The following is a 72,089-nucleotide window of genomic DNA, read 5'->3' as shown; positions in this document are numbered from 1 at the left end:
TACATCAGAGTGATAACTGACTTGCCTTATTTTGTTGACTTCGATGCAGAGAATTTGATTTGAACTTCGTGCGGTGTCCAGAAGTCGAGGAGATATTGGTAAAAGTTGAACAGAAGAAATACAGCAATCCTTTGGAAATGGAACCCCTACAGACCGTGATGCCGAATAAGTCACGGTGCCATACCCCGAGTCCCAGAAGGCCTAGCTTTTCACTGGGCTTGACACAACTTGAGAAGCCACCGATCACACCCCCCATCACAGCAGTACATCAAAGTCTTAAGGATGTTAAGTTAGGAGATGAGAAGGAAGACACGGTCCGAGATTGGATTCTCAACTCTTCCCTCAACGAAAATGAGTTGTTGGCAACCTACGAAGGTAGGCCATATCTTCGGCTGTTGAGGAAGGATCTATTAACATTGAAAGCACGTGGTTGGGTTAACAGCAACATAAGTGCTTAATCTCGATGTTTTAGCTTCACTTATTGCATTCTTCGTACACGTTATATCATGGTTGATAATTTTGCACCGCAGATCATTCAATGGATGTGTTACGCATTCAATGATGCACAGTCCGAGAGATTCAAACGTGACTTCTACTGTGTCTGTCCGGGCATATTGGTATGAATAATATAATATTTTCATAACTTATTGTCGGCACTTTATAACTGACTGATCCTCTTACAACAGGAAAGAGTCATGCAACCGCACAACCTCAAATCATTCCATAACGGGCCGGTTGTGGTGTATAAGGGCTTGGGTCCAAACTTTGGAGAGGATTCCAGATTCTTTGTCATGGGAGCCCATAATGAATCAATCCAGCTGGTGCGATCTTTGTTGGAGCAGAAAGACGGACGTGTTCGCCGCAACCGTCAAAGAAATAAGAAAAAGGTGGTAAAATCACCCTTCACAGCACCAAGCACAAGGTCATTGATGGAAAGAGTGGGAGAATTACCTGTGAGGAAGACCCGGAAAAAGAGAATGCGATAGTTGTACTTAGTTTTCAAACAATACTCTCAAATCTTTTTAGCTTCTTTTTGTGTCCATGGGTTGGATTTTTATTACAACAGAGTTGCTATATTATCATGGCAAAATCCATTTATATAGTTTATTTCTATTGCAATACATTTGGTTTTGTTGCATGTAGTTAACGATTCCTAAAAGCTAAGAGTAAGGAACAACAAAGGTATTAAGCGGATCCATCCACACACAAGGTGAATCACAACTTAAAACTAAAATAACCATCCACCCAACTTATAAATCAAACATCTGCCTTGTACTAGTTGTACCTAATAACAGACAACTCTTAAGTTTTATAAATAAACACCCGAAACCTATAGAAATAACCATCCTCTATCCTACTAAGCCGACCATCTGCGATATACTAATAACACACCATTCGTAATACACACAAAAAAAAACAATGCGCAATCCACACTGAAAAAATCATACTGGCACAAATAGAAACAACCATCCATGAACCTGAGCCAGTGAACATCTATATTATAACTATTGTAAGTAATAACATGCAATTTGAATCCACACTAAAGTAACCATCCACTCACCTAATGACGCGAATATCCACATTATAAATCCTGTAACTAATCACTTGCCATTCGCAATCCACATTAAAAGTAACCATCCAGTAATATATTGAGGTGAACATCCACATTATAACTCGTGACTAATAACATGCCATTCGTCATACACACTAAATAACCATCCAGAAACAAATAGAAATAACCATCTGCAAACCTACTAAACCGAACATCCGCTTTATTTATCTTAGTTACTAAGACACTCGTATATAAAAAAATAACCATGCACAAGCCTAAGGAATCGAACATCCATACTATATGACATTTAAATAATCAAAAACAAATAGCTAATCCGATAAGAATTAACCATCCAAACACCAGAAAAATAACAATCAATAAGCGTAGTAAAGCGAACATCCTAGACATGCCACTCGAAGTTAAAAGCACACAACATCCCAAATTTATTAAATGGTTAAAATACAGATTATACGACATGTATTTATGCAGACAGTATTCTACAACCAGTCAAACGACATCCAGAAAAATATAAACAGGCCAGATACGTTAGTAACAGCAAGATAATGCCATGGTAATACCAATTTCATAATTTTCTTATCATAGAAAACCTAAACAAAGAAAATGACCATGAAACATACATATTGAGTTGTATGAACTAACAAAAGGGACCTCTAATATAACATAATGGATGCAGTATCATAAACAATCTAGGTATTGTCAAAGAAGTTTAACAGTGACATGAATCCACCAAGTCCTTGCTTAGCAATTTGCTGAGCAGAAGCCTCCGAAGCTTGATTTGCAACAGATTCTACACGATTATCCTGAAACAAACAAGCTCAATCAAAACCAACCCACTATCGACGTAATAAAAACCGTTGTAAAAGTGAAGATTAACTTTAATTCCTATACATACCTTGCGTACACTCTTCCGCTTTCTCTGCATAGATTTTCTGATTGATTTATCCAACTCATATCCTAGCATTTTGCCTTTTAGACGACCCTTAGTGGTTACCTTTGATGGGGCCTGAATGTCCTCTGTGCCGAAAACGGTTGAAGGGCCTGTGATGATGCTATTGTGTGCAGTAGCGACAGTGTTATTCGCATCTTGCCACGGTAATCTACTAGCTTGGCCCTTGCATCCTCCAGAACATTATGCAGCATGTCTGCCTCATCATCACAGTCCGTGAATTCCTGTGCAACATTATAGAAATGTGCACACAACTCTCTGAATATGTTATGGCTTTCATTTGAACGTCTAACGTCATGGCTACTCTTAATGTAGGTGTGCTTGCGCTTTATGTTCTTGCTCCAACGAGGTAAAACATAGCAGGAAGGCACCTCATTAACTTTGTAAGATGAAAGTACTACAAGACAGTGGCAACATAATATACCTGCACTCTCGAACAAGTTGCAATCACATCGAACCTCGTGTGTCGAATGACCAAAATGGACGTCAAACGTAACATATCGAGTCGTCTCATAGACTAGTATTTTCTCTTCCACTTTTACCCTAGCGGAGTTGCCATGTTCATCCACGGCACAAATAGTGCAATCAGCCTTCTTACCAAACTCGGTTTGGACATCCCTAAACATCTTGTTGGTATACTCTTTTTGAAATCGTCTCTCGATGGCTGATCTAGTTGAACATGGGATTAGACCTCTCGAGTCTGCAGCATCGTTCTCCAGTTCCTTCTGCTCTTTTGTTCCTAGGACATTGTCAAACTCATGGACGAACTGGACCAAACTAGTCTTACAATTTAAGTATCCACCAAAGAATGAATGCATACCCACTCCTCTGCGTACTCCTCATGGAAGCCCAGAATTGACCCTTGAAAAAGATAGGCACCCACATGTGTCGGTCCTCAAACAGATCTAAAAAAGAAACAAACCCACCAAAAAATAAAACCATGCATAAGAACGTTTTTCCAGAACAGAATACAAGAACACAACAACATCTAAGCACTTCCGGCACATGATTTTCCCAAAAAGACACAAACTTGATAGCCATCTGTTGTGATGTAAGTTGAACTCATCAATGAACTCAGCCCAATGATCCTCGAAATCCTCAACCAACTTAGAGTTCCATATAATGTGTTTCAACTCAGCATTCAACTCTTTGAACCTAGAATAACCTCCAAGCTTGTTGTGTATCTTTTGTGTTATATGCCATATGCACCACCGGTGTCGTGTACTGGGTAGGACCTTCTTAATTGCACCAAACATAGACTTGCATTGGTCTGTGATGATGCCCTTCGGTGCCGTTCCCATGCACTCCAGCCATTGTGTGAACACCCACTCAAAACTCGGGATCTCCTCACTGCCTAGCAGAGCGCAGCCTAGCAAAGTAGACTTACCATGGTGGTTCACACCAATGAAAGCAGCGAACGGCAATCCATGCCTAAAGGACGAACAACTATATTTAGAAACATGAAACTAATAAAAAATAATAAAATAATTAAACAATGAGAATTTAAATATATTTTACCGGTTCGTGCTGTATGTGGTATCAAATGAGACCACCTCTCCATAGTATTCATAAGATGCCCAACACCTTGCATCCACCCAAACTGCACTCGTAAACTTGTTATCCTCATTTATATTCACTGCGTAAAAGTAGTTCGGATTCAACTCCTTCATTCGCATGAAGTAGTTCAGCATCTCCTTGACATCTGCGTTGACATTTGTGGATCGGAGTCTTGATGAAATGTAATTCCTGACGTCCTTCTCTGAGAAGCCCAAGTTCGAAGGCCCACCAACTTCATTGGCTAATGCTGGAAAGGTCTTGTTGGGTCGAATGCCCGCCTCATCATTAACCTCAATGATACACTTCGCATGCATTGTTAACTCCCTGTTTTCATGGTAGTGCACCGCCTTCCTAGTTGAACACGGGTGCGAGTGATTTAGTTCAACCTTCAACAAGACCCAATCATGCTTTTCCCTATCGAACTTTGCATATATTCTTGCTCTGCATCCCACACCTGCCATTGTGTTCTTCCGTATGGGTGCCTTCACACGAGACGCCCGGAAACCCTCCCGATTACAATGGATAGATTGGTTGATCGGTTGCTTTGTCATCCTGTCAAAATTTATGGCCCTTATCTTACTTGTGAAACCAACTTTTTTTGCATAGGTCGCATAAAAATCTTGGGCCAACTTCAAATGCTCAAACCACATCCCGACTCTTGGTATTTCATTGTCAGCAAGGCAACTATGGTCTGGTAACTGCAAATCAGTTCAAAATAGACATCATTTTAGCCACACAATGATAAATGGTCTATTCAAACATGCGGTTAACGAAAAACAACAATAAAATAGAATCCGAACCTCGTCAACAAGTTCCGTGTCATGACATTCCAACTCAGTAATTTTCGTACATTCTATGGCCTACAATCAAACATACACAACGTAAGTAGATACTATAATAAAATATCAACTAAATAGATTTTATTAATACTATATCCAAAAATATGATATTAAAATTTATTAATATGCATGAATTAAGCTAAAGTGGCACCTAATGAGTTAGTATTGTGTTAACTATTATTTATATACAGAATGCATAAATCCACCACATATCAAGTATCACTACACAAACTAAAATAGAGTCTTCTATTACCATGTAAACAGTCTCGTTTTTAGCTCCTATAATTTTCTTCCATATTTATCCAAACTTGTTAGTGCATGCATGGTTTGATAGCATACAGATGGGGATTGTAACAATTTTAGTCGCAACCATGTGCAAAATTTTCTTATTTAACACTATACATATATTCAAAACATGTCAGGATGACCTATTAAAGAGGTATTGTAACAATTCATCATATCCAGTAAATAAATTTCTAACTTCATCTTCTTTAGAACTTTTCACATGGTTCATTGAAACTAGTTATAAAAACTTAACAAGAACCCAATCTGTAACTAGTAAGTAGTAACAACTAACTAGTACATTGTATTATAACATTCCACCATTCTAAAAATGTAATTGTTTTCTCTTTTTAGGTAGAAAAAATTCAAACTAATTCTTTCACCGGATCATCCACTTATATATTACACTTTAACTAATAACCACATGAATGAACAAGAACACCATCCAAATTGTTTCGTTTGTAACAAAATATCATAATGGATTAAGAATGTTGAGCTTTTAATAACTATCTAATTTATATGAAAATAAACATACGTCTAAAAGAAACAAGATACATTATTTACCTTGTCCAACTGTTCACTTTCTCCGTCGAACGAATCACCGGTAAAAGAAACTGGCACGAGATAACTCGGTTCAACGGAATTGTGCTCCATTAAAATGGTTGTGATAGGTGGAGACCTTGGGCTGCAGGGATTGCAACGGTGGAGGCCTTGGGCTGCAGGGGCTACACAGGGTGTGATCACGGTGACCTACGCCGGGTTGCACGGTGCACGGGTTGACGGGTATGGTGAAAAAAAATTTTCTCCACTTGGGGGGCTGCCGGACGTTGGAACAGGGAGGGCAGCGTGGGTTGTGGGTGGGCTGGGAAGTGAGCCTTCTTTGTTGAGAAGGACAACCACAAGAGAGAGGAGATATGGTGAGGATATGAAACGTGTGCTAGTTTCCAGGTTGGTTTCAAAAATCTGATATTTTAAATTTTGAAAAATGGTTATTAGTATAATTAAATTAATTACATCATTAATTAAATTTATGAGTAATTTACATTTGTAACCCCATTGTTCATATTGTTCACTAGGATTATTGTTCTCCTATACTTTTCCTAATCCAAAAACCTGAAGAGCTTGTCCTTCTCTTGTTTTATTCTCTTTTCTAAATGTGTTTATAATTTTTATTTGCAGGTGTTGGAAAAATTGAAAATTCTCAATCTTATTCATTCTCATTGCTTGAAGCAAACCCCTAACTTTTCAAAGTTACCTAATCTAGAAAAGTTAATATTGAAAGATTGTCAACAGTTGTCCTCAGTTTCCAACACCATTGAACACCTCAAAGAGCTGCTAATACTTGATTTACATGGTTGTATAAGTCTTCTAGAAGTTTCAAGAAGCATCTACAAGTTGAAAACCTTGAAAGAACTCAATATTTCTTGATGTGTAAAGATTGATAAGTTGGAAGAAGACTTGGAACAAACAGATTCTTTAACAACCTTAAAGGCTGAAAACACTGGAATAAAACAAGTTCCCTATACACTGGCAAGACTTAAAGAACATTGGATATTTTTCTTTGTGTGGCCATAGAGGATTTTCAAAAGATGTGATTCCCTCTATTGTTTTCTCATGGAACTCGCCAACAAATTAACTAACATAAGATTCCTATTGAAAATTGTGTAAAATTTTATGTATCTACAGTGTAATTAAACCCATTATAAATAGTTAATTATTAATGATTAAAGCATACAATGATTATACAGAGATGTGCAGTAGATGAAGGGTCGTGTGAAGATTGTTCATCACTCCATTGGTTGACTTTTAGTGATGAAGGTTCTTCTGTAACTTTCGAGGTTCCTCAAATGGATGGGCGTAACTTGAAGACTGTGATCCTTTGTATTGTCCATCCATCCTTCCTCCCCAGACACAACAAAAGTAGAAGGACATGTTCTTCAAAGAGTTTTCGTCATGATTCGCACAAATAACACTTTTGTTGATTTTGCTCTAGATAAATTAACCTCAACGAAAGATGAGGACTGGCATAATATAATGTCAAATCTAGAAGCTGGTAACAAAGTGGAAATTGTCATTTTAGGATCTGTATTCAATGTGAATAAGATTGCAGTTTATCTCATATATGCTGAACCAAGTCACCACAACCTGGAACAAAGCCATACAGCAGCAGGTATAAAAATAGGAACCTTCTTTTGATATAGATATATAAAAATACTATTTGTAAACTAATATATATATATATATATATATATATATATATATATATATATATATATATATATATCACTTAAGAATAATTAGTTTTATATTTATTATGTTATACAAAAAGAGTTTAATTTTGATACACTGACAGTGTAAATCATTTTACACCGTTGTTCAATCATGTCTGTTAGCCGACTCCACCTAGTGAAACAAGGCTTTATTGTTGTTGTTGCTGTTGTTGTTGTCAGTTTCTTTAGATGATCATTCATGTATTCATTATTGAAACTTGGAAGTAATTATTTTTGCTGACTTGGTGATACACAATTGGATACACATATAAAATTATTTTACATTGTCAATGCATTAAAATTAAATTCATCTGTTAAAAAAAGGCAGTAGCCAATCAGTATATATAACAATGCCAGCAGAAAAGAGAATGTGATAGTCTATGGGAAGCAAGATAATGACACTATGGAGATGAAGGGAGATGAGAATATCATTGTTCCAAGTAGTGCTAAAAGCGTAAGTAATTATAGCCATAACGATATTTGTTTAAGTTGCTCTTTTGTTAGTTGTTATTTATTAGAAAATTTAACACTGAATTTCAACCATCCATGCATGGACTAGCAATTCCACTGGTTTAACAAGATGTAATGTATATTTTTGCTTCTTTTTTTGTGAGCTTAGAAATTTCATGGGGCCATTACTATTCCTTCCTTTTTTTATCTTGCCGCCATTCTGGTGATTTGGAAACAATGCCCATCTCACAAACGAAGAAGATCAAATTAATCAGTTTAAGGTATTATAAACCTATACCTCCTGCTTCCTCAACATGTGTTTAGTAAGAGGTGAAAATCCCTTTAGCTTATCATCAACAAGAACATTCTCTTTTCCGGGATTTGATTTTGTCTATTTCATGGATTTAAATTTTAGGGATACTCAACACTTAAATCAATGTGACAAGATTAGAGATAGCTTTCAAAGCTGTAAGTGAGAATGAATCTTGGAGAAAAAGTAAAAAATCATGAATTGAGAATTAGTGTATTAAACTGGAGCTGAATTTGGAACACTTAACTATCCTAAAATAGAAACTGTCTAACTGAATTTAACCACCTCCTGACCACTTTCATTTTCTTCTTCTACTCTATTATACTTGACACAATGAAGTTTGTTTTTTTATCTTTTCACAACTCACCGCAGGACTAAAGTATGGCTATATCTTAATTGTATTCTTCGAGAGATTCACGTGTGCATTAGAAAGAAGCTTTCAATTAAAAATCCAAAATTTGATGAGATAGCCTTTTATTCCGATACTCTCGATTCTAGTTTCTCCCTTTTATTGTGCTGAAGAAAATGTTTTAATTTGAATTTCAAAGTATTATTATTCACCTTATTTGTTTCTAACGAAATGAATGTATTAATATGTTAGTGTTATTGTTCCCATGTACAAAGTTAAGTTAATAATAAAGGTTGACATATAGTAAAAGTAAAATGGACAGAGGACTATAATGTTTGACAAAGAAAAATGTTGGGAATTGATCTGTGTATTAATTTTTCTTGGGGACTAAAATATTCACTTTTAAAATCTTTGGAGACTGATTTGAGTAATTACTCTATTGAAAAATAAACTGGGGACTAATTTGTCTGTCGAAGTAAAATCTTGAAAATTAATCTGTATATTAATTTGCTTTGGATACTAAAATGTCCGCTTTTAAAATCATTGGAGTCTGATTTGGGTAATTACTCATGATTTTATTTGTGTTTGTGTTATAATTTAAGTAAAGACTTTTAAATTTTTTTTATATAAATTAAAAAAAAAAAACCTTATTTCCAAAAAAAAATCAACTTTAATTTCTGAAATCCGTTTCTTTTTTTGGCATTCAGGGAAAGTTTGCCGCTCTCCTCGGCGAACCTTGTCATTTTCACAAGGTTTGCCGCCTCCTCGACGAACTTCAAGATGCTTCTCCTAAATAAAATCCCAACAAGACCGATTGGGAACCAAAATCACTACTGGTAACTCATCTTTCTCCCTTTACTTTGATCTTTTGCTTACTCTATACAATGTCTGAAATTTCAATTGTTATCTATTCATTATGATGGTGAAATAGTATATGATGAAGAAGGATCTATTGTGTTCAATTTTGCTGAACCAGTATTTATATATACGTCACCTGAAGTCAAAAGTCTAACAGCGTTGAAAAATTTGGTATTGCATGACATTGGTCAACAACACACAAAAAGAGTGAAAAAATCTATTACAGATATTCATCCGAAGTAGATAAAACTTTATTTTACAAAAAGTATATTATAGATTATTACAATTGTTATCACTATTTTGTATTTTTTTATTTGATGATGGTTTTGATAAGAATTTATGTTTTTGTAAATTAGGTATCGGTTACGTGATGATGAGGACATATGTCTTATTAGGGTTTGGCACAACCGTTGGACAAATGTCCATCTGTTGAAATCATTTAGTTTTCTAGTTAACTTGGGTGGAGGAGCGTTTGCGAATATTATTGATGATACCCCCTTTAAGTGGGACGGTTAGGAGAAATATTAGAACGATGGTTGATCTAAATATGACACCTAAAGATAGTCAAGAGGGGTCAAATGTCGAAGATTCTAATGATGGTATGATGCAAGCTGATGTTGAAAGTCATAAAGGTTCTACTATTAGAGACCCAACGATGGAGCCCTATCAAGTTAACCCTAATGACGGTGAAGATGTTGAGGATGAACCAATTGAAATTCTGGATGAGGAGGAGGAAGAGATGAACTACTACGGTGACACACAAATCGCACTGATACAACCTGCTATTTTCCGATCATATGATCAGTCGGATCACTTTTTCTTATTGAATCTAGATGCAATGACTTTAGATTGTTTATTTAGTCAAGGAGGCCCCGTGGATGATCCCATCAATGAGTTTGAGATTGGACAACAGTATGAAAATAAGGAGAAAGTTACTATGGCAGTTAAGATGTATAACATTAGAAAGGGTGTGGAGTATAAGATACTAAAGAGTGACCATTTGAAGTATGATGCACAATGTTCGCAATTTGGTACTGGTTGTCAATGGAACATACACATAGCTTATCCCCGAAAATAGGAAAAATGGGAGGTGAGGAGATACAATAATCCTCATACTTGCATGCAAACATCAATGGGTCAAGACCATGGAAGGTTGAACTCGAAGGTGATTGCTTAGCACAAATTCACAATGGTCAAAGCAGATCTAACCATCAGCATAAGGGTTCTGCAAGGAGGTGTCGAGAATCGCTTTGGTTACAAGGCGTCGTACAGAAAGGTTTGCCTTGCAAAACAGAGAGTCATTGCTAGGATATATGGAAATTGGGAGGAGTCATACAACGATCTTTTTCGATGGTTATTCGCAATACAGATGTACTTACCTGGTAAGATTCATTACATTGCCTTTACTTATAAGTGCTTAATTAAGTAACCACTTATATGTTATAACAAGTGATGGTTTTTTAGGTACTTGGGTGCAACTTGTAATACAATCTTGGCCTTCTTTAGTTGATAGTGTCATATTTCATTGTATGTTCTAGACATTTCTTTCGTGTGTTGAGGCTTTCGAACATTGCAAATCACTTATTTCCATCGATGACACACACTTGTATGGTAAATACGGAGGCACTTTGTTCATGACTATTGCGCAAGATGGCAATTCAAACATATTGCCTATTGTATTTGCCGTAGTCGAGGATGAGACAAAGGAGGCATGGTCATTTTTCTATCTTATCTGAGATAGCATGTCAAAAAACCAACCAGGTCTCTTGGTGATTTCAGATAGGCACAAATCGTTTGATGCAGCGTTGAACGCTTATGGAAGTGGATGGAAACTATCACATGCCTTCCAAGCATTTTGTGCAGGACATATTGCTGCTATCTTCATGACACACTTCAAGAACAAGAACTTGAAGAAGGTGCTTGTTAACGCAGCATATTCAAAGTTGCATAGGGAGTTCGCTCATTATATGCCACTCTAGCATATATGTCATATGCTCAAATCCTACTTATCTAAGGTATGATCTAATATGCTTGGATGACCGCTGTAGTCAATTTCTTCTTGTACGTAATATCCGAGGCGCCTACCAAAAAAAGTAAGCAATCAAACAAAGCGGAGTCCACAAGTAATAAGACAAATTTTGAACATATGAAAGAGATAAGTTATAAAGTATACCACTCGGCCTAGTGCCCTAGTCTGTCAGCAATATGGTCAATCTGATGTCATCTATAAAAGGTATCCTCATACTCTAACATGTTTTGCGTCATGAAACTACAATATGATAGAATAGATTAAAAAAATAATTTTAAATTAACTCGCTTTTTATCAAATATGTTAAACTTAATCTAAATACCTAAACTATAAAATATAATTTAATTCTAAACCATAATCAGTTAAACTGAAACAGAATCTAAATAAAAAAATTAAAATTAACTAACTTATTATTTGTGAACATTGGCAATAAATCTAAAAATTCTAAATACTTAGACCATAAACTATAATTTTACTCTAAACCATAATTAGTTCAAATGAAACAATAATCAAAAAAAAATTTTTCATTAGCTAACATGCATCTTTAATCTCCTACCATAATCATGTCATCGTTTCACATTATCTAAGCTAGCAATAGATGGTACTCTAAACTAACTATATAATCTAATTATCAAATTAAATAATTATCAAACTAATTAAAATTAAAAACTAATAACAAAACATAATCTAACTAAATAAACATGTTAAAATCATAAAATAATATAAGAATAAATGAAATTGAAATTGAAAAGGAACAAAAGAGCAGAATTATCTGAAATTGTCAAAAACGCTGAAAGTGAAAAGTTTCACAAGAGAAGAGAGAGTGAAAAAGAGTGAAAAGTAAAAAATGGGAGGGGACCACGGATTTTTATATTTGGGCGAACCTCCTTGAAGTTCGCCGAGGGAAGCAGCGAACCTTGTGAAAACGACAACGTTCGCTGAGGGGAGCGGCAAACTTTCCCCAGATGTTACAAAAAGAAACGGATTTCAAAAATTAAAGTTGAATTTTTTTTTTTTGGAAATAAGGTTTTTTTAATTTATATAAAAAATTCAAAAGTCTTTACTTAAATTATAACACAAACACAAATAAAATCATGAGTAATTACGCAAATCAGACTCCAACGATTTTAAAAGCGGACATTTTAGTCCCCAAGAAAAATTAATATACAAATCAATCCTCGAGGTTTTACTTTAGCAGACAAATCAGTCTCCAGTTTATTTTTCAGTTGAGTAATTACTCAAATCAGCCCCAAAGATTTTAAAAGCGGACATTTTAGTCCCTAAGAAAAATTAATATACAGATCAATCCCCAACGTTTTTCTTTGTCAGACATAATAGTCCCCCGTCCATTTTACTTTTACTATATGTCAACCTTTATTATTAACTTAACTTTGGGCATATGAACGATGACACTAACCTATTAATACACTCATTTCATTAGAAACAAGTAAGATGAATAATGATACTTTGAAATCCAAATTAAAAAATTTTTTAATACAAACATATTTTTTAAAATAGGACATATTTTAATTATATTAAATACAAAAATATCAAATAGTTTCAATCTTGAATTTCTTGTAGAATAATCTCTAATAATTTTATTGAACATTGTTGTTGTTGTTGTTGTTGTTGAGTTACTATATATATATATATATATATATATATATAAGAATCTAATGAATAAATTTATCATTATTTTTGCCCAAAAAATATAAAATTATGGTACAATAGTATCGTGTAATTAATAATAATAATAATTTTATTTTACTTTTTTTCTTAGACAGAGAACTGTTATGTCTGATGGAGAAAAATATTAGGAATTGATCTGTATATTAATTTTTTTGGGGACTAAAATATCTATTTTTAAAATTCTTGGGGACTGATTTGGGTAATTACTCTGCCGGAAAATAAATTGGGAACTAATTTGTCTACCAAAATAAAATTTTAGGGATGCTTTTGTATACTTAGAGACTAAAATATCCGCTTTTAAAATTCTTGGAGATTGATTTGGATAATTAATCTAAAATCATTATAACTCCATGAGTATTCTATTTGCATATTCTCTGTACATTAAATTGGCTTTTATATAAATAAAAATATTAAATTATCAAATAATAACCTTAGTTTAGGATTTTTATTTAAATTAAATAATTATATAATTTACGAAAATACATTAAATATAGAATAATTAATTAAATACACAATGTGCCACATTTCGGGTACTGTGAGGGAAACTTAAATATGGATGTATCTTGGATACTAAGACTCTGAACTATGATGCAACAAAAATATGAGGTATCCTGGGTGCACTCAGGATATATTTCGCATGGAGAAACGGGTACTGAGCACCCGGTATGCGTTCAAAAACTTATTAGGATCTCAGTACCCGATAAGGTTAAATGTGGAAACTGGATCACAACACCCAAGATATAGTCAAAGACTTATATATTGGTTGCAGCAGAGATTCTCATGTATTTGAAGAGTTTTGAAAAATTTTGTAACACCTTTAGTTTGAGTTTCTGAAGTACAGATGGCCCCCCCGACAATATGATCGCAATGGAGACATCAACCGACTGCGATTTGGCACATAGCTAAAGCTTTGGATTTTAAGGTTAGGTTTTTTTTTTTAACTCTTTTATTTTCAGTAAATAATTAGTTCATGTAGTTAGGCTTTATTAATTTAGTTAATATGTTAAGTATTTTGAGTTTGTTAGTTAGAAGTTCTATTAACTTAGATAGGTAGAGTAGGTTTTAATATTTTTAGAAATAATTTTAATTTAACTTAGATAATATAATGGTTAAATGTAAAATAATATATTAGTTAAATTAAATAAATATATTATTCAAATAAAATAGTTGTTAGATCACATTTTTTTTTGCTAAAACCTATAGTTGGATTGATATCATCTAGAAGACTACCAGTTAAGTTAGAATAGTGCAACATGAATGATTTATTTTTTAAATGTGGTTTCATGTTTCTTTTTTATTTAATACTTTGAATATTAGTAATGAATATTAATGTTGTATAAAACATAATATTTTACTAACGATATTTATCTACTAGTAGGGACGGATCCAGAAATGATATTATGGGGGGCCAATAACACATATAATATTAAAAATTATGTAAAAAAATTATATAATATAAGATGTATTATAAAAATATACGGATAGAGAATATATTTTAAAGTAAAAAAAATATGTGTATACTTTTTACTAACGAAGTGGTCGATTCTTCGTATCATAAAATTCACCGATAATAGAATTTGTGTCAAAATTTTCAACAATTTTATTTTCAATATAATTAAAAGACAATTAGCAAGAAATTCATCTTTTATTTTGTTTTTAAGTTATTTTTCACAATATTCATAGTTGAAAAAGATCTCTTAATTGTAGCAGTTGAAACAAAGAGAATTAATACCAAACGAATAAAAAAAACGGCCACAAGAAGAAAAAGAATTCATTTTATGAAATTTAAAAATTTTTATTTAGTTAAAAAATATTAGTAATAATATCTTTTTCAGATTTTTTTAATATTGTTACTTATTTTTTAGATATTAAAAATTATTAATATTTAAATTAGACTGAACTTTTATTTATATTAGACAAAATATTAAATATTTTTAAAAAAATAAATTATACATAATAACTTATTACTATTAAAAAAAGTTGGAGGGGCCGAGGCCGCCACTCGCCCCCCCTTATGTCCGTCCCTGTCTACTAGGTTTATAACATTTAATAATTATTAAACTTATATAATGGTTTAGACGAGATTAATTTGCGAGAGTAAATATTACGACTATTGCATTCGGTTGCTGTTGCCACGCCGTGTGACCTTAGGTGTTTTCCTGCTGGACATTCTATTACCTTATATCAGAGAGGCTGGATTTGGACATACAGTAGAGTTGAGAGATTTTATGTTTGACAATTTCTTGATCTCTACATTTGTCATGTGGTAGAAGCCTGAGACCCACATGCTGATCACCTTTAAACTAGAATAACTTGTTGATCAATCTACCGCTTAGATATGCAACCCGCCCAACCTCCTTGGAACTTATTCCCCCATGTTGCTCAGTATGACAGTCTTTAGTGCATGTAGGGTATCAACATGGTTAGTACTCAACATCACAGTTGAATTAGACTCAAAAATCACTTCTTTGTCACTGTTTCTTACTATTCCACTGGGATAAATTACAATAAAAAAGAACTAATTATTATCCATGAGAACAAAGTTGAAGGATAAAGAGAGAGAGAGAAGAGAGAAAAGAATGGATTGTGAGGGTATGGTTGAGGGTGTGAGAATATATATAGAGATTTTCTCCAAGATATCTAGGGTGCAGAGACACCTAAACCATAATACCGTCTCTTAGGTACTGTGGCCTTAATTTGTACCTGACTATATCTCGGGTGCTGTGACCTAATTTCAGCCTTTGACCTTATCTCGGATACTAAGATCTTGATCAGTTTTTGAACGCATCTCGAATGTTCAGTACCCGTTTCTCCATGCGAAACGTATTTCGGGAGCACCCATGATACGTCAAATTTTTATTGCGTCATAGCCCAGGGTCCAGTACCCAGGATACATCCATATTTGAGTTTTCTTCACAATATCTGAGATGTGGTAGGTTGTGTATTTAAGTAATTATTCTACATTTAATATATTTTTGTAAATTATATAATTATTTAATTTAAATAAAAAATCCTTATTAGTTTAGTGGTTAGAAGTCTTTTACACTAAGATAAAAGTCTTTGTTCAACCCTCACTTCAAACATAATTTTATATAACAATACGTATACGTATATAAGGTACGGGTTGGTCAGGTCGGGTAGGGTTGGATACCCGCGAATATGGTACATGTTGCCACCCCTACAGAGAAGGTGCTGTTGGGACTGGATGAGTGCTTAAGTTAGCAAGAATTTTTAGCCGGTTCTAATTGTAATTAAAACTTGATAAACATTAGCTGAAGTGTTAGATATTTTATAGAATAGAGGTAACTTGATCATGGATGAGAAAATTTTCCAGTTGATAGTAGATCGTTATTCCCTCACTATTTGAGAAGTTAATGCAAAGTGACTTGGTTACCTTCTTCATGCCAATAATTGAAGTAGTGGTGGAAGGATTCGTAACTTGTTTCCCAAGTCTTATCAAACTTGGGTCCATTTGGATATGGCAACTAGCTAGTCGGGGAGTGAGCATATGAACATGTTTATTTTAAATAAAAAAGAGAGTTAATACTCAATTTGGTCCCTAAACTTGTATGCTAACTTTAATTTAGTCCCTAAAATTTTAATTGCTTATATTTAGTCCTACTCATATTAGTCTTTAGGACAATTTTTTACATAAAAACATTAATAGAACGCTAACATAGACGGCCAAATACCACGTTGAAACCTGTAAAATATGCAGTTTTGGTTTTAGCGGTCAAATATCCAAAAACGACATTGCATCACTTGTTTTGGGAGGAAAAGTCTAAATAAACACTACTTACAATGTTGTTTTTTGGCTATTTAAGTGTTAAAAACAAACTAAAGTTGTTTACATAGTCAAGCGTAGCATCCGACTGTCTACGTCAGCGTACCGTTAACGTCTGTGAGTCAAAAATTATTTCTGGAACTAATATGAGTTACGTTCGCAAAATTTAGGGACTAAATTAAAATTTTAGAGACTAAATTGAGGTTTACCTACAAATTTAAAGACCACGTTGAGTATTATTTCCAAAAAATAAAAAACAAAGCTAAATCTGGACAAATAATTATATATATAGTATGCTGTTGAATCAAAAATTGTCTTTGTTAAATATAATATTACTATTTATACAATAGAATTATATATAATTTTTATCAAGGAAAGAAAATATTTTTTGAAATCACTAAAAATGAACTCATTATGATTATTTAGTGTCTTTAAAATATGCTTCTAAAAGACTAAATCAATAATGAGTTAATAAAGGTTATTATATAAAATTATATCGCTGACTTAAGAATCATTAATTATGAGAATAAAATAATATATTTTTATGATAATTTTGATTTCTTAAAATATACACCTAAATAATTAGTATATAAATTTTTTTAAATTTATTTAAAACAGAAAAATTGACTAAAAATAAAAAATATTTTTTGCAATGAATTTTCTAAAATTTCTCTATATATTATATTTATTGTGCAATTATTTTTTAGGTATTCGTAATTTTGCAATAATACTTGTAAATCATTTTTACATGAGGTATTAATATATCAAATATGATTATAACAGTTATGGTGATAATACAACTTTGGCAATATTTAATTAAGATTATATTTTTTAGTTATTATTTTCTTTAAATTTAAGTGTGGTAAAATAGTAAAAAAAAATGTAACCTTAATTTAGCGGCATATTTTAATTGTTGTCATTAAAGTTTCATAATTATTATGGTGGGATTTGTTTGTTGAGACATGAAAACTAATTATTAGACATGGTGGTATATATTTACTATTTGTTTGCTGAGACATGGATTTTGATAGACACGATGGTACACATATACACACAAAATATATGTATTTAGTGTTCTTCTTTAAAGTTGAAATACGGAAACACAATACATAGGAGATGTCATGGAGATGTCATGGTCTAGGTACGGCAACACAATAGAATTTGAACTATATCCCACTAGAATAGGCTCGGATGAGTTAAGGATGCACTCTTAAAATAGAGCTAGGAAGCACTATAAGTAATTGCTGAAAAAACTTCACCCTTGATATGCTATCTAATCTTAATCATGATACTTTTTTGAATCCCTTGCTGACTTGATCGTCAAAATTCATTGCAGATACTTAATAATATTTGGGATACAATAAAAAAACAGTTTAAACAGCTTAAAGTTGTCTTATTTAACATTTAATAATTATTGCTAGAATAATTGTGTAATTTTAGATATGTAATTATGAATGTTATGTATATGAAATTATAAATGTTATATTATATAAAGTAACTTTTAACCAAGTTGGATTGGTTTAATAATTAACTCACTAGTCTGCTTAACCAAATGTCAGAAATTCGAATCCTGCCTTATACATAATTACTATGAAAAACCAAAAAATAAAATAATTTTTGATATTGTCTCTCTACTATTACTGCAGATACCACCCCACAATCGGTGGAGGATCACAGCTGACTAGAAGTCCCATACTTCATTCACCAAACATCCTCGAGGTAACTACGGTTGAACAATGTTGCTTAAAGAAATCGAAATTGGGTACTAGTTAGGGTTTTGATGGGCATGTTGAAAAGACTTTTGTTTCGGTTGAAATTCTTTTCAAATAAAAATAATATTTTATTTATTTTAATTATGTAAAAAAGTTATAGAAAAATGATACAAATTTAAATTATATAATCAATAGGTTTAATTACTCTATAGGTCCCTATAGTTTTACCGAATTTTCAATTAAGTCTTTACACTTTTTTTCTTTTTAATTGGGTCCCTAGACGTTAAAATTTTTTTTCAATTTAGTCCCTATTAACGTTAAATGTCAAAAAAATGTTAGTAAATTGTGAAATTACTTGTATACCCCTGTCTTGCACCTATAAGAACTTCATATTTCTGATTTTTCTAAGATTTCTCTTCTTTTCCATTTTTCGTTCTTTCTAGATTTCCTCTTCCAAAAACCTATGGATCAAAGTCAATGAAACTCTTTTATTCTCTCTTCGGAAGCTATGTTTCGAGGACCTCCAACCCGAAGGAAAGAAGACACATGTGTTTCTGTGGGGATGCAGTAACTGTGCGCCATTCATCGGCCGTTTCTGACCATAGTAAGATGTATGTTGTTTGTGGAAAGATTCCAAAATGTAACTTTTTTGAGTGGCTTGATGATTTTAAGTGGATTGGTGATGATGACGGTTCGAAGAATGGGTGGTCAAAGGAAAAGGAAAGGAGGGTTCACTGTTTTTGTAATGACACTCTAATTCTTCAAACTTCTGGAACAACAAGGAATCCTAATAGAAGATTTATTTCTTGTCCTAATAGAAGATGCAAATTTTTTGAGTGGGTTGATGAAGGTGGTGCAACAAGAAGCGTACCTGCTGCTGTTGGAGTTGTTGGAACACAAGATTATGGTAAGATGGAGGCTGAAATGAGAAAATTAGATGCACAAGAAAGGAAGATAGAGAGACTAAGCGTGAAAATAGAAAGATTAATTGTTGAAGCTGGACAAATGAATGCTTGTATGGGTAGATTATGTAATGAGTTTGATATTGTCCAAGAACAAGTTGGGAGATTAGAAGACATGAAAAATTAATGCAAAATATAATATATGCTGTTTATGTTTTTGATAGTCTTATTAATTGCAATATACTTTACAAGGGTTTAAAGTTAACTGTGTTGTGAAACTATAATGTAAAAGATTCTACAACTTCAATTCAATTACTATTAATTATGTTTAGTTTGATTATATTTTGAATTAATATATTTTGTCTGTATAACAATAAAACATAGTTGATGGAAACTTTGGAGTTCAATATTTAAAATTACACCATATGTCCACTAATTACAGAAAATAAGTGGCCATATAACATGCCACATACCCAGAAGTTTATTAAATAAGTGTTCCTTTATACCATACGTCCGCAATATATCACAAAATAAGTGGTCATATAGTATGCCACATACCTAATCCAAAATAAAGGTCAAAGAAATGCAATAATTAAAAGTGGTCAAACCTTATAACAAAATATCAAAATAGTAGTCTTACCCACATAATAAACATTGGCCATAGAGACACAACACTAACAATAAATCCTATACAATTCATCATAATATATACTATTTAATAGCAACACCAACAACCCTAACTCTAAATGTAATCATGCTTCAGTCTTTAGTTAGGTTTATTTGTAGACTTGGTTGCCCTGTTGGCTTCCTCACTCCTAACTTGAGTCGCACACTCTTCCTCACCAAATACCTTTGTCTTTGGTAAAGCCTGAAAATATGCTCTAGGTGATTGCTGAGAATCTGCAACTGCGACAGGTAAGAGAGGCTGGGAGGTTGGAGCCTGAGAATCTGAAGTAGCAACAATGGGAGGTGGTTGAGTAGAGGTAGCAACATGTGTGGTAGGTAGTGGTTGTGAAGATGCAGCAGCAAGTGTGATGGAGAGTGGTTGTGAAGATGCAGCAACATTCCTTCCTCTACCCCTTTCTCTGTCCCTTCTTCTGCCCCTGCCTATTCCTACTTGTCTTCTTTCAGTGGCAGCCGTAGTGTCAGCAGCAGCTCCATCGTCAACGGCAGCAGCAGCTCCATTTAGGCCAGCCACATTTTCTCCGTTGGCTATAGCAACATCATCATCATGCTCTGAAACCAGGTATAACACAACTAATTTGCAACATAAACCAGTGGCAAGTTAATAGAAATTAAAGCAAGTTAAAGCATTAAAATAGCAACATGTATTCTCAGAAAATGAATCACATTTACTAGCTTAAATGCCATCTATAACAACCTATTCCAAGCAACACATGAAACACAGAATATTTTAACAAAAAAAATAGTAAAACAACAGCATATATGTCCCCAAAATATATCACATTCACTAGTTTAAATGCCATCTATGATAACCTATTCCAATCAACACATGAAACACAAAATATTTCAACCAAAAAACAGTAAAAAAGCAGCATATTTATCCCCAAAATATATCACATTCACTAGCATGAATGCCATCTATGACAACCTATTCCACTAAACACATCAAACATAAAATATTTCAACCAAAAAAGAGTAAAACAGCAGCAAGACAAAATATTTCAACCAAAAAATAGTAAAACAGCAGCATATATATCCCCAAAATATATCACATTCACTAGCATGAATGCTATCTATGACAACCTATTCCATTAACACATCAAACACAAAATATTTCAACCAAAGAATAGTAAAACAGAAGCATATATGTCCCCATAATATGAGTAATTGAAGGCCTGTTAACCGCAATCTAAGTAGTAGATCTGGGATTTATCCTCGTAATCTCTGTACAGTAATCTCTCAACTTGTCATATTGCAGAATAGCCTGCCATGTACTTCTTCTCTCACTTTTCTCCTCGCCCAATAAGCCTTTGTAACCGACATATTAGCCATGTATTTGTTCTGAATGGTCTGAATTACTGTTCTGAATGGTAACAATCTTCTGTGACACCCAACTACTTGATGCAGGCCTACCACTATAATTCCATCCACGAGTGTGCTTTCCATTCAGGGTCTTCGGCCGAAAGCAATCGGAACCACTAACCTTGGATGCAAATGCCATCCACCTACACTTCCCTTTCTTTCCTCTGCAACCCACTCTACATCTAACCTTATCATTCTTGATATACCTAACATCCCTTCCATTCAACAAAGCATGCTCTCTAATAGCATCCTTAAACTGAGCGAGTGACTTGAACTCCAACCCCACCTTAAACTCATAGTCCCTGCTCATCTTTGCCTCATTATATTTAGGGTATCTTCTCTTCTTAGTCATATCATCCGAATCTCCATCATAGCTATCAATATCTTCAGTTTCGTAACCGTCAGAAATTTCTCTAACTTCAACATCCTCACCAACAGCAGCATCATGAACAACATAATCAATACCAGTAGCTTGACCATTGTCATCTTGATTTAACGGGCCATGGAACCCCTCAAAAGTATTTGAACCTTCTCCATCATTTTCATCTTCAACATCAAAACCAAAATGACCCTTGTGATCTCCATCATCAGCACTATCATCAAATCTATCCTCCTCACTAGATGGCTCTGATTCACCTTCAACTTCTACTTCTATTTAACCACTGTCACTATACTCAGCTTTAGTTGGTACATAATCCTTATCATTCGAAGATATCTCAACACCATTACCTTCCCTGCATCCATCAACAACATACACCAAATAGTACTTAACAGTCTGTGACACTAATAATTTATCCATTCTCATGGCATCTCCATCACTCATCAACTCTATAAGACTTGAGTTTAATTGACAGCCTGATTCACAGTACCATATATTAGCATACCCTTTGTTCCCTAACTTCTTCAGCTCACGAAATATTTCTTGTAAACTCCATTCATCGAGTTCAAAATGTAGGTCTTCCAACACTCTTTCCCCCAAATATTCTAGCCCATGCCCTATATCATGAAACTTGTCACCATGATGTATGTCTATAATGAAATCCAAATCCCCCATCACTACAAAATAAAAGGAAAACAGAACCCTGATAAACCAGCATCATCATAGAAACAATAATCAACAATAAACAAAATTCATAATCAGCAAAACTAATTCATGTGTCAATTCATCAATTAACAAAACTCGTGTGTGTGTGTGTGTGTCCATATTGTAACCCTAAACCATTATATAAAAAAAATTCAAAAATCAATTCAAGAAATAAGCATTCAACCAATGCTATATTTTTTTGTAATCTCCTCAAAAACTATTATATAAAAAATTTTATCATATGATTAAACATGTTTCATCAACTTTGAAAAACAAAAAAAAAAGTTTTAACTCGTCATTTGTTTTGGCAGATCGACTTCAGGCAGCAAGGCGCGGCGTGGCGCGGCAAGGCATGGCGAGAGAAGGCAACGAAAGCCATAGATGAATAGCACAAAGCAGCACAGAGCAGACCAGAAGCGACGTACGACCACCAAGCGACGGACGCTGACGCTGCCATGGACAATGACGCAGATGGACGAGGACACCAACCAACGGAAAAGAAACGCCATTGAACAGGAACTTCAGAGAATAAGTTAGGTTGGCTAGGGTTCTCTAACTTTGGGAAAAAATGCCAAGGGTTGTTTTGGTATTTTGAAAAGAAAAAAAGTATAGGGACCTAATTGAAAATTCAATGAAACTATAGAGACCTGAAAAGTAATTAAACCTAATCAATAAACATTATTAAACTTGAAATTATTAACAAGTAATATGAGGGGCAAAATGCCATATTAAACCAAATGGAAGAGGAAATTACATGATTCTACCAAAGCAAAAAATGTAACATGGATCACCCAAAAGCATATTTTAATGTAATTCGAATGAGGTTAGTTCGAATTAGCTAAAGCAAGAGTAATTCGAATCACTTAAATTCGAATTAGTTCCTATCAAAGTAATTCAAATGGATTCAATTCGAATTATGCATGAGTGGATCCAAAGAGTAATTCGAATCATATTGATTCAAACTACATGCAAACGTGACCCACACTAGTTCGAATTAGGCTGATTCAAAATAGCCCACCATTTTGACACCCATAGTAATTCGAAACAGGTTGATTCGAATTGCACACATAGTAATCTATACAATTATTTTGATACACCAACAATTATATCTATACGGAACCAATGCTAAATCGAATTCAATTAGTTCGATAATACAAGTCTATGAAAAAAATTGCATTTTATAAATTTAAAAAATTTTTAATATGTGATAGGTTAGTAAAAGAGTACATTACAAATTTTTATAGTACTCATCATAACAATGTTTAATTTAAAAATTGTTATTTAAATTTTAGTTGTACTTATTACAAAATGAATAATTACAATAAAAAATTTTAAAAATTATAATAATATATAAATATAAAATAAATTTACCGATTTAAAAATAGAACAATCTAATAATATTGAAAGCCATTTAATTTAAAAACGTAATTTAAAAAATAAATCCTTCGCATACTTACATAATTATGAATTTATGATATGATAAATACTTCTCAAAAAACTATTCTAATGTTTGACTTCTAAACACCGAATTATTTATTTAAATAGTTTAATTTTTATCTAACCTAATATAATAAAGTATGTTTAAACTTTATTATTATTATTATTATTGTAAATAATTTTATAAAATGTGAAAATCTTTTAGAAAATTTTATGAGTACTATAAAAATTTGTAAGTCAATTTATGTAAATTAATTCAAGATACTTTTTATAATACTCATGGTATCTTTTAAGAAAGTTTTATAAAAAAATTTATTGTAATTATTTATTTTATAACGAGTAAAACTAAAATTTAAATAACAATTTTTAAATTAAACATTGTTATGATGAGTACTATAAAAATTTGTAATGTACTCTTTTACTAACCTATCACATAATAAAAATTTTTAAACTTTATAAAATGCAACTTTTTTTCATAGACTCATATTATCGAACAAATTTAATTCGATTTAGCATTGGTTCCATATAAATATAGTTGTTGGTGTATCAAAATAATTGTATGAATTATTATGTGTACAATTCGAATCAACCTGTTTCGAATTATTATAGGTGTCAAAATGGTGGGCTAATTCGAATCAGCCTAATTCGAACTAGTATGGGTCATGTTTGCATGTAGTTCGAATCAATACGATTCGAATTACTCATTAGATCCACTTATGCATAATTCGAATTGAATCCATTCGAATTACTTTGGCTAATTCGAATTACATTAAAATATACTTTTAGGTGATTCATGTTACGTGTCTTTGCTTTGGTAGAATCTCGTAATTTTCTCTTCCATTTGGTTTAATATGGAATTTTACCCTAATATGAGAATTCAAAAAGTCTGGTATTTTATATTCTAATCACAATTATTTATATAGTGAAATAAAACTCATTTTAATTCCTAAAATTGGTCAGAAGAATTAATGTGTTTTTTTTAATATCAAGCTATTCTCTTCATGATTTCTATTAGTTCTTAATCAATTTTTTTTGCATCATATTTATTAGTCTAATATTAATGTTGATATGGATGTCACTTGATCCTCCTCACTAGATGACTTTGATTCACCTTTAACTTCTACTTCTATTAAACTATTACTATTGTACTTAATTTCAGTTGACACATAATTCTTATCATTCGAAGATATCTCAACACCATTATCTTTTCTGTAGTCATCAACAACATACACTAAGCAATGCTTAATAGTCTGCGATACTAATAATCTATCCATTCTCATGGCATCTCCATCACTCATCAACTCTCTAAGACCTGAGTTCAATTGATAGCCTGGTTCACAATACCATATCTTAGCATACCCTTTGTACTCTAACTTCTTCAGCTCACTAACTATTTCTTACAAACTCCATTCATCGAGCTCGAAATGCAGGTCTTCCAATACCCTTCCCCCCAAATATTCTAGCCCGTGTCCTGTATCATGAAACTTGTCACCATGATGTATGTCTATGGTGAAATCCAAATCCCATCATTACAAAAAAAAAAAAAAAAAGGAAAACAGAACCCTAATAAACTAGCATAATCACAGCAACAACAATCAACAATAAACAAAATTCATAATCAGCAAAACCAATTTATATGCAATTCATCAATTAACAAAACTCATATATATATTATATAAAAAAAATTCAGAAATCAATTCAAGAAATAGGTATTCAACTAGTGCTATATTTTTTCGTAATCAGCTCATAAACTATTATATAAAAAAAATTATCTTATGCTTAAACCTCTTTCATCAACTTTGAAAAACAAAAAAAAATTAACTCGTCACCTGTTTTGGCATATCGACTTCAGGCAGCAAAGCATAGCATGGCAAGGGAAGGCAAGACGAACAGCACGGAGCAGACAGACGAACAACGTAGAGCAACGCAGAGCAGACCAGAAGCGACGTACGACTACCAAGCGGCGGACGACGACGCAGATGGACGATGACACCAACCAACAGAGAAAAAACACTACTGAACAGGAACTTCAGAGAACAAGTTAGGGTTGGTTAGGGTTCTCTAACTTTGGAAAAAAAATGCCAAAGGTTGTTTTGGTATTTTAAAAAAATGGAAGTGTGCTCAATTAGCTATTCTAACCCAATCATAAAAATATTCGATTTTTTAACAGAATATTCTATTATCTCAAACAGTTTTATCATGATAGGAATTAAATTACAAAAAAAATTTAACGTCTAGGACCAATTAAAAAATATATATAAGGACCTAATTAAAAACTTAATAAAAATCTGAACATATTTTTTGTGTGGGAGTACGTACTCCTCATCTAGCGCCCGACGCTCTGCTAGGGTTTCACTGCGCCGCCTCCATGGTTACACCTTTCTTTGTCTTTTCTTCGTCAAACTCTTTTCCATCTTCTTCTACTTTCTTTTCTTAATTTCTTTTCCACTTAGCCTCCCTAATTTTCGTTTTCTCTCCCAATTCATTCCTCTTTCAATTCATTCTGTTTTCTAATTCACTCATTCCATATATCTTATGTCTCTTTAGAATCATTGAATACCAATTCTGATTTTTGCTACACCATGAGCAACAAATCAGAGACTCAGAACCCTCAAATAATTGCTATGACAGTGGAGGGTGTCAGCCTTCAAGTGGCACCCAAAGAAATATGAAACTGCTCTTGTAGAATTATCGGGGTTTGGAGAGACCCCTGACAATCCACAATCTTAAAGGGATTTGCAAATCCTACTCTCCCGAGGTTGGTTTTATCTGTGAAACAAAAAATCAATCTCGACAAGTTGAAGGAAAACTAAGATCTTGTGGTTTCAAGGAATGGTTTATTGTAGATCCGGATGGATTATCAGGGGGTTTGGCAATGGCATGGAGGGATGGTTGCACTGTTCAGATTTTACAGCATGGTAGATTTTTCATTGCGGCATCAGTTCTGACAGCTGGTTCTAATGATCCCTATGGTGTTCTAGGTGTTTATCTCAGTTCAAATGATCAACATAGAATGGCTCAATTTGCTGAATTAACTTCAGTCACCCAACAGTTCGATGGTAAGGTTGTGTTAACGGGGGATTTTAATGCCATTTCTAATCAATTAGAGAAAGAAGGTGGGGGTGCTAAATATCCTTCTTCTATTGAAACCTTTAATAGTTTTATTGATGATAATTCCCTGATTGATATTGGTATGGTCGGAAGACCATTCACTTGGTCAAATAGACGGAGGGGTGATGAGTTGATACAGGAAAGACTGGACTGATTCCTGGTAGGAGTTGATTGGCAACAACTCTATCCCAATGCAATGGTTCTTAGACTGTCAGAATCAGGCTCGGATCATGCCCTTCTTCTCCTAGACTCTAATCCGAGAACTGAGAGATCTAAACACCGATTCAAATTCCAAGAAAGATGGTGTTCCAATGATGAAATAAGGCAGATTGTTAGAGAGGTTTGGCATGAACAGATTGATGGTTCAGCCATATATATCCTAGCTCAAAAAATAAAGTGTTGTCGGCATAAGATTGTCAGATGGCAGCAAAAACACAAATCTAATTCGAAGGTGGAGATTGATTTACTACAGTCGGAATTAGAGGAACTTCGTTTAGCAGGAATTCATGGAGGCGACATCATTTTAGAAATAGAGGACAAACTTGAAAAAGCATTGCAAAATGAGGAATCTTATTGGAAAGATAAGTCTAGAGTCAAATGGCTCAAATCTGGTGATCAGAATACAACTTTCTTCCATCAGAAATTTAGAAACCGAACCCGAAGGAATAGAATTTGGCAACTAACTGGCAGTAATGGTGAAGTGGCTACTTCAAATGCTGGTATTGCTTCTGTGGCTGAATCTTATTTCAAGGACATCTTTTCCTCCACTTGTCATGAGAACCCTGAACCTCTGTTTATTGATTTTGAACCTAAGGTTACAGCTCACATGAACCGTAGGCTTCAAAGACCAGTGACTATAGAGGAAGTGAAACGCGCAACATTTAGCATTCATTCTCAAAGTGCTCCAGGAGATGATGGTATGACAGCAAAATTTTTTCAAAGCTTCTGGAACATACTTAGTGGTGATGTGTTTCGAGCAGTTAAGAGCTTCTTTTCTGGGGACAGAATCTTGAAGGGTTTTAACCACACTCAGATCTGTTTTATTCCCAAGATTTCTGATGCTAAAGATATGACTCAGGTAAGACCAATAAGCCTATCTTCAGTCTTTTACAAGATTATCTCCAAAGTATTTATACATAGGCTTCATGGTATGATGAATAGACTAATTAGCCCTACGCAGAGTGCTTTTATTAAAGGCAGATTAATCTCTGATAATATCCTAATTGCTCACGAGTGTATGCATTACTTGAAGAACAAAAAAAGGGGTCTCAAAAATGAAATGGCGCTAAAATTAGATATGAGTAAGGCATATGATAGGGTGGAATGGCACTTTCTTTGGTTTATATTGGAGAAGTTTGGTTTTGACTCCCGATGGATCATGTGGATTCGAGAATTAGTGACAACTGTTTCTTATTCTATTATTGTGGAAGGACAACCTTATGGTTTCTTCAAACCAAATAGAGGTATTCGACAAGGAGATCCTCTATCCCCCTATCTTTTTATTTTTTGTGCAGAAGGTCTCTCCTTCTTGCTACACAAGGCAGAACAAAACAGACTAATTCAGGGTCTTCAGATACATAGGCGATGTCCCAAGGTCAACCACCTCCTGTTTGCTGATGATTCTATTTTATTCTGTAAGGCTAATCCTGAAGCATGTTCAAATATCCTGCATTTATTGAATTCTTATGAAAGCATCAGTGGCCAGAGGGTAAATCTTAATAAATCTGCTGTATTCTTTAGCCACAACACTCCGTCCACTACTCGTACACTACTGGCTAACTCTATGAATATTAATCATATTGGGGCTCAGGATAAATACCTTGGTTTGCCTTCTACAGTCTCTAAATTAAAAAAGGCTTCTTTTAGTATGATCAAAGAAAAGGTTCGGAAAAGAATCCAAGGGTGGAAGCGCAATCTTCTTTCGTCAGGTGGTAGACACGTATTGCTTAAGGCAGTGGGAGAAGCTATTCCTATTTATACATTGTCTTGCTTCAAGTTGCCTGATGGTTTAATTTCGGAAATTCACTCTCTACTTTCTCAGTTCTGGTGGGGACAAAAAGGTTCTGAAAGGAGGATGGCTTGGATTAGCTGGGACACTATGACTCGCCCACGAAAAGAAGGAGGCCTTGGATTTAAAGATCTCAGAATCCAAAATCTGGCGCTTTTAGGCAAACAGTTTTGGCGACTTGTAACACAGCCTACTTCCTTATTATCCAAAATCTTAAGAGGTAAATACTTTAGCAATGGTAATGCTATAACGGCAGAAATTGGAGTCTTACCTTCTTGGGGATGGAGGAGCATACTGGAAGACCGAAAGATTGTTAAAAAAGGTCTTAATTGGGCTGTGGGTACTGGTGAGAATATCCGAACCTTTGAGGATCCTTGGCTGCCTCCTCCGTATCCTTTAATGATTTCTGACATGCCAAATAGACAGGCTATTTCTGAGTTGGTTCCAAGAGTTAAAGATCTAATTACTGAAGATAGAAAATGGAATCAGAATCTCATTCAAGAATTATTTCCCCAAGACGCTGCAAACAGGATTTTGTCAGTTAAAATTCAGCAGAGTAGGGACAAATTGCAATGGGATTTGAACAAATCCAAGCAATATGATACAGTTTCAGGTTACAGAATTGGCTATTTATTTTACCATCCGGCTCTGGAGCTTTGCCCTAATTATATGCAACAGAAAAAGCCGTGGATTGATCTATGGAAGTTGAACTTGCCTCACAAAATTAAGCTATTTATCTGGAAAGCTCTCCATGGCCGACTTCCGATGCTTGCTCAGATTCATCACCACATCCCATCTATATCACCAATATGCCCTTGCTGTCATGAAGCAACGGAAACAGTCACTCATTGTTTGATCGATTGCTCTAGAATTAAAGACGTATGGTCTCAGAGTTATCTTCGTGACTGTCTTCCCCCTCAGAGTTCTAACGACTTTTGGACATGGTGGACTGTATCAACAGAGATACTTAACCCGTTGAAGAATGCTGACCGTAATCCTCAATTGCTTGCCATCATTTGCTGGAACTGCTGGAAAGCTCGCAACCAGTTGATTTTTGAAGGTTCTACTTCTATGCCGTCTGCCATTCTAGCAAGCTCTGTCAAGTTGCTTCGTGAAATCTGAAGAACTCCAAGTTTAGGTCGTCATCTCCATGAGACAAGCTCTTAGTTGCATTCAATTTGATTTATCATTATTTCTGTTTTAAGATTTTTTTTCGTTTTTCGACCATGCACCGTTGGATGAATACCTTCAGTGTAGTGTTTTTGGGAAATCCCCACCTTTTATTATGCTGTTCTGCTTTTGGACATCTTTGTATTTTATTTTTTAATAATTAATAAAATATAACCTATTATCTTTAGAAAAAAAATTAAAAACTTAATAAAATTATAAAAATCTGCAGAATAATTAAACCTAATCAATAAATATTATTAAACTTAAAATTGTAACAAGTAATACCAGAATTTAAAAAATCTGATATTTTATATTCGAATTACAATTATTTATATAGTGAAGTAAAACTCATTTTAATTCCTAAAATTGGTTAGAAGAATTAATTTAATTTTTTTTTAATATCAAGCTATTCTCTTCACGATTTCTATTAGTTCTTAATCAAATTTTTCGCCTCATATTTATTAATCTAATATTAATGTTGATATGGATGTTACCTGATATTATAAATTATAATGACTAGTTAATGTGAATATATTTTAATTTTGATTAACATGGTAATCAATTAATTAGTATAATTAATATTTTTCAATTTTAATTTAATTAATTCACTAATTTTAGACATTATATTTCATAATCAAATTGTATCTACATCCTTCAAGTAGTATATATAAATTACATCAACATTATACTAATAGTTGAGAAAAGAAATTTATAAAAAATAAATGATTTAATTAGTTATTTTTTAAATTAAAATCTAAATTAGCTCATATATATATTTAATTTCGAAACAAAATGTATGATACCTATTTATATAACAGATTCAACGTTATAAATTTCATATTCAGATGTTTGCTATAAATTATTGCTAGCATTATTGAACAAATTATTAAATCCATAAAATGCGTTGTGATAAGAATATTTTTATAATTAAGGTAAGAATATCCTGCTCCAATCAGAATGCTACAGACACGTCGGCAAGAGCAAATCTGAACCGTCAGATGATGAGTTTGGAAATTCCTAAGACAGTTTTCTGGATTGTTCTTGCTTAAAACCGTGGGTTTCACTTGAGTTTAGACTTCAGTTTCCAAACCCCGCTGGGGTCATTTGCTTCGTTTTCCTTTAGCAGGTACGAGAACTCATCATCTCGCTTGTGATCAAATTTTAGCAAATCTTGTAGCAATTTTAGCTTTTTGTTTGATCAAATTATTTTTTTGTGTTAATTTTTTGCATTGATTTTAGTTTTGTAGCAATGATGTATATTTCATTAAGGTTATATTAGTAATGATCCTTGTTTTTGTTCTCATGGTTGGTATCTTGGGTTAATTCTTTTTACAATTTGATATGGTTTTGATCGTTTTAGTGCATGCGTGGTTGATGAGTGATTTTGATTCTTATCCTTGTACTTAGCTTTTGGGCAGAAATTGTCAACATAAACGTAACTTTTATTTGGAGGTTGGTATCAGTTACAAATATATTTGGTGCATGGTGAAACTACAATAAGCTGATGAGCAATTAACTTTAGCTTCTGTTAATTATTTTGAGAATTTTCAGCATTTTGTTCATGGTGTTCTATTTCCCAAGAGTTCCTATTTGTATGTTAATTTGAATTGTTTTGCTGTTCTCTTATGTTGCCATTCTCACTGAAGAAGTTGTGGTTATTTCCGAAAATTGTTAGTTTTAATGACACCTTATTATGATTGCTACAAATTTAGAGGGAAGTTGTGATACCCAAGGAAAACAAGTGGCGTTTGATCTCTGTTCTTTGTATATGAACATTTGTAGTCAAAGAGTGTACTATACTGTTTGAAGTTGGTTTATGGATAAAAATATTTTTCATTCACTTACTAGTTCTTTGAAGATTGTAAAACTGTAGGATATTATACTAGCTTAGTCAGTGTAATCTTCAGGCTAGGCAAAACTCTGTGTGAATTGCCCTAAAGTTTTACATTGAGGTATCATGTTGATGAAACTCTTCCTCTCTGCCTATGCTTTATTGCAAAGATTAACACATAATTGGTCCAAATTCTAGAACTCATGAAAAAAAGGAAGGTTGTGTTAGGCTATCTATTGTCAACATATCTGTAATATTCGCCAAATTTCACATTCAACTGATAGTTTGTGCATGAAAGATTTAAATTGGATATTGATAATTCAATATGTTTATCTGATTGTTGTGTTACAGATATAGATTACAAGACTATAACTTAAGCCCCCTTTGGCATTGAAGGAGATGGGGTTTTGGACCTTGTTGGAAGGTTTTCTTCTCTTTGCAAATGCATTGGCAATACTAAATGAAGATAGGTTCCTTGCTAGAAGAGGGTGGACATTGGCAGAAATGACAGGCCCTCAGAGGAATTCCCTTAAAGGACAAGTCTTGGGACTCATATATGCATGTCAATTTTTAAGACTCCCCCTTATAGTTTTGAATATCATAATTATTATAGTGAAGCTCTTCTCTGGATGAGAATTTTGAATATGTATCACTGTGTTCTCTTCCTTCTTCATGTTGTGTTTCATGTGTAAATTTGAGCTTTGTGCTTCTCCCCTGATAGTTTAACTATTACATGAAGTTTAATTCTGAGGTCCACTCGGTAGAATTTTTCAGCAGTCAACTGGAATTGAAATACACAAAATTGAATTCTGTGCAAAATATGATAACTAGTAAAGACGTAACTGCAATATCATAACAAACATTGCCACTGCTGTGTTTAACTGAATTTATACACCTGAGTCATAAGATACAAGCAACGTAATGTAAAAGCAGAACAGAAACCCATGAAATACTGATATCATGTATTACTCAACTGGTATCATAACCTCATTAGTCCTAAACATAGGTATTGTCCATGGTGGATTGTACCTAGCTAACAAGAAATCCCCAATCACCTTATACCCATCTCTCTCCAAACACCCCTTCAGCTTCTCAACTTTCTCGTTCACAACCCCATCTGATGCAACTCCACTAAACTTCACCACACCATACTTCCTCTCTCCCTCTTCCTTGATCTCAACCTTCTCATCAATAGGCTTTGGTGCATCCTCAGCTTTCTCATATACAGATGGCAAAATAAACTGCATGGTAACCATCTTCTTGGCTTCGCCGCCGTCGCCACCACTTCCATCTTTGGTCACAACTGGGGCAGTCATAGCAATCTTCTCGCCGGTGGTGTCCTTTGTTATATAACTGGCGCAGTCATGGCAATCTTTTCAGGCTCTGTGTTCTGTGGGTTCCCTAAGGCACCAATGTAGTTTGCAAGAACCATGAATCCACCATCTTTGTTACCCTTAAACTGTGGCAATGATGGATCATACGTGACTTGAGCCACCACTGATGGTGCATATTTTCGGATTTCATAGTCTTGTGTGGATTTCACTACTTCATACTTTGGTGTCTCAACAGCAATTTTTCCAAATATTAATCCCATAGCGGAAACAGAACGAAAAAGGGTATGTTGATGATGAGATTGTAATTGCAAGAATAATAACACTGAGAGATGTTGATTTTGGTAAGAATAAGATGTGGCCTTGAATCCTTTATATAGGGACATCATGATGATGGTGGAAAGTGATTAGTATTGTGTTTTGTTTTGTATTAGAGATTGAAGATTGTTCTGGAATGTGACAAGTTGTGTTATTGTTTCTTTGGGAAGGGGTTAAGGAGTTTGGAATTTTGCTTAGGAAAATGCATGGTGGTGAATTTGCCATGATCTTTTGAGTGTGTATGTGGATGCCATGCGTCCACGACTTGCTATGTTTCGGTGCTTTTTCGGCATTTTATACCGGTGAATGGATTCGGTGTACTAAATTACTATTTTGCCTTAACAGATTCAATTTTTAAAAGAGGTAAATGATAATATCATATTCTCATTCTTTAAAGATGATCTCAATTTGACAAAAGGAAAGTACGAGGAGTTAATGGAATATTTGTACAATACAATGAAAGTTTAGTAAGTATTAGAGATATAATTATTAGTGTTATTTTTTATCATTAGCAGAAGTTTTTTGGGATGAATGGTATCATGACATGGTATTAGAGCTCTAAATTTGAAAGGTCAAGAGTTCGATTCTTGGTGAATTCAAAAACTGTTCATTTTGACATTTTGTAACTCAATAGCCCATTGTACACATTGTATAAATAGTCTATTGTCTCTCTAGACCATTGACTCAAACATGTTGAATCCGTCGGACCAACCCGATAAATCCGCTAAAAAGGCGAGTCGGGTTAGGATTTGGAGTCCGCTAAATAAAAAAAAATTATCAAATCCGTACTGCCAAATTGGCGAATTTTTGTGGGGTAGGACGGTTCGTCGGGACGAAAATTTTTATTATTATTATTTTTAATTAAATAAAAGAGTGATTACTATTATAAAATTAATAATTATGGAATTTTCAAACATTTTTTTTGTTTTTATTTTTATTCTTCTTTTAGTTATTAACTTTATTTATTTTATTTTACAATTTCGTATATTTGCTCAAATTATGTGATTTATTTTTTAAAATAAAAATGGTTCTATTGATAAATATTATTTTGAACAATTTTATTGAAATTAAAAATTAAAAAAAAGACAGTGAAAAAATTTATATTATAATTTGACTATTTTTTATTTATATTTAATTTTTTAATTATTATTTTTGGTTAATTTTAATGAATTTTATTTAAAAAAAAATCAAGCGGACTAGTCCGCCGACCCGCCAATCTGCCATAAAGTGGGGCAGGTTAGCATTTTGAACCCATCTTAGTTGGTGGGTTAGCCGGCCCGTCCCGTTTATGGAGTGGAGCGGGACGGACGGGCCCGCTTTGCCACCTCTACAAATAAATACACGAATAGTTTGACACCTATAAAAAAATTACACATTTTGCTAAATTAAGATTATTTTTTAAGAGCAAAAATGTTATTTCGGGTATCATTTTGTCAAAATTTGAGGTATTTAAGGGATAAAACAGTAGTTTATTCGCTATGGACGTTTGTGATATGAATAAATGCTATGATATTGATTATTGTCCTAAAACTAAATTAATCGCTATGTAATAATATATATTTGGTATTTATATAAAAAAAAGTTATTTTTTATTATAAAAAAATTAAAACACTAATAATATTAATAATGACCAATTTAAATAAATTTTGTAACCATGAAAAATTATATTTGTTTGATATTTTTAATCAAACGTCAATTGGTGGGATACGTGGTTAGTTTGGTTTTTCACATGGCAAGTATTTTTTAAGTTTCGCTTAATGCACATTTCAACGTGGTATTATCGCTTAATTTTATCATAATGACTCTATATGTGTTTCTTCTTCTTCACAAGTGTGTGTGTTTTTTAAGAAATTGAAATCCTAGTTATTAAAGTCTGAGAAAACTATTTCGAATGAGCTAGTTGGAGAAAATTACAAACTCAGTTACATGTAACGTGAGTTGCAGCGACTCTAAAAGTGTTGGATCAAAGAGGAAAAAGACTAAAAATCTGGATGAAAGATGTTACTTGTAACACCCTACCACACAGAGCTTTACACCTAGAATGTAAAATAGAAGTGGCTAGGCGCCACGACCTCTAAAAAATAAATATATACATATAATAGCAGAAAGAATATAATAAACTAGGAGCCTTGAAAAATAGGTGGAACAAAAATCGCAAAAATAAAAGCGCAACGCTCAAGAAACGTGATTACTTGCGTGCGAAGAAACCGAAAGACAACGAACATAGTGTAACAGAAACTAGGGATAGAGAGCAAAAAATATACATAATAACAAGCTCCTAACTCAGCCTGCGAAGTCAAGGCTGGCCGGAAAATATTTACATACATATATACATATCCCAAAGCCCAAAATACATAAATAAAACCCTAGCTCTCCATTATCCTCTAAGAGGAACAAAATAACAAGTCAATCGGAGAGAGTTAAGTATATGTATATACATAAGCTATATATCAAAATAAACCCAGGAACTACTCCGCTTCAGAAGTCCAGACGCCTAGCGAGGAACCTCTCGACCTGCATCTGAAAAACACAACACAGTATGGGGTGAGAACCGGAGGTTCTCAGCATGGTAAAGGTGCCACTCACATAATATATAAGGTCCTGGAAATGCCAGTGGCAATCCTAGAACGCCGACACTCAAATTGTAAAACTTAAAGAACTAAACAGAAACCATAAATCAGGGTGGTTCTCTAAGGCTTTCTAAACTAAATCAATTCCTTAGATCTAACCGGAACTTAAATAGAATCTTCAATCTCTCAGCCTTTCCTCCGTTCCTCCATTTCCGGTAATTACAAAGACAAACAAGCAGACAAAGCAAGCACATGTAGAATACAGATAATACAGATATCAATTATGACAGTTAGCATATTATAATCAATTAGGCAATCTCAATCACTGCACATACAAGCAATACATACAAATGCATATGATGCATGCCTATCCTATGCCTGTTGATATCAACTGTCGGTTACGTAGCCATCCCAACATGTTCTCAACCTCAAAAATACACCATGGAGAGAATCCCCAAGCTGACATGGGGAAGAGAACGCCCCCAAGCTCAATAATATCCATGGGACGAATCCCAAGCTGACATGGGGAGAAGAGACAAAACCCCAAGCTGACATGGGAAAAACAATACCCCAAGCTGACATGGAGAAAACAATACCCCAAGCTCAATGTTATCCATGGGACGAATTCCAGGTTGACATGGGGGAAACAACACCCCAAGATCAACAACCACGGAAAAAATCCCAGCTAACATGGGGAGACAACGCCCCAAGCTCAAGTTATTCAATCGTTTCTTACAATTTATCATCTTCAATTTCACAGTGATTCATATCTCATCTCATCATTCTTAATTATTTAACACCATTAAGTGTCTCACACATCATTATCAATGTCCCTTTACTCTCTTAATTACCTCATATACCATTCTCATCAGATTTATCGATCAAATACCATCTCCTCTGATCACTTATTACCCTTTTGAAAGAATCTTTCTTCATCTTCAAGTTACCACAATTTCCTAACTTCATTCTATGACTAGGCTTACTAACAATATTTAGACTAAAGAAATGAAAATAGAAATCTAGAGGTTCGATTTTGAGCTTTAAAACACAAAATCTGTTTTTGCTGAAAACAGGGCCACGCATACGCGTACGCGTCAGTACGCGTTTAGGCCAAGACACGTACGCATCCCCTGATTACGCATATGCATGCAAACCAGGCAGTAGCATTTGTCCGCGAAGGGGGTATATGCGTACGCAAAAATTCCATGTCACGCGTACGGGTGGGCCATGCATACCCATGGACATGCGTTTCTCCAAAAATTTCACTAAGTTTCAAAAGCTGCAGAATTTTAATTTCTAACCTCACACTTTCGACACGCATAACTTTTTCGTTTTAAATAATTTTTCATCCGTTCTTTAAACGGTATAAGCTTCACAGACCTAATTTTCACATAAAATATGTTTGAAATCATTTGGGGGTTCGGAAGCCAAGTTATGCCTCGCCGAAATTCGGCCAAAAACCTACTTTGCACAAAAAGCTCAAACCTCAATTTTCACAAAGACTAAACTCAATCCCACTTTCTTTACTCATATTCAATACAACCACACACCATTTAAAAATGCCAAGACCTCCACACCTTACCTCAAACAAGTATACCTCAATATACACATCATCTCATACTAAACATTCATTACCTAATCAACAAGATTTACCAACAAACCACCACAACCTTACCTTCATTTTCATACATTAGTAAACCTCATTAATTTATCATTTAGGATTCCAACACCAATATCAACAACAAACCACAACCCAACCTTGTTCAAGATATCCAAAATTTAATTCTCAATACACTAAATCAAAGGATTGAGTAGGGTTAATGGTACTTACCATACCCAAAGACCAAATGAACCAAACCCAACCAGTTCCGCAAGTTAAAACGAACTTAGAATACCAAAATTGATAAAATCTCAACATAGAGGCTCACAATTTTCGAAAATCAAAGAGGTAATAGAGACACTAAGGTAAGATTGAAGCTTACCTATGAAATTGATCTGATAGAATCGTATAGCTCGACGTGCTGGACGTGTGGTCACAAACAGTATGACAATCGGAACTCGGAGCAAGAAGTTGTGGTGGTTTGAATTTTGATTAAGGGTTTGGAAGTTTTAATGTTCTTCCCCTTCCCCCAATTGGTTGCAGCATGGAATTGAAATGAGGAAGAAAGGGAAAGATGTGTCCCTTAAAGGCTAATGGGCTGAATTGGGCCTTGGGCTCGGTTCGCCCGGTTTGGCCCGTTCAGCCCAATCTTGGGCCAAATTCTTTAAAATTAGTGTCAAAATTTATATTTTATTTATATCCATTACATTAAACTATTAAATCCCATTTTTAATTTTTTTATTAATAATTAATTTGTTGATTAGTTATTTACTAATTACTCGGAGTTTACATTACTGTGGGTTGAAAGTGGTATTGTTAAAGTCTAGTTCCATGATAAATCCTAGAAGAAGTTTCATCTGTTGTTCAAGGTAGGCAGTAAGTAAAATTTGGTTCTTGAAGTTTTGTTAGAAATTGAGATTTTGTTTTATGTTTTTCTGCACATGTTTACTGCTTCTTCGTTTATTATACGGACAAGACTGTAAATATTTTACTTGGGTGAATGGGATTGAAAGTGGGTGAGAAGTTTTGGCGAGATCTGTGATTGGGGCAAATAATGAACTTGATTTTGTCGACACTATGACCATAATAGAGCTACCTGATGAATCTAACATGAAAACGTAGTTATGAAGATAGGGAAGATTAAGAAAAAAATGAGAGAAATTAGGGTATGGGTTTTGTCAATTGGTATAGGTCGTGTGCTGTGTTTTCTTACAATTATGTTCCTAGTATTTAAAATATAGAATTGAGGTTTGATTTATTCAATCTCTTTTTCTGGGTTGAGGTGAATTGAAATAAAATTGCAATATTATCTTAAAACTCTTTGTGGATGTTTGCTTTTTTTTTTTGACAAAAGTAACCCGACAAGTTTGCATGTGTCAATATATCTGACCATAAAAATTTAAAAACTTAACAAAAATAACCTTTAAAAATTTGAAATTCAATATAGCTACTTATATTTCAAAAACCAAACACCAATCTAACCTTGACATGCAAGAAATATATATAAATTGTGACAATTACAAAATGATAATTTTTGAAATAGAATTAATGTAGGACAAAACTAAATATATGATAATCTCCCACTAACACAGTAAACATATAAGTTTATGCTAATTGATCATAGCTATTTGATAAACATAAGTATCAAAACAAACATAACTATTAGTAATATATATGTAATGTCTATATAATAGTACCAAATCACTACAACTAAATTCTCAAAAAGATTGAAGTGTACAGGGTCTATATAACAGCCATATATAACTGCATTTAACACTACAACAAGAAATCCTTAATCCAAGCCATTTTAGGTCTTAATTAGGTATGGAATTACTACTACCACTAGAGAATCTATTTGTTAGTGTTCCAAGTCTTGGAGTCAGCATAAATCGCATGAATCTCGTAGCAGTTCCAGCACTAGCACCATGCACGGTCTCTTGGCTAATAATAGGCCTACTTGAGGGATTGTTCATTGAAGGAGACCTCATGATGTTGAATAGAGCTGGAGAAGGACTCTTTGTGTTCTTCTTTTTGGGTTGGCTTTTACTATTGGAAGGCCTATTCTACATTGAAGGTCTAATTGGTGGTGGTCTTATAAATGCTGGATGAATTAGAGGTTGGTTGTCTTGAGGAGGAAACAGTGGATCATGGTTTAACAAAAGGGGCATGTTTGGTATCACCTAGTTAGAGAAAAAATAATTGCAATAATAGTTAAAAACTATAAGGTGTGAAAGATAAAATAAATGACATGAAAAAGTAAACCATGAGAAAATAAAATGGAATAATTGGAGCCACCATAAATGGCATTGCAGCAAGTGTTGTTGGGACTACTGTTGGTCCTGCATCTGGGGCTGTTGCTGGTCTTACTTCTTCAACTACAGCCATGTCGTCTTTCTTCTTCTAACATGTTCTACTATTATGTTTAGTCTAAAATAAAAAAACAAGTTAGGATAAATTTTAACATGGTATCTATATGACACTAACTATAAATAGTCATGCACTAAGATCATATTTGTAAATTATTTGTCCATATTTTCACTAGACTCTATGAGGATCTGGTTGTGTGCTCTGGTGCATCATTCCTTTTATTTTTCTTTATCGTTGGTCTTCCGCTTGGCCTCTCGTATGCTAGTGGTAAAATGTTTGCATAGTCATGCTTTTCCCAAAACTCATTGCTAGGAACAGGTTGAATCAGGAACTTATAGTTTTGTTGTACGCTCTAACAGTCAGCTAATTGTTCACATATTTTTTGGGTCTTCTATTCTGATATGCTAGAGCATCACAAACATATCGACAAGGGAGATTAATTGCCAAAATTTACAGCTGCAAGTTTTCTTCCCCAAGTCTATGTTGACCTTAACCGGCAAGCATTGAACTTCAAATATGTTACCAACTAAATCACTTGTTGGGAACGGCCTCTAACGGTTGCTCTCTCTCTTCTTGACATCCAATGTGCTCTGCTAAGCCGGAGTAATCCTGCCCATATACCCAAGGTTGTCAAACTCGCAAGTTTAAGTAAACTCGTGGAGCTGACATAAACTCGACTTGCGAGTTAACTCGTAGACTCGTATGAGTTCACCTGTTATGAAGTTTATATATATAATGTATATTTACTCATTCTAACCCTTCAAAATTAATAATATCAATCTTAAAGCACATAATAAATTAAAATAGTAGTATACATTATAAAAAATACTTTAAAATACACATTCAAATCCTCCATAATTATTCTTATACAAATACAACATAGAACACACAAAATTAAAAATTCTAAATATGTAATACTAAATCTTTAATTGAACATTGAACAATATCAAATAATCAAATTAACTCTAATCAAAATAATTAATTGCTAATCAGCCATGAATGGATGAACCATCTGGCCATTTAACATAAACGATAAGCAATAGACTCAAATTAGAAGCAATAAAATTTAAAAAGAAAAAAAATAAATCAAGAAGCAAAGGCTAAAAGAAAGGGCAAAAGACATACACAAAATAGAGGATACAGAAGAAAAGAAGGGGCAAAGTCCCAGCAATAGTAGATCGAAGACAAGGGTGCAGCAGTAGCACGAAACGATGGCGACAAAGAGTCATGGATTTCACGACGGCACAAACCAGAGCAAAGATAGAATTGTAGGAGAAGTAGTCAAACTCGTGAACGGTGATAGCACGATGGAGTTGCGGATAATGGAGATGTGAAGAAATACAAAGCAGAGGGTAGCATAGGTAAAATTCACAAAGACAATGGCGCAAATCAGAGAGGAGGTAGTAGACGTTGGCGAACAGCAGCAGCTCGACGGGGAACGACGACTGCGACAGAACATGGAGAAAGTGAGACTTGAGAGAAACGACGCAGATGAGTGAGTTGTGAGTGTGTTTTCTTTCATTCTTTGGGAGTGTTATCGTAACCCTAATAAAAAAAAGTGTATTTTTGGTTTCAAAATGACCTTTTTTGAGCAAAAATGAAGAAAAACACAAACTCGCTAACTCGGTCCTAGACTCATGAGTTTGTCCGAGTTTGACCGAGTCTAGCCGAGTCTAGCCGAGTTTACTCAGGATAGAGTCTATGGACGAGTCAAATCGATTCCATATCTAAATTCGTAAACTCGTACGAGTTTACGAGTTAACTCGAGAGTTTGACAACAATGCATATACCCCACCAATGCGTTCTTGTTCCTTGCCAAGATGCACATAGTGTAACATCTAATCTCTTCAAGCATGGTGATAATTAGCTTGCCCCTCATCTTTTTTCTATAACCATTGGACACCTCAGCATTGTTAATTTGTGATATTATTGCTCTTCATCCACTCGCTAAAATGTGATTGAGTCCATTGAGAAGGTTGAATTCTCTAGAGATGCTCACTAGTGTGAGGGTTCATCTTTTTAACTCTATCCATGGTAGCATCGAATTCCTGGGGAGTCATGAGTTTTGCACAACTGAACAATGCTACTTTGAAATCCTTATCATTCCATTGCTTAGCAAAATTTTGTCATATATGCTTAGAATAGAATCTATGATGCAATCCTGGCATAACTTCCTGTAGAGTAGGTATAATATAATGGCCTAGTTTTCGGTAAAACGGGACTTTTTCCTGAAGAAACAGAAATTTTCTAGAAGTTCAGTGAAGCAAGCACCTCCAATATACAGGCGCTGCATCATCATCAAGCAAGCAAGTACCTTCACTGCACAGGCATTGCATCATCATCAAGTAAGCACCTCTATTGAGCTAAGCAAGAATGTCGACTAAATCGTGAAAAGTTGTGCTTTTGAGCCACTTCGACTAGGAATTTCAAAATTTTGATTTCTGTGTTAGACTCAGTTTGACGAGCCGAACCCGAATCTTGAAAAAAATAATAGTATAATATTATTATATTATTATTATTTTACCCTCTTTAGTTAAAACAGAGATAAATTTAATAATATTATAACCGGGTCTGAAATCTACTAGTACGGGGTAATGCCAGCACTCTCCGATGAGCTTAACTATGTTAATACTTCATCATAGATCTTTTATCTCTGAGATAATCATGTTACTAGTGTCATTTATACTAGTAGCTCATATATTTTAAAAAATGGTGACAGAGTAAAAGGAATCGACTCAAAAGAAGAAAAACTAGAGAACATGAGATGCTCCCATAAGACAACGTGACAAGATATACGAATATGTCGAGAAATAGGATCCCAATAACGATAACCCTTATGGTTAGAGCCATAACCAAGAAAACATCACATACGAGCCTGAGGTTCAAGCTTATTGTGTTCATGAGGTTGAAGAAGGATAAAACAGACACAACCAAAAACACGAAGAGAGTTGTAATCAAAAGAAGTATGATAAAGACGCTCAAAGGGTGTAGTGTTACTAAGGATAGAAGAAGGGAGTCTACTGATAACATGAACAGTAATAAAAACAGCTTCACCCTAAGTACGCTCAAGACAGGAAGAGGAAATAAGCATTACACGAACAAAGTTAAGAATATGATGGTATTTACGCTCAGCTCTGCCATTTTGTTGAGAGGTACCAGGAAAAGAAAACTCAAATAAAGTACCCTGTTCAGCGAGAAAATTTAAAAGTTTAGAGTCACGATATTCCATAGCATTATCGCGTCCAAAGATTTTAATGACCTTTGAAAACTGAGTTTAAATCATAGTGGCAAAGTTAATATAAATCTGAGGCAGCTCATGATAATTAGTTATCAAATAAACCCAAGTAAAATGTGAATAATCATCAATAAAGACTACAGAGTATCGAGCCCCTCCCACAGTAGCGGTGGGAGCAGGGCCCCAAACATCAGAATGAATAAGATAAAAAAAAGAGAGCAAGCAAGAGAGGAATTATTAGAAAAAGATAAGGCATGTTGTTTTATAGTTTGACAAGAGATGCAATTAAAAGACTCATTTTGAACTTGACCTAAAACACTCGTAGACATAAGAGGACGCGATTTTTCTAAGGAGCTATGGGCAAGACGGTAATGCCACGAGTGAAGAGTAAATAGCACAGAGATTTGATGTAGAGGAAACATGAAAGTTCTCGAGCTCAAACAATCTTCCGACCTTATAATCAGCCTCGATGATGTTTCTCGTCCGACGATCCTGCACACGATAACCAGAAATAAAAAAATTGACATCAAAACCGAGCTCAAAAAGTTGACCGATAGAGATAAGATTAAAATTTAATTTTAGAATAAAATAAGTATAAGGAAGATGAATATTGGATTGTGAAATAAATCCTTGATGTGTGGCATGCAAGGGAGAACCATTAGCAGTGTTGAAAAGAAGGTGCATTTGTAGTGGTAGACAACGACGAAAAAAGATAACGCAGAGGAGACATATGATTAAACAACCATAATCAAACCATTTAGAATTACCTGGAGGGGGTGGAAAGAGCAGCAGAGGTATTACCAGAAAAAGAGAGAAGTTGCTTAAGGAGAGATTCAATGTTTGATGGAGAGACAGAAAGTGGGTTGAGAGAGGTAGAATTGGTGAATTCAGTAGCAGTAGCAGCAGTAAGAGCAGGCACATTCTAAGAGTTGTTAGGACGAGTTTGATACTTTTTCTGATCTGAACGTGGTGGTCTAGTAAGACAGATAGTAATCAAGTGACCCGAGAGCTTACAATAATGGCAAAACAGTTTCAGGTAATTAGGGCCAATATGACCTTTTTGTTTGCATTTACGACATTCAATAGAGGGACAGTTGGAGAAGGAGTGCCCAGGACGGTTACAGTTTCGACAGAATTTTTCCTTTCTATTAGTGGCAGCAAACACAGTTTTACTCTTAGAGCGAGTCAATCCCAAGCACGTTTCGTTATACTTAAGGCGAGGAAGAGCATCTTCAAAACTAGGCAAGGGACTTTGATGAAGAAGAGAAGTCCTAACCGGCTCATAGTCATCAGTAAGTGCCAGAAGAAAATGTATAAGACGTGTTTGGTTCCGATAATCCTCATATACCTTAGCATCAGTGGAATATTTAAGAACAGGCTCACAAGAGGTTAATTGATCCCAAATAACTTTCATCTGAGCAAGAAAATCAAAAATTGCTTGGCCACGTGCTTGCTTAAGGCTATGAAGCTTCTTTAGCAGTTGGTACTGATGAGACCGATCAGAAATAGTGTAACGCTTTGCCAAATAATCCCATACCTCTATAGCAGTTTCAAAACGTCCAAATTGTAAATGAATGCTGGGAGTAGAAGTGTTGCGGAACCAAGTGATAATCTGGTGATTTTTACTATTCCAATCTTCCAATTTCTCTGCAAAGTCTTTCTCAACATCATCTTTGGATTTGGAGGGCCCATCTTTGGATTTGTCAGTCATTGTTGGCTTAACAGGACAGACAATATCACTAGTCACATATCGCCAAAATTTTCGACCTTTAAAAAATTCTCGCATAGCTTCAACCCAATGAGCATAGTTTGAGCCATTAAGGATAATAGGAATAGGCTGAAAAATATTCAGTTTCTCCATAACAATAGAAACAAAGGCAAAAAAGAGAAGAAACTGCAAATTCGGGGTAGAAAACGAAAAAACAGATGGCAAAATCGGAAAGATCTCACCAAAAACTTTAGAGAGAGTCCCACTATCTGCCACATTAGCGCCACGTCAGCAAGGAAGGACACGTGGCACCGCGTGATTGGAGGAGGAGAACGCGTCAGCGTTGACTAGGCGAGGAGGTGGCATGCAGGTCGCGAAGCGGGTCGGGCAGGCAGTGCAGATCCGTGGAGCATCTGATGTGACGCTGAGCCGTTGATCTGGGACTCTGGAGGTGTTTGGAAGGAGGAGAACTTCAAACGAGCAGGGAACTTCAAGCGGCGCGTGGCGGCGCATCCGGCAGAGTCCGGCAGTAATTCTGGAGGTGTTGAAAACTTCACAACGAGACGAATGCGGTGGTAATGGCGGTGACGAACCAAGGATTCAAGAAAGAGTCGAAAAATAAGGACAAAGTACTGCCGAAGGGGACAAAACACAAGAGCTAGAAACCAATTGTTATTGGAAAAAAAAAACCTATGCTCTTGGTACCATATTAAGAACAAGAGAGTAATTTGAAAAAAGTGCATTTGATTATTATTTAGTGTATTAAAAAGCACAATGTAAATGGATATATATATGCGCTAGAAGAATTAAAGTAATAATAACATAGAATCCTGTAATTAATATATAGATATGTTATATAAATGTAAATGATACTAATTTATCTAAATTGATTTTAATGATTTTTTAACATATTTTATTATTATTTCTAATTGTCAATAAATATAAATGATGAATAATAAAATAATAATTATAAAATAAAAAATATATTTTAACATTAAATAATAAATAAAAAATTAATTTATAAATAAAATTAAATAAAAACTATTTAATAATTATAAAAAAATTAAAAAATATATTTTATTATTAAAATCATTTAATAGTCTAAATATTATGATCTTGTCAAATTCTTTATTCTGAGAGCCAATCCAAAAATTATTTTAAAGCTTAACTCAACTTAAAAAGATCAAGTATCAACTCTACATTTAACTTTCGTAGAGGATTGAAGCTCCAATGGTTTGAAAATGATAAGATTATCAAATTAAATTAGGGAGAATACTAGGAAAAATACGAACTCCTTTTTTTCCCATTTTACTCCTCCTATATTCAGTTTTAGTAGAACCAAAAATTTCAAATCTCAATGAAAATTTGCCCGTTTATCTTTGACCCATTTGAGAGAGAGAAAGAGATTGCCTCTTTTCTGAGCAAAAACAAAAGAGGGCCCCACAAAATTAGTAGAATCCAGCTAAGTGCAGTGATTTACAATTCAAAATTTCAAATTTCAAAAAATCCTCATTTTTCCCTCACAACAAAACAAATAAAGAAATAATAACGTTAAATAATTATAATTCCTTCTAACCCAAAATCCAACCGTTGCAACTTGCAACAAAAAAAAAAAAAAAAGACCCAACAAAACTTTTCACTTCTTTTTCCCTATAAATCACTGAAAGCTCTCTCGTCCCCACACACACAACCGAAAAACCCTAACTTTTTCTTCTCATTTCTCTTTCTTTCTCTGTGTCATTTCGTCGAACAGCTTCAATACACTTCCGAAAATGCGTGAGATCCTTCACATTCAAGGTGGTCAATGCGGCAACCAGATTGGTGCCAAGTTCTGGGAAGTGGTCTGCGCTGAGCATGGCATCGACCCCACCGGAAGGTACGGCGGCGACACCGATCTTCAGCTCGAGAGGATCAATGTGTACTATAACGAGGCCAGTTGTGGCCGATTTGTTCCCAGAGCGGTTCTCATGGATCTTGAACCGGGAACCATGGACAGTGTCCGGTCAGGGCCGTACGGTCAGATCTTTAGACCGGATAACTTTGTGTTCGGGCAGAGTGGTGCTGGGAACAATTGGGCTAAAGGGCACTACACGGAGGGTGCCGAGCTTATCGATTCGGTTCTTGATGTTGTGAGAAAGGAAGCTGAGAACTGTGATTGCTTACAAGGTATGTGTTCTTTTTTCTTTTTCGCGTGCTTATTCTTATTTTTTTGAGTCAAGGTTGAATCTTTTGCTTGTTTCGTTGACCGATTTTGAATTCTCTGACTTGTAAAGAAATGTTGAAGATTTCGCTTGTTCTGCGGCTGGTTTTATTTTACTTTTTTGTTTATTTTCATTTTCGGTGATTTGGTTTTAGGTTTTGAAATGGTAATGGTTATGTGCTTTCTGATTTTGGGTTTTGGTTAAAGATGGCTTTTCGTATTCCGATTTTCTTTTTAAATGATTATGTTTTTGAAAGGAAGCTGAATACTGTGTTTAGGGTTTGTAGGTGATGGATGTGATTTCTGTTTTCTTAAATTAAAGATGGAAACTTTGTATCTGATAATAAAATGGGGATGTTCTGTTTGCAGGTTTTCAAGTGTGCCATTCTCTGGGTGGAGGAACTGGGTCTGGAATGGGTACCCTGTTGATTTCAAAGATCAGGGAAGAATACCCAGATAGGATGATGCTTACTTTCTCAGTCTTTCCATCTCCAAAGGTTTCCGACACTGTGGTTGAACCCTACAATGCTACTCTATCTGTTCATCAGCTTGTTGAAAATGCTGATGAATGTATGGTTCTTGATAATGAAGCCTTGTATGACATTTGCTTCCGTACCCTCAAGCTCACCACACCAAGCTGTAAGCTTTCCATCAGAATCCCTTTTGAAATTTGCATTTCCCAATTGCTTTTAGGTTTGATGTATTAATTGTCAATGTTGGTTTTAACTTGAATTTGATTGTGTCTTGTGCAGTTGGTGATTTGAACCATTTGATTTCGGCAACCATGTCCGGTGTCACATGTTGTTTGAGGTTCCCTGGTCAGCTGAACTCTGATCTTAGGAAGCTCGCCGTCAACCTCATCCCCTTCCCTCGGCTTCACTTTTTCATGGTAGGATTTGCTCCTCTCACCTCTCGCGGTTCTCAGCAGTACAGGGCCTTGAGTGTTCCGGAGCTCACACAGCAAATGTGGGATGCCAAGAACATGATGTGTGCTGCTGATCCTAGGCACGGAAGGTACCTCACTGCCTCCGCTATGTTCCGGGGAAAGATGAGCACAAAGGAGGTTGATGAACAAATGATCAATGTTCAGAACAAGAACTCGTCATACTTCGTCGAATGGATTCCAAACAATGTCAAGTCCACTGTATGTGATATTCCCCCTACAGGATTAAAGATGGCCTCAACATTCATTGGAAACTCCACCTCAATTCAGGAGATGTTCCGAAGGGTGAGCGAGCAGTTCACTGCTATGTTCAGAAGAAAGGCTTTCTTGCATTGGTACACAGGGGAAGGCATGGACGAGATGGAATTCACAGAGGCAGAGAGTAACATGAATGACCTTGTTTCGGAGTATCAGCAATACCAGGATGCCACTGCTGATGAGGATGAGTACGAAGAGGAAGAAGAAGATTACCAGCAACATGACATGTGATTTTGATCATCAGTGAATGCGGTGACCGCAACATCCTGTTGCCGGAGGGATATAGTATACTGTTCCGGCTAGCACTAGTTTACATTGCTTAATATCAAACTATTTCTGGCTTTTGTTAATGTTTTTCTTAATATTTTTATGTACTCGTTGGTAGAGAAGACAGTATATTAAGCAACTATTATTTTCGAAGCTATCCAAATGTTGCATGTTGCTTATTATTTTTCTTTATCGGACTCACTCAATCACCAAAACGGTTGAATGGTTTTTGTATGACCGACAAGCGATTAGTATCCTTAGATTTGAAATGCTATTATTAATAAATTGGCACTACAAAATATCAAAAAATGCTGTTAGGACTTAGGAGTAAGGACCAGTCTCTTGTGGCGCTATTATCAACTACAAGCTTGCGTGTAGCATACGTTTACGGACCGACCAGAGTTGAAAGATTTGATAGGGTTGGAGTTTAATTTAATTGTGGCATTATCAGTTTGGTGATGCATATTGTGTGTTAACTATATCGTTATATTTAGGTGCTTATACATTTTTGATAAATTAGAATAACATTTTTATTATATTAAATTTTTTTTTTGAAAATTAAAAGTAAAAAGATTCTATCTTACAACATTTTTTATTATTATCAAAATTGTATAACTATCATAACTAAAATAATAATAATCACCGTATTATAAAAATTCTTTTTTTTTATAAGTTAGCAAAATCAATTCAATAAATATACCGGAAAAATTCAAAATTTTAATTGGGTAGGAGGACCAGTGTCCAACATGGTCGCTAGCTGATGGGAGGTACCATATATTATACAAAAAATGTGTATAAATATTTGGTTCACCCGTAACATGGTTTTAATTTTATATTATAATAATTTGAGTATAAACTACAAAGCCTAGATGAGCTTTTTGTTTCTATTTTTTTTATTTCTCCATTTTTATAGTCATTAAACAAAAAAGGATTAATCTTAGTGTTGTTATTATAATTTATAATTTTTTTTTGTGAAAGTCTTATAATGATACCTGCATTTGTTTTTGTTAACATAACTAAATAAAGTATGATCTGATCTTACTGGCTCTGTATGTGTTTCGGTGTTGGTATTTGTCACATATTATGATAATAATGCTACATTATTTATATATTATTGATATGGTCATAATAAATGAGATATAACTCAGGTGAAATCCGTTACAAACTCGTCCACTTATGAGCTATAACTCGGCGCGGTCCGTTATGAGCTCACCCATTCATGAGCTATAACTCGGTATAATCCGTTATAAGCTCGTCCAATCATGAGTCATAACTCGGTCAAATAAGCGTTTCCACCATAACCGATGATATAACAGTATATGAGAAAGAGACGTTATTCACCTTTTCATAAACGACCTTAATACCAAAAGCATAATGGAAAAATAGCCTACAATATAAAGCAAGGTAAAGTGTTCTTTTAAGATTATTCGAACAAGATAATACACTGACTTAAGTTTCGGAGTGCCTTTGCAGGTACACTTCCCCTCCTCTTCATAGCTCGTACTTTCACACCACAACACAAAGGAAAAGCTCGGACTCAAGAGTTGGACGTTCAGCCTCTGAGGACATAACTCGGTTGTCACCTCTATTTCGCAAGCAAGATCAATTGGCGCCCACCGTGGGGCCGAAGATATAGAATTTTCTTTTTTGGTCCCATTGTTTTCGCTCGTACTCATGGCTGACGTACCACCTCCTTCACTATCCGAACTCATGCGGATGGTAGCCGAGCTACAACAAGCCAATCAACGGATAACTGACGAAAACCAAATAATGGCTGCTCAAATTGCTGAACTGAACCATGTTCGGATAGAACATAACGACACTCATCACCAGCAGCTAGAGGATAATGAGCATCATTTCCAGCCCTCTCATGTCTCGGAGACTATCCGAGCTGATGTAATTCATCCCGAGGATGAAAAAGAAGAGTCCGATGAACTTGTAGGACCCTTCACGGAAGAAGTGATGAACTTCGAATTGCCAAAGAGATTCACCCTGCCACTAACCCTCACACCTTATGATGGGCTCGGAGACCCGAAGAAATTCCTCAAAAAGTTCCGATCAATAATGATCGTCAACGGTGCATCCGACACTGTTTTATGCCGTTGTTTTCCAAATTATTTAGACGGTCCTGCACTTGATTGGTTGTGTACTTTGCCTGCAGGTTCTGTTTCGCGATTTCAGCAACTGGCCAAGCTGTTTGAAGAACACTTCGCCGGGTCCACAATATATCTGCATGACTCTGACTATCTGAACACTATCAAGCAGGGGCAGAACAAAAGTCTGAAGGACTATATGACTCGCTTCACCAAAGTCGCCATCAGTATACCCGACCTCCATCCCGAAGTCCATTTGCACGCAATCAAAAGCGGCCTCCGACCTAGAAAGTTCCAAGAAACTATTGCGGTAGCCAAGCCCAAAACCCTGGCCGAGTTCCGAGAAAAAGCCAAAGGGCAAATCGATATCGAGGAGCTCAGACAAGTTCGGAAGTCTGATAAAACAAGCCACAGAGACGACGATAAAACTCCAAATAGTAAGAAAGATTTTAAACTAACCCCTCGTTTTGACTCTTATACGCAGTTTAACACTAAGCGAGAGGACATCATCAAAGAGATTTTAAATTCAAAACTCATCAAGCCACCAAGAAAGGCCGGCACCTACCAAGACACTAAGAACATAGACAAATCCAAATAGTGCCTTCCACCAGAAGCACGGCCACTCCACTGATGACTGTGTAATAGCAAAGGACCTCTTAGAACGCTTAGCTCGGCAAGGTCATCTCGATAAGTACATCGGAAGTCACATCCAAAAACGTTCCACACTTTCCAGGAACGAAGATTCATCAGAACAACAGTACCGAGGAAGAGAGAAGGTAGCGGCGAACAATTATGAAAAGCCACGAGGAGTCATTAATTATATTTCAGGAGGATACGCAAGTGGAGGTTCTTCAAACTCGGCGAGAAAAAGGTCATTCCGAGCAATATGCTCGTTAAAAGGACCACAAAACGAAACAGAGAATCCAACACAACTACCGCAGCTCACATTTACACAAGGAGACTACAACTCTAGAATACAGAACTTGGATGACCCCATAGTTATAACTCTTCAGTTGGGAGATCTACTAGTCAAAAAAGTACTGCTGGATCCTGGAAGTAGTGCCGACGTTCTATTCTACTCAACATTTCAAAAAATGAAGCTCAGTAACAACATTCTCCAGTCAACAGGGGGAGATCTGGTCGGTTTCTCAGGCGAACGGGTCCCAATAATAGGATCAGTGTGGTTACAAACCACATTGGGTGAGCATCCTCTTTCAAAAACTTGTGATATTCAATATTTAGTGGTAGATTGCTTTAGTCCATATAATATTATCCTTGGTCGCCCTTTCTTAAACAAGTTCGGCGCCATCGTTTCTACAGTTCACCTGTGTGTTAAGTTCCCTTTGCAGGACGATCATATCGTCACAATCCATGGAGATTATAAGGAAGCTCGGCACTGTTACAACATCGGCATGAAGTTCCAAAATTATTCAAAACAGCAAGTTAACAATGTCGATCTCACACACAATAGCTCGGCATTAGCCGACCTAGATCCAAGAACCGACTTTCAGGAAAGGCCAACTTCATCCGATGACTTACAGAAGGTCTATTTCAACAATGACCCAAACAAGTTCACTTTTGTAGGTAACTCAATAAGCAAAGAGGAACTAAACGCCATCACCACCTTCCTACAACAGCAAGCCGACCTATTTTCATGGAAACCTTCAGATATTCCCGGCATAGACCCACAAATCATCAGCCATAAACTAGCTATAAACTCATCTGCGAGATCTGTGCAGCAAAAGAAAAGAAAACTCGACGAGGAAAAACGAAAAGCGTCGTTGGAAGAAACACAAAAACTGATAAGTGCCGAATTCATCAAAGAGATCAGATTTACCACCTGGCTCGCCAATGTGGTTATGGTAAGGAAACAAAACGGTAAGTGGCGCATGTGCGTCGATTTTACTGATTTAAACAAAGCATGCCCAAAGGATTCGTATCCTTTACTATCCATAGACTCTTTGGTAGATAACGCTTCTGGTTACGCTACCCTAAGTTTCATGGATGCCTATTCAGGGTGCAACCAAATACTTATGCATCCCTCTGATCAATGTAAAACAGCTTTTATTACTGACTTCGGAAACTACTGTTATAAAGTTATGCCTTTTGGACTAAAGAATGTATGAGCAACTTACCAACGTCTTATGGATAAAGTTTTCGCCAAACAAATCGGCAGAAACATCAAAGTTTATGTTGATGATATGGTCGCCAAAACAAAAGTCGGCAGTAACCATATTGACGACTTAACAGAAATATTCGCCCAGATACGCCATTACAACATGCGCCTGAACCCGAAAAAATGCGCTTTTTGAGTACAACGTGGTAAGTTTTTGGGATTTTTATTAACAAACAGGGGCATCAACGCAAACCCGGACAAATGCCGAGCAGTTTTGGACATGACAAGTCCTAAGAATATAAAAGAAGTACAACGCCTCACAGGAAGGCTTGCTGCATTATCAAGATTTGTACCTTGTTTAGCTTCAAAGTCTAATCCTTTTTTCCAAACAATTAAAAAGAAAAACAAATTTCAGTGGACCGACGATTGCGAAAGAGCTTTTAACACACTAAAAACAACTCTCTCGCAACCGCCGATTCTACAAAAGCCCCTCTAAGGGGAAGATTTATTTCTATACCTATCGGTTACTGATTGGGCAATAAGCTCGGCTCTTGTCACAGAAAGAAGCAAAATTCAGCAACTAGTCTACTTCGTCAGCAAAATACTCCACCATGCCGAGCTTAATTATCCGAGAATAGAGAAGCTGGCCTTAGCATTAGTCTTCTCAGCACGAAGACTCCGACTTTATTTTCAAAGTTATGTCATCAATGTCAGAACAGATCACCCACTACGACAAGTACTACACAAGCCCGACATTGCAGGGAGACTTATAAAATGGTCAATCGAGCTATCTGAGTTCGACATCAGATATCAGTCCAGAGGAGCAATAAAATCGCAATTTTTAGCCGACTTTGTTGCAGAGCTTACACTACCATCAGAAGATGACCACACAAAACAATGGACCTTGTACATAGATGGCTCATCCAACAAAGAAGGATGCGGCGCTGGAATACGACTCGAAGCCGACGATGGTTCCATCCTCGAGCATTCCTTACACCTATCTTTTAAAGCCAGCAATAATCAATCCGAGTATGAAGCCCTGGTCGTAGGACTTCGGCTTTGTTTAGATCTTCAAATACACACAATCAAGGTATATTGTGACTCCTTGTTGGTTGTGCAATAGGTAAATGACCTGTTTCAAGTAAGAGACCCTCTTCTATCTAAATATTTACTGTTAGTCAAAGATTTAATTTCACAATTTAAAAAGTTTGAAATACAACACATACCAAGAGAACAAAACCAAAGAGCCAATATTTTATCAAAGCTCGGCAGTACTCAGTCCGAGATATCTACATTACATCAATTTACTATAAAATCTCCCAGTGTTGACCTGACAAAAGTGCTAAGTGTTACTCAGGAAAGTGATTGGCGGACAGATTTCATAAATTATCTACAAACATCCAACATTCCAGACAACATTGGGAATGTCAAAAGGTTCCGAAGACAAGCCACCTTTTTCACATTACTGAATGGAGCCTTATACAGACGAGGATATACTCGCCCTTTACTCAAATGCCTTAGCAGCTCCGAAGCCGAAATAGCACTATCGGAGGCACATGAGGGGATCTGCGGAACACACACAGGAGCTCGGAGCCTAGCCTCAAAAATCCTCCGTGCCGGCTTCTTCTGGCCATCACTAAAACAAGACAGTCAAAACAAGGTTAGGACCTGTATAAATTGCCAGAAGCACGCCCCAACCATCCACACTGTTCCGACTTGTCTATGGATCTGAAGCAATGATACCACTAGAAATCTCCCAAAGCTCAATTAGGACACAATTCGATGACCATGATCAAGCTCAGCGAGCCGAGTTAGACATCATTGAAGAGATCCGAGATATAGCCACACTCAGACAACGCGCCGCCCAGCAAACAATATCTCGGCGCTACAATAAATCGGTCAGAAGCCGAACATTCGATAAAGGAGACTTGGTCGTTCGAAAGACAGAGCTCGCGCGACGTCCACCATCGCATGGCAAGCTCGCCGCAAATTGGAAAGGGCCGTATCGAGTTACACAAGTCCTCGGCAACGGAGCATATAAGCTAGAAACCCTAAATGGTACAATCCTACCCAACACTTGGAATGTATCTTCCCTAAAGAAATTCTATAGTTAAAAACTCAGGGACAGGCTTGTACTCTTTTTCCTACTACCAAGAATTTATCCCTAAAAGGTTTTGCTTGGAGAGGTTTTAACGAGGCTAGCCTACCTGAACCTTTGTATCCAAAGGATTGCCAATATTACTATGTGAATACAGTCTATTTCACTCTTTCTTATATAACAACTTTCTCACTATATCATTCCTTTGATTGCTTTTACAATAAATATCATAAGATACAGATTTATCTATGATTTCAAAAAGACGAGTATCCTCGCCTAATTTCAATCCGAACATTAAAGGCAAACTCTAACAGGGATATTCTTAACGGAACATTCCCATCAATTACGCAAAGGCCTCTCAAACATTTAAAATCCAAATTGGCCACAAATAAACAACAAGTTAAACAAACTCTATTAACAGCCTACAAAATAGCAGATAATTGTTTAGCAAATATCAATAAGTCTTCGCCAATAAAGTCCTCAAACAAACATAAACAGCACTAAAACAATTACAATAATATCTTAAGCATTCTCTGCCTCATCCTCGGCAACGCCATCATCCTCAACCATTTTACCATCTCGGACAATCTTCCCAGGGTCTATCTCATACAGATCAGCATCAGGCACAAGGAACTTCGCCTGCAAAGATGCCCTCTCAAAACCCTCAACAAACGAATCTAAAATCTCATCACCCTTTTTCTTCTCCATTTCTTTAAGCTTCGCAGTTACCTCAATCAACCGAGCTTCCATGCTCGCCAAGTTAGCTTCTTTCTTTTTCAAATCCTCAACATCATTAGCATAGTTCTCTTTGGTCTCCTTCAATTATTTTTCAGTTTCAGCCAACTTATTCTGAAGTTCGGCAACAGCACCTTTAGACTTACTCAACTCCTCTTTCAACAGCAAAACCTCATCCTTCTCCACCAACACCTTTTTATGCTTCAGCTCTTGACTACGACCTAAACTAGCTAACCTTAAACCAACCACCTACAAACCACAACAAAAAACAATAAAATATATAAGTAACTCCCAGCAAACAAAACAACCAAAACACAATTACAAGACATTACCTGCATATACTGACCAACAGCCATTTCGCCAACCTCATTCGCCAATGATACATCAGCTTCAGACTGACAATGCTCATCGGCAACAGCCATATAGGGATACTCCTTCCCCCATACAGATATACCCTCACTATGTTCGGTCATTTCATGCAGCTTTTTCTGATTCACAACAAAAGCTTGAATCTCCTCTAAAGAAACCCCTTGTTCCTTCTCGCTAGTATCCTCGGACACATCGACCACGCTCGATTTCCTCTTCTTTGCAATCACCTTCCTCCGCCCCTGACGAGGTTGACTAACTTCTCCAGCTCCACCACCTTTTTCGCGATTGGACGACGACACCTCTTTCTCCAAGTTCTTACTTTTAAAACGCGACCTAAGTGAAGCAGCTGACACCACCGGGTACTTACCACCTGCAAATTCAAAAAGCAAAACAGCAGCTCAGTAAGGCTCAAATACACAAGTAAATCACTAACACATATACACAACTCACTCATATAATCTACCACAGCAGCCCTATTTTCCTCCCACTTTAACAATTCAAACATGGAGATCAAATCTTTCTGATCAATTTGTTCCACCAAAAACTCAATTATACACACATTCCTCGGAGTTATGACTTCAGCCCCGAGTATATTCTGGGGTTCCGAGCACCACCAAAGGAGAAATCTCTCAGCCAAGAACTCGTCAATATAAAAAAGAAACTCTTTTTCAACATTCCTCACTTTCACATACATCTCCTTAAAGTCCTTGAAAGAAGACTTATATAATTTGAAGATACCAAACCCAGGAGTACTGTTCAGATTAACCCAACCCCCTTTCCAAACTCCCTTAGCTTGAAACAAAGAAAAAAAATAAATCTACAGACGGATCCTCCTCAAGAAATTCCATCAGTATTTCGAAACAACGCAGAAACGTCCAACCATTGGGATGCAATTGTGAAGGAGCACAGTTTAGTTGCTTCAAAATTTGACATTCAAACACTGTAAATGGCAGCCTCACCCTCAGTTCTTCCAACACACAACTATGCATATAAAAATACTCAAACCCCTGCCCCCTATGATAAATCATATCCTCACTACTGCATGGCAGTAACTCCACCTGAACCCCAGACCCTGGCCTCACGACTCTGCCAACATCAACCTCCTTCACAGCCGCATCATCCCGAAACAAAGACACCCGACCCTTCACATCCTCACTAACCCAGTCATAGGACCAATCAATCTCCCTTTTCTTCTCCTTCTCAAACCCCATAACCAAACCCAGAACCAAAAGCAAAAGCAAAGAAGGAAGAAGAAGACGAAAAATTATAAAATAAAATAAAAACCATGCATACCTCTTTTATTCATTCTGTTTTCAAAGGAGAAACACCAAGGGTCAGGGATAAGCAACTCAGTTCCCAAACCATTCACTTAACCACATTGTAAAGGTAACTGCTTCCTCAATCACATCAAACGGTGCATTTGCTTTGGGAAAATAAGAGACTTTAATGATCCACTACTCTTTCTCTCTCCTCGCCAAAAACAACAACACGACTCCCTACATCTCAAACATAAAAAATTTTTAATGAAGTAAGTTGAACTGGGGGCTCACTCAGCAACCTGTCTCACCGAGTTATAACTCCTCAATAAGCTCAACCTGCTTCATTAAAAACTCTCCACAGGCCAAGCTTGGGGGCTGTGATATGGTCATAATAAATGAGATATAACTCGGTGAAATCCGTTACAAACTCGCCCAGTTATGAGCTATAACTCGGCGCGGTCTGTTATGAGCTCACCCATTCATGAGCTATAACTCGTTATAATCCGTTATAAGCTCGTCCAATCATGAGTCATAACTCAGTCAAATAAGCGCTTCCACCATAACCGATGATATAACAGTATATGAGAAAGAGACGTTATTCGCCTTTTCATAAACGACCTTAATACCAAAAGCGTAACGGAAAAATAGCCTACAATATAAAGCAAGGTAAAGTGTTCTTTTAAGATTATTCGAATAAGATAATATACTGACTTAAGCTTCAGAGTGCCTTTGCAGGTACACTCCCCCTCCTCTTCATAGCTCGTACTTTCACACCACAATAGAAAGGAAAAGCTCGGACTCAAGAGTTGGACGTTCAGCCTCTGAGGACATAACTCGGTTGTCACCTCTATTTCGCAAGCAAGATCAATTATTATTTTTATATAAACAATAATTTATACTCATACATACAAACATTTATACATATAAAATATATAATATACATTTATATTTATTAAATTTACACATAGATTAACACAGTTTATACCTATATTTATTAAAAATAATTTGATATTTTTATTGGCTAAAATTGTTAAAAATTACTAGCATTCAAAATTTTTTATTATGATAATAGTGAATCTTAAGCAAGTAAAATATTATCCATTCCAACCAAAATAAGTAGTTTAATATTGTAGAGAATGATGACTTTGGAGAAGTCATATAAGCAGTATAAATAGTATGAGCTAGTGTGAGACTCGGAGATTACGATAGATTGATAAATTTGTGATTGAAAGGGTTTCTAATACAATTCTGTTTTTCTCTAGTTTTTGGGTGTCAAACTATTCTCTCCTTACTGCATAATTGTGCAGGTCTTGTTTCTCTTTGGTCTTCAACCCTAAAATCTTCATGAAAAATTATTTCCATATCATCAATGTTTCCCTCTGCATCTAATGCTTCAGCTTCTGTTCTGATTTTTTGTATCCAATTCCTTTATGGTTGTAGGCTATGAAAGACGAACATGTTGCATTATTGGCAAACAAAACTTGGCATTTTGTCTATCCACCACAGAATGCAAATGGATGTTTGCAATCAAGCGTGGCCCTGATAACTCCATTAAAAAATACAAGGCCAAACTTATTGCAAAAGATTGCCACCAAGTTGAGGGTATTGATTATACACAGATTTTTAGACCCACTACCATTAGCGATTTCTAAAGGGCGATGCTTCCGCCAATTCGATTTTAATAAGTATATATGACTCCTCCCCTGGCTTATATTCAGGTGCAAATGGTATGGTATGTAAATTAGACAAGGCCATTTATGGCTTCAAACAATCCCCGAGAGCTTGGTTTTTAAAACTTCAATCTACTCTACATACTCTTGGTTTCTCTACTCTTTTTGTTAGAACAACTTCTGCCTCTACTATTTACTTATTAGCCCATGTTAATGATATAGTCATTACAGGTAGTAACAACAGTGAAATAGAAAGTATTATTGCTAAACTACACTCTATTTTCTCTCTTCATGTTTCTCCAGCAAAATATGTGCATGGCCTTTTAAAAAAGGCTTGGATGGATTTGTCCAATTCTGCCTTCTTTCAAACTTACTGCTCAAGAAAGTGACAGTTTTGACAGTTCTGAGATAGCATATGCGGCAAACCGGGTTAGTCAGTTTATGCATAATTGGACAGCTGTTAAGAGAATCCTTTGAGTCTTTTCAGGTAGGACTATCCATAGTCTCCAATTTTCTAAGAGTTTTTGCTTTTGCAGATGCAAACTGGGCTGCTCATTTAGATGATAGAAGGTCTACTAATGGTTATTGCAAATTCCTAGGACCTAATCCAATATTCTGGAGCAGCAGAAAGCAACAGGCATTAAGCAGATCTTTAACAAAAGCTGAATACGGGTGCTTGGTAAAAGAAGTGGCTGAGTTTATATGGATTCAAAAATTGCTTGGAGACCTCAACATTACAAGTCCAACAGCTCCGATTGCTGTCTGAAAATCCTGTCTTACATAGTCACAATAAACATTTTGAAATGTTAGAGATAGAATCACAAAAAGATTAGTTAAAATAGTTCATATTCCTTCTCACTCTCAAGTTGCAGATATTCTCACCAACCCCTTTTCTGTCACAGTGTTTAATAATTTAACTTACAAACTAAGGATTTCACATGCTGCAACCCTTAGTTTGAGGGGGGTGTAGAGAATGATGACTTTGGAGAAGTCACCTAAACACTATAAATAGTATGAGCTAGTGTGAAACTCAGAGATTACAATAGATTGATAAGTTTGTAATTGAAAGAGTCTCTAATACAATTCTGTTTTTCTCTGGTTTTTGGCTTTGGGTGTCAAACTATTCTATCTTTATTGCATAATTGTACAGGTCTGGTTTCTCATTGGTCTTCAACCCTAAAATCTTGAAGCATCTTCACAAATATCTAATCTATTATTATTTATTAATTTAGGTGTAACATCAATTTTTTTTTTTTTCAATAAGAATAAACACGTTTTATTTTAAGGAATTAACTAACAAGGACACCGGATAAAAAAACATTAAAAGTAAATTTAGAAATTTTTTTTTTGGGTGTTCATTTTTCATATATTTAATGTAAAAAAAAAAAAAACCCTTATATTTTAATAAAAAGAGAAAATTTTACTCACCTTTTTTAAGAAATACTTAAATGACACTCCACTCTTTTTTATCTGTAAAATATATATATTTTTTTATAGTTTTTAAAAAATCTCTTTTTTAACTTATTTTAAAATTTTTGTATTAACTAATAATAACTTTATCCATTTTTTAAGAAAAATAATTTTTTTTTAAATTACCTTTAACAAAAATTTTATTTTTAGTAATTAAATTTTGTATACCAAAATATTTTTTAATAAATTATTTTTTTAGTGATTAAATTATATTTTTATCAAAATATTCTTTAAAATATCTTATAATGATTAATTTTTTTTATTAAGATACCATGTAATGTTATTCTTCTAGTGATTAAATTGTTATATCAATATTATTTTAATATTAAATTAAAAAATTCTTTTCTGTGGAACTAATAAAAAAATATTAAATTAATTTTGTAAAACCATGTTTAATAATATGCATTAATATCATGAGATTAATAATAAAATATACAAAAAAAATTGTTATTAAAAACAATTTGATAAAATTATAATTTAGTAATATTTTGAAAGATATTTTGGTAAAAATATAATTTAGTCGCAAGAAAAATAATTTGTTAAAATATATTTTGGTAAAAAAAAAATTAAATTTTTGTTTAAGGATATTTTTGTAAAAAATAATTTATTTTTTCTTAAAAAATAGATAAAGTTAATGATAATTAACACAAAATTTGAAATGGGTTAAAGAGGAGATTTTTTAAAAATTATAAGAGAGGATCGGAGAGTGTACATTTTATAAATAAAAAAAATTGGAATGTTCTTTTAACATTTATTATAGGAAGGAAGCGAAATTTTTTCTAATAAAAATAATGGATAAAGTAGTGTTTTGGTCTCCCAACATTTGGAATGAATCCTTTAGTCCTTAACATTTTAGTAGTTCTATTTTTATCCCAAAACGTTTAAAATGACATCAATGTTATCCCACGGTTAAAATCTTTTACTAACATTTAACAAAATTGATATACTATTCATAATACTTTTGTTAAAATTACGTTTGCCTAATCTCTCTCCCACCTTAACCCTCTCAATAAGTATAAACTTCATTTTCTTACTTTTTTTTTCTCTTTTTCAAATTTTTTTAGAGAATTAATAATGTAAAAAAAAAAGAGAAAAATAAAATTTGGATTTGTTGAGAGGATGAAGATGAAAGAAGAGATTTAAATAAACATAGCTTTAACAAAAGTATTATTAATAATATATCAATTTCGTTAAATATTAGTAAAAAATTTAACAATAAAATACATTAATATTATTTTAAACGTTTTAAAATAAAAATAAAACAATTAAAATATCAAAAATCAAAATAAAATCTACTCTGAATATTAGAAACCAAATCAGTATTTTATTCTAAAAATAGTCATTATACGTTCTTAATCACCGAACTCCATTTTTGTGATGCGTGCGAAAAATGTTTGACGCTTGCTTTAAAGGACCGTAATTGATGCTGTTGGGGAGTCAATTTTTGTGAAGTTTACGTACGTTTTAATTATTTGTTTGGTGATAGGTAACATTTTTTCCACGTACGAACTCTGAAATAATTGAACTTGAACTAGAATTGCTTATTGAATATTGAATAATACTCGCAGATTGCTATAGTATAACTAAATTAAAATAATTATTGAGGAAATCAGTTAAGGTTGTCAGGTTGTGTACACTCTAGGTGTTACGTTCACTTCAATTCATGAATCAAAAGATTTGAAGTTATTCGAATATCATGTAATGTTTTTTCCCGTGGCCCTGAAACAATATTTCAAATATAAAAATTTGTAAGGTCTAATATTTCAACAACCATAATTTTATTTGATGCTTAGTATTTGTTCATTGCCTTTCCTAATATGCGTACCTTAAAATATTTTTTTCCCTCCTTAATTTCTAAAATATGGTTTTTTAAGTTACTTTAATGCCAAGGTCTATCAACACGTATGGTATGAATTCAATAAGCACTTACAAGGCAATATTACTTACAAATAGCAACCATAAAGATTACTCAAACTTGTGTCTGTATAAAATAGAGTAAAGTATCGTTTTTGTCTCCAACGTTTGGGGTAAATCCTATTTGTGTCCCTAACGTTTAAATCGTCCTATTTGTATCCCTAACGTTTGTAAAAGTGATTCAATGTTATCCTGCCGTCAATTACACATCATGAACGCTTTAGTTTGAGTTTTAAAAATCTCTTCTTGAAGTTAGAATATAAATGTTTGGGATAGAATCGATGATCTACTCCGAAAAATAGCTCATCAAAAGTTGAAACTAATTCCTACAACATTTACATAATTCACTTTTCTATGGACATAATTGAATCTAAACACAAATAGTAGGTATAATATTAAAATCGAACACATCCAAATGAGACCTAATTGAGAATGAATACATTCAAGTGAGAATAATTGAAAAATATAATCTGATTTGTTAGTATAATTGATAGTAGGATAACATTGAATCACTTTTACAAACGTAAGGGATACAAATAGGACGATTTAAACGTTAGGGACACAAATAGGATTTACCCCAAACGTTGGGGACAAAAACGATACTTTACTCTATAAAATATGTTCCAAGCTTTTAAGTCTTTATCACATGTCCAACTTTGCTATATGGGTTATGTTAGGTAACTAATAATTTTTTTGAACAACATAAATAACCACCAATAAAATAAAAATACATTACACCTCCAAATTATTTATTTAAATTTTAATATTAGAATAACCATCCACACACCTAATGAAATAAACATCCGATATATTTATTTTTCATATTATTTAGTATTTTTATTGTCTACCTATATTTTTCCTTGCTAAATATATTACTTTTAAATTTTATCAATTCACAGATGCCAAAACCAGCAATAATTAAAGGCAAATTTGGTTGACGAGTAGAGAGGTAAAGTGAAATTTTAAAAAAATGAACTTTATAATTTTAACTTGCGTAAAGTATATTTTCTATTCCTAACGTTTTTTAAATTTTTAAAAATATTCCTAACGTTTAATCTACTTTAATTTTATTCTTAATGTTTAAAATAAATTTTATTTTTATTTTTTTTATTAATTTGTTAACAGTCAACTATTAGTCAACATTTTATTTCCCAATTTTATTTTTTAGGCTACATTTATTTACAGAGACAAGACATCGAGATAGAGACACAGAGATACAAAATTGTATTTGACAGAAGAGACATGAACAGACTGAATTAGTGTATTTTGTGTCCATCGTGACAGAAAGGACACGGAGACACTAACAAGGGACCCAACTTATTTTTCATTTTTTCTTTCATTATTTTTGTTAATTTTTTATTATTATATTTTTCGTCTCAAATTTTTTGAAAAAAAATAAGAATAAATTAGATTTTCATAATTTGTTCTAGTTTATCACCAAACAGATACAAGAACACAAAATTTTGTATCTCTATCTTCTATATCTTGTTCTCTCAGTGTCTTATCTTGTCTTGTTCTCAGAAACAGATGCAGCCTTATTAACATAATCTCTCCCAAAAACAAAACCAAATCCAGAAACAACAGTAGCATGACCACCATCATTGCCTCCTCATCTTCCGGCCACCGTATCGTTGTCCTCTCCACACGTCGCCACTTTTTGCGCCTCTTCCGGATCTGTCTTCCGATACTATCTCTGTTAAAATTCCCTTCGTTTAAAAGAAAAAAAAAACATTTTTTTCAAAATAACTCTTTTCTTATTGTTGAATCTGATTTTAAAACATGTTTACGAGTATTTGTTGTTGTTCTTAATATTATTACTGGTGGTGGCGAATTGCATGTGAAAGGGGGCTAACTATATGATAGTGGCAAGAGTAAGGGGTTCAGACGAGGTTGGGGTGGACCTCTGAAGTGTGCTTGCAATAGATGAGGGTTGCGAAGGGTAAGCGATGATGGAGGTGGCAATAGATGGGGGTTGTGAAGTGTAAAGGATGGTGGTGAAGGGTTAAAAGCCGCAGTAAGTGGTGGTTATGATAATGGTAGAATGAGAAAAGTAAAGATGGAGAAGAAGATGATGATAAATATTAGAAATAGAATTAGAAAAATTTTTTATTAACTGTTAACTGATAAAAATTTGACAATAAAAATAAAATTGAAAATATTTCAACCGTTAAAAACAAAATTAAATTAAATTAAATGTGAGAGATATTTCTAAAAAATTAGAAACAAAAAACATATTTTACTCGTTTAACTTTTAAGAAAACATACTATAAAAATATTCATTGCGCTGTAAAAAACTTTAGGCTAAACCAAAAATATTTCTCCAAATGTGTGTTACTAACAATTTTGGATGGAGTTAAATCCTAAAATGGTCCCTGAGATTGGCGTAATGTACTAAAATCGTCCCTGAGATTCCAATTGCACCAATTACGTCCCTGAAATTGAAAAAAATGCACCATATTAGTCCCTGACCTATTTTCCATTAACGACGTGATGTCATGGCATGATGACGTGGACTGTAAGTGACACGTGTCATCCATTATGTCATCGTTGTATATGCACCAAATTAGTCCCTCACTTTGCATTAAGTGACTCATTTTAGTCCCTGAAATTGAATGTCGTACACCAAACTAGTCCCTTCACCAATTGTTTTTCATTTTTTTAAATTTAAAATTTTAATATCTTGGATATACTAATTTCAATTCTATTTTTTCATATATCGTTTAAATACAAGTGGTTTCATAAAAATTTTTAAAATTTTAGTTTTAATTATATAATTTTTTTAATAATTTAACATTAGTAAATTTTGTAATATATAAGTATGTTATTATAAAAAATAATTATACGATTGATTAGACACAATTTTTTTCATAAAAAAACGTGTTTTAACAAAAAATTAATAATTAAAATAATTTTTTTTCCTTATGAAATACACGTTTTTGTTATGTGTAAATGAGCTAGATTGAAGGCACTTCAAGCACCCTCACTACCATCTTTGATCTCTGCAGTCTAGATGAAAGAGGTCGGAGACGGTAATGAGAGAAGCTTTAAATGTCTTCACGTCAACTCCAAGACGGCGGTTATTAGGGGTATTCGCAAGAAAAAAATATTTTATAAAAGTACTGAAAGAGGTCGGAGATTGTAGTAAAGGTGCTTGAAAAACCTTCACGTCAACTCCAAATTGGCGGTTAGGGTATTCGCAAGAGAAAAAATATTTTATAAAAACACTTTTATTTGAAAAACATGTGAAAAAATAAAATTGAAATTAATGCATTAAAAAATATTGAGAATTTTGAATTTATAGAAAAAAATGAGAAAAAACTAGTGAAGAGACTAGTTTGGTGCACGACATTCAATTTTAGGGACTAAAATGAGTCACTTAATGCAAAGTGAGGGACTAATTTAGTGCATATACAACCATGAAATAATGGATGACACGTGGACGATTACTGTTGCGACACGTGGCACAAACGGACACGTGGTCAAATAACATTGTGACACGTGACACAACTATCCACGTCAACATGCCACGTGTCACTGTTTACCACATCATCATATCATTACCTGTGGCCAAATCATGAAGTGACACGTGTCACTTACAGTCCACGTCATCATACCATGTCATCACGTCGTTAATGAAAAATGAGTCAGGGACTAATATAGTGCATTTTTTTCAATCTCAGGGACGTAATTGGTACAATTGGAATCTCAGGGACGATTTTAGTGCACGACGCAAATCTCAAGGACCATTTTGGGGTTTAACTCATCATGATCATCATTATCATCATCATTACTCATTACTATTGTTATTACTTATTACTATTCACCCTCATAATGGATCAAATAAATTAAAAAAAAAAAAAAGAAAAAAAAAGTTTCCATCAGAAGACATTCCAGCAAAGCAAGACCAATTTATTAATACATGAAAACAAATCAATAAATAATTACACACAGACTGTTTACTTGTCATCATCATCATACAATAAGAAAATGTGTCAGCAACATCACACATTGTATTAACAACTTCAATAATTTAAGCATGTTTCAATTAAAGAAACCATCCTTTTAACACAGTCGGAAATCTCAATCTGAATGTGCTCAGCAATACAACAACATAGATGAAAAAGACCAAATTAGACACGGCCCTTTAGCATACATATTACTAAAATACAACAACAAACCTTAAATACAAAAAAGTAAACACTAAAAATTTACAAAACACCATGCCTATTTAGTTTCTGGTTTTTCCTTTTTGTTTTTTATTTTTAGTTTTTATTTAGTGTTTTTGTTTTTACTTTAATATTTTGTGAAAAACAAATTACTTTTTGTTTTTGTTCACAAAATATTAAAAATTAAAAACATTAAAACTAAAAATAAAAAATAAAAAACAGAAACCAATAATGCTTTTCACACCTCAAAAGATCTACTACTACTAATTCTTACCATCTTCTATGGTCTTATTATCTACAACAATTTTAACTTTCCTATATTCAACATCATGTTGCATAACACATTCTTCAGGCACCACAGGTCTCCTATTACCACCAAATATGGTCCACAAATAAAGCACAACAAATGCTGTCAATGCTCCACAACCAGTACCAAATATCATTGCAGAAAGAACCTTCAAAATGCAATCATCATTCCTTGGTTTATTATTAACCACAGGATTCTTACCCTTACTTGAGGTCTTAACAAGTACCTTTGGATCTAGAGGCTCTGAATGCATAGTGTGTGGGAATTTCCTTACAACAAAGCTCCATGAATACAAGAACCATGCTTGAGATTCATAAGAAGATGAATCATCCAACAACTTCATAGGACTAAGACCAACAAAAAATTGTTTCTCCTTCAACACTTCTGCTAAGTCAATTTTGTGCCAGAGAAATGGATCATATGGCTTTGTGTTACCATGTTGACTCAACCTAACTTCTAACTGCCTTGAACTTGCAACATAATCAATCCAAGCATGAAACTTTTCTCCATTTTTAGCAACCCAATTGAAAGATTTGTTAATGGCTCTAGCCGGAATAACTGGGTCACCGACATTAATGGCCACACTACAACTTACATGACCACCCTTTGTTGAAGGACTAAACTCAACACCGACAACTCCAGATTTTCCATTTTTCAACAATGAAGGATACCCAGAAGAACTTTTCTCAAAAAAATCACTTTTTGAACCATTTGGAACCATAACAAAAGCCAAACCACCCCTATTGTACAATGGCGTTGAAAATGTAAAGTAAGTCGAAAAAGACGCTAATTGCTTTGGTTTACCTTCAAGAAGCTTGATGGGTCTTTTGTACATGACCTTCCCAGACCCAGATAGCTGAATCCCAGAGCCACCATTCATAACCTTTGAACCACCAAAGAGAGCCACATTGGACTTAAATTTTGGATCTTTCTCAAATTCAGCAAAGGAGAACAATGGAATTGGGTCAAAAGCTTGGGTTTTTAGGAACAAAATGGTTAAAGTTAAGGCCTTGAAGTAGGGGGAAGTGGTAAAATGTGCCATAATTGAAATGGCTGGAGTTAAGATTGAACCAATCTTTGATGGGTTCTGTGAGTGAAGAAAACTCTTAGGTTTGGTGGGTTGATCCCATTTGGTGGAATTGGAAATTTTTTATGGCCTTGGTATTTTAGGGTTTGAGAGTGAGAGGAGAAAGAAGAAAGAAAGAGAGAACGAAAGAAAGAAAGAAAGAAAGAAGAGGAAGCAGAGGAAGAAAGTAAAGAATATTGTTGAGATTGGAGGTTGAGAAAATTAAATACGTTTTACTGGTTTGTGCACACTTTTTGATGACTCACCTTTTTTGAGTTCTTTACATCAATGCCATTGCCATATGACCAAGGGAATACAATAATTAATAATGGTGGCAAGGTTTTTTGCACTTTGAGGCTTTGCTTTTGCAATATTTCCAATGTTGACTCCAATATCTTATGGAAACACGGGTTTCCAAGAGCGGGCTCGTTCCGTATCCAAGGCATAATTTGTTAAATTTAAATTTGCTTTTTTAAGTTGATATTATTTTTAGATCGAGTTTGGATTATATTTTGGATCATATTCGATCTAATTCGAAGTTATTTGTAATAATAAAAATATATATTTTAAAGTAAAATTAATAATATTATATTATTTTTATATTTTAATTAATTTTTTTTATATTATAAAATATTATTTTTATTTTAAAATAATTTATTTTAGTATAAATATGATATAATGTTTGTTAAATTTAAGTTTTAAAAGTAAATCTTTATTGCTAATTTTATATTTAGTCACCAATAAATTATAACTCAAATAATATAGTCTTTACATAATCACTTAAAAGATTCATGTTTCATTTTTAATCCTAACTTTAAAAAAAAATTATATTTAATCAATCTGATTTATCTCGACTTATTTTAGATCACTTTTAAATTGGATCAAAATAGACCCATGACCTTTAAAAACTGGATTTAGATCTAATTAAATTTAATTTTGTGTGACCATAAACACCCCTAAAAATACATATCTTTCCTTTTTCATCTAACTATGCTTTTTTTTTTCTCCCTGGATTTTGGCGTCATTAATCGTTATGGTCCACTTTCTTAGTTGTTATGTTTGTTGATTTTAGGTTGTGAAATGATATAATGAAGCCTTCCTTTTCTAGCAGGCTAATGCTTATGGGAAAATGCATGTTGCAATTAAACTCTTTCAAGTTTTAACAATTTTATATTTATATTTTTACTTTCAGACTTACTTCCTCTAACATTTACAATTTAAGGAGTCTTATTTAAGAATTTAAGGAGTCTTACTTAATATATGAGTAATATTTTACATAGACTCTCAAAAAATTAGTTGCTTGATGAATTTATTTCTTAAAAAAATTAACTAGATTTTTTGTCTCCAAAATTTTTAGATATTTACTAGATATAGATATGTTCTATGACAGATTTGACCGATCAAAATCATATTTTTTTTTCTACGTGAAAATTGATGATGTAATATATCAAATAAAATGATAAACGTCGCTCTCAGTACATTTTAATTCCTTGTACACGTGGCTAATACGACATCGTTTGGTGACAACTTTAAAGAACGTTGTTTTGAATGGACGTATTCTTTTTCAAACTTTGGTGCTTGGATGCTCATATACGACAACGTTTTAAAGGGGTCCTTATATAAGTTTGGAGTTTCTTATTCAACCTTCCTCCAACATAATTCCAAACTAATTTGTCCCATGTATTTTCGATCAGAGTGACCAAGACTGGCAAAAGAAAATTGGTAATGGCAAGTGAAGACAGCACATCAATAATAAGTAGGAGACAAGGTGTGAGACCTGCTAGTGATGAGTTGAGGGTTGAAAGCGCCACTGTCATGGATAAGGGACGTTTTAGAAAAGTAAAATACCCTAAATATAAATATAAGATGTATGTTGTAGTCTCTAAGTCTCACACGGTGAGAAATCTAAATAGATTATTCTTTGAGCATCCTTACTTTAAGGTATCTTTAAGTTTTGTTAATGTGATTTTTTTGGGTAGTTTAATGATATTTTTTGTTATCTTTCTTTAAATGCTTGTTTGTGATGTGTGGAAAACGATCCAACACAAAACTCACCGGCAAGTGGACCGGGTCGCATCAAGTAATAATAACTCACATGAGTGAGGTCGATCCCACAGGGATTGAAGGATTGAGCAATTTTAGTTTAGTGGTTGATTTAGTCAAGCGAATCAAGTATTGGTTGAGTGGTTTGTATTTGACAGAAATTAAATTGCTTGAAATGTAAAGGGAGAGGGGTAAATTGCAGGAAATTAAAGAGCAAAGAAAGTAAATAAGCTGAATCTTAAAGAATAAGTAATGTAAATTGCAGAAACTTAGATTGCAAGAAATGTAAATGGCTGAATCTTAAAGTGCAAGAAATGTAAATGACTTGAATTATAAAAGGAATTGGGAGTTGGGATTGCAGAATTTAAACAAGAGGAATTAAATTGCAGCAAAACAGAAAAATAGAAAGTGAATTGAAGTAAAGTAGATCTAAACAGAAAAGTAAAAGTGCTTGAGAAATTAAAACAGAAAATGACTTGTGCTTAAATTGCAGCAAATTAAAAGAGGTTGAAGATCTCAGGAGTGGAAGAGACTAGAAAACAAGTCTAGATCTCAAATCCTTCCTTGATCCAACAAGATTAATTGCAAAAGAAATAAAGAAAAGTAAATTGCAGAATCAAAAAGGAGATGAAGAAGATGCAGTAAACAGAAGTGGAAATTGAATTATGCAGTAAAAGTAAACAAGAGATCTCAAGGTGAGATTGAAACAGAAGTTCTTCAATTCTTCACCCAAGATCAAAAGCAAGAAAATAAAAGAGTGCTCAAGCAAGAACAAGGAAGAAGAGAGATCAATTCCTCTTCCCAATTCTCTAAGATCTAAATTCCAAAGTAAAAGCTCAAAATGAAAAATCAAAAGGAAAAATTCAAAGTAAAGTCTAAAGGTCTCTAAAAGTTTTTTAATTACATTAAACTAGCTCCTATTTATACACTTTCTATTCTTGGATTTTTGAAATTTGGATGGGCTTTTGATTTGGTGAAGAAATGAATTAATTTGGATTTTTAGTTCAATTTTCAGCCCATGGTGCACCTCCCAGGGAAGAGTTCGGCTCTTGGCAAGAGCTTTGTCCAAGAGCTTTGGTCCCCTTTCCTTCCAATGTGTTGCGCACGGTCCAAGAGAACAAAGCTCTTTGCAAGAGCTTGAGAGCTCTTGGCAAGAGCTTTACTTGTCCTTGAGGTCCTTGGTTCAAGTCTTGGGTGGAGCACTTGTGGAGTTAATTTTCTTGGCACTAGAGAAGCCCCCAAAGTCTTGCTTCCTTGAGGTGCCCGGTTCAATCCTTGGTGAAGGAAGACAAGCCAAATTTTCTTGGCACATGAGTGGCGCACAAGGCCTTGCTTCCTTGAGGTGCCTAGTTCGAACCTTGGTGAGTGAAAACAAGCTAATTTTGGCTTGTTTTTCCTTGTGAAGTAGCGCTGGCCCCCTCCCCTTGGTCATGGGTTCAAGTCTTGGTGGGTGCATTAGTGAGCTTTTCCTTCTTGATTTCATCCAAGGCATGCACGAAAAAGTTCTTTGGCAAGAGCTTCAAAGCTCTTTGCCAAGAGCTTGGCTCTTGGTTCCTTCTTCATGTGTTCTTGATAAAGCTCTTGGCAAGAGCTTCAAAGCTCTTGGCAAGAGCTTGGCTTTTGATTCTTTGAAGGAAGGCTCTCCACAAGAGCTTTGTGCCCTTGTTTCTTGACTTCACCCACGCTTTTCCTTCCTTGAGCCACGCTTCTCTTCTTTGTGCCACGCTTTCTTTCTTTGCTTAGATCATG

General features: G+C 34.5%; 7 protein-coding genes, 1 long non-coding RNA gene and 1 pseudogene across 8 annotated transcripts; 5 read left to right on the top strand and 4 right to left on the bottom strand.

The window, feature by feature from the left end:
• Positions 1-2,560: 2,560 nt before the first annotated feature.
• Positions 2,561-5,851, bottom strand: LOC112730351 (protein FAR1-RELATED SEQUENCE 5-like). The gene is made up of 5 exons (XM_025780442.1): positions 5,762-5,851; positions 4,877-4,936; positions 4,038-4,774; positions 3,446-3,950; positions 2,561-3,286 (listed from the first exon to the last, which is right to left on the bottom strand). The coding sequence occupies exons 1-5, from the start codon at positions 5,849-5,851 to the stop codon at positions 2,561-2,563; spliced, it is 2,118 nt and encodes a 705-aa protein (XP_025636227.1).
• Positions 5,852-10,623: 4,772 nt separating this feature from the next.
• On the top strand, positions 10,624-11,170 carry LOC112730350 (uncharacterized). Its single transcript, XM_025780441.1, has 3 exons — positions 10,624-10,816; positions 10,899-10,915; positions 10,973-11,170. The coding sequence occupies exons 1-3, from the start codon at positions 10,624-10,626 to the stop codon at positions 11,168-11,170; spliced, it is 408 nt and encodes a 135-aa protein (XP_025636226.1).
• Positions 11,171-31,392: 20,222 nt separating this feature from the next.
• On the top strand, positions 31,393-33,914 carry LOC112727883 (protein transport protein yos1). Its single transcript, XM_025777809.3, has 2 exons — positions 31,393-31,532; positions 32,589-33,914. The coding sequence occupies exon 2, from the start codon at positions 32,637-32,639 to the stop codon at positions 32,868-32,870; it is 234 nt and encodes a 77-aa protein (XP_025633594.1). The 5' UTR covers positions 31,393-31,532; positions 32,589-32,636; the 3' UTR covers positions 32,871-33,914.
• On the bottom strand, positions 33,088-33,957 carry LOC112727882 (heme-binding-like protein At3g10130, chloroplastic; annotated as a pseudogene).
• A 10,623-nt stretch (positions 33,958-44,580) lies between these two features.
• Positions 44,581-45,519, bottom strand: LOC140176813 (uncharacterized). The gene has a single exon (XM_072208365.1). The coding sequence runs from the start codon at positions 45,517-45,519 to the stop codon at positions 44,581-44,583; it is 939 nt and encodes a 312-aa protein (XP_072064466.1).
• A 1,183-nt stretch (positions 45,520-46,702) lies between these two features.
• LOC112727881 (tubulin beta-2 chain) lies at positions 46,703-49,191 on the top strand. Its single transcript, XM_025777808.2, has 3 exons — positions 46,703-47,532; positions 47,936-48,205; positions 48,319-49,191. Exons 1-3 carry the CDS (start codon positions 47,139-47,141, stop codon positions 48,996-48,998), a joined length of 1,344 nt encoding a protein of 447 aa, XP_025633593.1. The 5' UTR covers positions 46,703-47,138; the 3' UTR covers positions 48,999-49,191.
• Positions 49,192-50,708: 1,517 nt separating this feature from the next.
• Positions 50,709-54,366, top strand: LOC140176812 (uncharacterized). Its single transcript, XM_072208364.1, has 3 exons — positions 50,709-51,610; positions 51,726-53,005; positions 53,804-54,366. Exons 1-3 carry the CDS (start codon positions 50,709-50,711, stop codon positions 54,364-54,366), a joined length of 2,745 nt encoding a protein of 914 aa, XP_072064465.1.
• Positions 54,367-58,851: 4,485 nt separating this feature from the next.
• Positions 58,852-60,477, top strand: LOC112727880 (uncharacterized). Its single transcript, XR_003166027.3, has 3 exons — positions 58,852-59,011; positions 59,145-59,803; positions 59,911-60,477. It is a non-coding gene; the product is annotated as an uncharacterized lncRNA (long non-coding RNA).
• A 6,271-nt stretch (positions 60,478-66,748) lies between these two features.
• LOC112727879 (L-type lectin-domain containing receptor kinase VIII.2) lies at positions 66,749-68,637 on the bottom strand. The gene has a single exon (XM_025777807.3). The coding sequence runs from the start codon at positions 68,271-68,273 to the stop codon at positions 67,188-67,190; it is 1,086 nt and encodes a 361-aa protein (XP_025633592.1). The 5' UTR covers positions 68,274-68,637; the 3' UTR covers positions 66,749-67,187.
• Positions 68,638-72,089: the final 3,452 nt, after the last annotated feature.

Source organism: Arachis hypogaea, chromosome 12 (assembly GCF_003086295.3).
Source record: "Arachis hypogaea cultivar Tifrunner chromosome 12, arahy.Tifrunner.gnm2.J5K5, whole genome shotgun sequence".
In the NCBI taxonomy this organism is placed as follows: Eukaryota; Viridiplantae; Streptophyta; class Magnoliopsida; order Fabales; family Fabaceae; genus Arachis; species Arachis hypogaea.
This window is presented reverse-complemented; position numbering and strand designations above follow the sequence as displayed.

Bases quoted from the DNA above. Each gene is read 5' to 3' on its own strand.
- LOC112730351 (XM_025780442.1), bottom strand. From the start codon at position 5,851: ATGGAGCACAATTCCGTTGAACCGAGTTATCTCGTGCCAGTTTCTTTT. The intron at 4,775-4,876 runs GTTCGGATTCTA...ACTGATTTGCAG, and splicing joins ACACGGAACTTGTTGACGAG to TTACCAGACCATAGTTGCCT. The intron at 3,951-4,037 runs GTAAAATATATT...TTCGTCCTTTAG, and splicing joins ACCACATACAGCACGAACCG to GCATGGATTGCCGTTCGCTG.
- LOC112730350 (XM_025780441.1), top strand. From the start codon at position 10,624: ATGGTCAAAGCAGATCTAACCATCAGCATAAGGGTTCTGCAAGGAGGT.
- LOC112727883 (XM_025777809.3), top strand. From the start codon at position 32,637: ATGGGGTTTTGGACCTTGTTGGAAGGTTTTCTTCTCTTTGCAAATGCA.
- LOC140176813 (XM_072208365.1), bottom strand. From the start codon at position 45,519: ATGGAGAAACTGAATATTTTTCAGCCTATTCCTATTATCCTTAATGGC.
- LOC112727881 (XM_025777808.2), top strand. From the start codon at position 47,139: ATGCGTGAGATCCTTCACATTCAAGGTGGTCAATGCGGCAACCAGATT. The intron at 47,533-47,935 runs GTATGTGTTCTT...TTCTGTTTGCAG, and splicing joins GAACTGTGATTGCTTACAAG to GTTTTCAAGTGTGCCATTCT. The intron at 48,206-48,318 runs GTAAGCTTTCCA...TGTCTTGTGCAG, and splicing joins CAAGCTCACCACACCAAGCT to TTGGTGATTTGAACCATTTG.
- LOC140176812 (XM_072208364.1), top strand. From the start codon at position 50,709: ATGGCTGACGTACCACCTCCTTCACTATCCGAACTCATGCGGATGGTA. The intron at 51,611-51,725 runs GTTTAACACTAA...AAATCCAAATAG, and splicing joins CGTTTTGACTCTTATACGCA to TGCCTTCCACCAGAAGCACG. The intron at 53,006-53,803 runs GTAAGTGGCGCA...CTCTTGTCACAG, and splicing joins TATGGTAAGGAAACAAAACG to AAAGAAGCAAAATTCAGCAA.
- LOC112727879 (XM_025777807.3), bottom strand. From the start codon at position 68,273: ATGGCACATTTTACCACTTCCCCCTACTTCAAGGCCTTAACTTTAACC.